Genomic DNA, 72,089 nt, shown 5'->3' with positions numbered 1-72,089 from the left:
CAAAAGAAAATGGCAATAGACTTCTCAGGATATTGTTGAAAATTCAAATTAGTCTACTTTGGGTTTTTTTTTTTTAATAGTTCACACTAAATATGAGTGCATATCAGTCACAAGCACTCTTTTTTCTATTGGTGTCATCTTAAATGAAATTGTGCTAGAAATTATAAGTTTAAGGTGATTAAGTACAAAAATTCAATCATTGGGATTAGTCCAGTGATCAGGAGAAGGTTCTTAGAGTTTTCTTCACTGTTAAGTTTAAGATTCGAATTTTAAATTTGATAGTTGAGGGTGAGAACTGGGAAGGATGGGGAGGGGATCAAGGGTAAAAGGAAAAAGGTACAAAATTTCAAAGTTTGGATAGGGGTGAAAACTGTGATTAGCCCTAGCAAAAAGATAAATATTACTTTTACAAACTTGGATCCCGCCTCTTCTTTAAATTGCTGGCAGCCCACAATCAATTTTAACTTTTAACAATTTAGTTTTAGCTTCCTTTATGCAACCGGCGCGGGTTTCCTTGAGTACTTCCATGTATTTTCCAAAGCAATTTGTGTTTTTTTTTTTTGAGGGTAAAGCTATTTGTGTTCAATATCATCAACTAACTTGTGCTATTTAAAAATAAGAAAAAATATTACCTCTCAAGCATCCAGCAAAATGCATGTTTTGAAGTATCAATTCAATCAGTTCTTCACTTTTCTTTCCTTAAACTATTAAATTACAAAAACAACTAAAAGTAGTTTCTTTTAGCTCAAACTAACATCAAAACACACATAAACATATATAACTATTGACTCAAAGACATATAAAATACACATGAAATATATTTACAAACCATTCAAATAGTTGAATCATTTTTCCTTGTTAAGTTTTGTTGAGGAATTGTTTGCAAAAGGATCTTCTGTCTTACTTCTTATATCATTTCCTATCCCAACATCTATTAAATCGCCATATATTCTTCACCACATTTGATTTTAATTTTTTCTTGTCCCTTTAAGTTTCAATAATTACTTATAGTGTAGAAAAATAACAAACTAAATAAAAATATATAACAGATAAACAAAAAAATATCAAAAAATTTATTGAAAACCCATTTTGTAGATAAAATTTATTTTTTTTTAGTCAGTGTTAGAACTTAAGGGACAAGAAAAAGAATTAAAATTGGATGCTCACGAAGAATATATGGCGATTTAATAAATATTGTCACAGAAAATTATACAAAAAGTGGGACAGAAGATCCTTTGTGGGAATCATATAGTGATGCATATGAAATCCGTCTGACAGGAATTGTTGATGCAATGCTCATAGTTTTCTTTATTTACTTGCTCGAAAGAATCTCAAATCTAACCCTTTTGGCAGTAAACTGTAGTTGAAGTTGCACTACTTGTGAACTTATTAACTAAAAAGTCGAATATATGTGAAGCTTATATGAGAATTATTAAACAAGGCATTAAATTAAACAGAAGGCTTTTTGCACCAGCTTTAAAATTTTGATACCATCTCTAAGCAATAAGCTCATAATAAAAATGAAACTCCACATAATCGGAATATCTTCTTTATTTTGATGGCATAAGAAATTTTGAGAAATAAAATAAATGAAGGTTATGTCAAAACAAAGCTTTGATTTAATCTTACAATGCTTGTTTAAGAACAAAGTATAGGATTGTGAATAGGGATGGAATAAAAAGATTTAAGTTGAGGGGGTGAAATTTAACAAATCTAAACTTAAATATATAATGCAATATATATTAAAGTTGTTGTCAGATAAAAGTTTTAAATTCTAGAGAATATCTCTAAAGATTTTCAATTTTCTATAGGAGAAAAATCCAAATTTGTAAAACTTGTAAGACAGAAATTTAAATTTCTAAAAATGTCTTTACAAACTAATCTTTTGGCCATGAAAACTACCTGACTTTTTATGCACCGGTAGTGTAGTGAGTTTTTTTACATTAGTAGCTTTAAATGTATGCCACATATGCATGATTTGAATTTTAAATTTAAATTCATGTCATGTGATATGATCTAATTTGCTTATGTAAAAAAAAAAATTATACACTGACAATATGTAAAAAAAGGTTATTCAAAACTAAATACGTGACTTCCTTTCATGTGCTAAACATCAATATACAGTAAAACCCGATTGACATTCTTTTGCCACTAGTTTGTTCTGGTGTTGTAAGGGCAACTTTTCCCATCAGAATTTTTTCCCAAGGCTCTTGTTTATTGTCATTTTATGTTATTTCAATTGGTTTACATCCTTTGCTAAGTCCTGTTTACACATCTTTTTGTCAGCTAAATTTAAAGTTGTTAATTTATTTGACAATTCTTTTTACTATCACGTTCCATTCAAATATTTCTCTGAATATATCTTCAATTGATGTAGGTGTAAACATTTCATAATACTAAATATGACCATTCCAACTGTAAAAACTGCTAGGTGTTAACATTTCTTAATATTGGATATAACCATTCCGACCGTAGGACGATTGATCGACCATGTTGAATCTATTTACGATATTGATACTGATATTTTCATGGAACATGAATTTTCAACATGAAGCCTCCAATTATCAAGAACATGATTGTGAGATTGTCAATCAAGATACTAAGGAAGGGAGTATTATGTAACTAACAAATTGCAAACAACATTTCACCCATGTACCTTTGTCCTTGACCTCCTCTCCAATCCGGAGATAGTATCCTTCCTCCGCAACAAGAGATGGAGCAAGCGGGTTTGAGTGCAAGTCCATTAAAATTCTCCATTAGAGTTTAGCCAAGGCTTTGCTCAGATTTCAGATCAAAATATCTTCGTTCCCTATCTTTAGCTCCTCTTTGTGTGGTGAATAGAAGGAGATGTAGTCTGCAGCCATTGACTGGTTACTATATTAATAAAGGGTATTGAATTTATGGGAAATGGGGCTTCTACGATGGTTCAAAGACTCAGGTCGAGACCGAGACGACTTGGTCGAGTTGTTACTGGAATGAGGCTTTTCGTTTCCATATCGGGACGAGATGATTTCGAGATAATGGATCGTCGAGAATTCGACTGAATCACTAAGAACTCGGCCAAGACGAAAAGAAACAGTCGAGTCGTTCCAAGTCAACTCGAATTTTATTATTTTTACTAATTTTTTTATTATTTTTGTTTATCATATTTTTTACAATTTTTAGAATATTAAATGTTTCAAAAATTTGCATCTCGTCGAGATTGCAACCGATATGCTTAGACAGATGTGGAACGGTCTGGGTCACGATCGAAACTTTAAACCATGGTTTCTATAGTTCAGTTCTTTCTAGTTGTGTAAATAGATACAATTTTGATATAAAAGTGAATTATAACTACTAGTGCTTAAGGCACACTTTAATGCGTGTGCAATTAATAAAAAATATGTTTATCACAATTATCTCTTTAAAAAATATTTTTTTATGGATTTTATGGGTCAAATTCTATTATAATGTAGATAATCATAGATGAAACGAATATGATGGAAGTGGAGAAGAATATGTAGGAGTTGGAAGTGGTGAAGAATATGTGGGAATTGGAAGTTAGTACGAGAAAGTTGTAGTAAATTGATAACTGAATAGATAACTACCTTATGATTCAAATAACTATTTGCAATTGAGACAAATTTGCTTTATAATTGAGGGTATATTAGAAATTTTAAAGAACAATACTATGTATTTCACCACAAAGTAACGCTCTCCCTTTATATATTGTATTATGTATAGATAAAGGTTTGAAGGAAAATAGAGATTAGGGTAAATTTGAAAAAATACAAAATTAACACCAAGTTCTTTACTTACACATACTTTATTATTGTAGATGTTGGTGTAAATTCACAATTAGACCAAAAGTATACCAAGTTACATCAAAATTGTGTCAATTTACACAATTGAACAGAACGGGAGGAACCCAACTGGAGAGGCTTCAAATCCCAATTCATCCAAAATTAGAATTTGGTGATATAATATTCTTTGAGGTCAGTAACATTGCGCTTATCTGAAGTGTTAATTAATATGTCTGGCGGGTAATAAATTGATTTGTTGTTCATATCTCCTATACTCCTAGTGACTTAAAGGTACGAGTATAGTGTTAATTTTGTGGGGTAATTTCAGAAACCTGTTCTAAGGTTTCTAACAATATCACTTAACCTTTTAAATTCAAAAAATATTACTTGCCTCCTCTATTCTCAAATTTTTATAAAATTTTCAACTAAATTTAAAAGAGTAAATCTTATATACACTGACGGTATATACACTATCACGATTGGATATACGACATATATGCAAAATTTGAGTTTCAAATTCAAATTTGGATTATGTGTCATGCATCTAATGGTGAAAGTGTTTACACTATCAGTGTATAGAATATTAATCCAATTTAAAATATAAAATTAAAATATATGTGTGATAAGGGTAATTTCGTAAATATCTTACAGCATAGTTTTTTTTTTTTTAAGCTATATATGAACGTATATATCTGATACGCCATTTACAAATTTTTCAAAATTACATCCCACTTAGAATTTCAAATCTTCCTGTTGGCTTTAAAGTTTCCCCTTCAAAATTTGAGACTGATTAAAATTTTCATACTGAGATAGGAAACTATACATAAACAACTTCAAGAAGCATTCGAAGTGTTTGGATTGCAAGATTTTCAAATAAAAATCTCAAAATTTGTTTTGCTTGCATCATACATACAATTTCCAACCATCTTTTTATCTAACATACATCATATCATAAGAAATTCTACAGTAATTATTTCAAATAACCTCCTATCCAAGCTACTTAAATACTCATCAAGTTTGAGACAAGTAGAGATCGTTTGAGATTAATAATTTATTATTTCACCTAAGGATTGCTTTACAGTGTTTGAGCCAAATCCACAATTAAATGAAATAATAACGCAATCAGCTGCTCACTTCTTGTACTTGGCTCAGTTAGCACAAATTGTTAGATAAATATCTTAAAAAGAATAAATTGATGATAAATGAAAGTCCAATTGATCAAAATAGTAATAGATACATGTAATATCTTTATCATTCTTTTAAGAAAAATTCAATTAAACTAAACCTAAAATTTGTTTTACATAAAAAAAACACCAAGATGAATTTCAAAAAGTATTAAGGGTTTGTTTGAAATTGCGGTAGTTTATTGAAAAGTACTTTACCAATATAGCTTTTGATAAAAACACTTATTAAGTCCTTAATGGTTTTATGTATATTATTTGGATACATAGTTTAATAAGTACTTATTGCATTGAATAATGTGTATTTTGAAAATTTTCAAATGTTTTTATCTTTTATTTAGTTCATAATACAGGATAAAATGATTAAATTTAATATTTTATTTTTTAAAACTCAAAAACTATTTTAAAAGCATTAAATTTGAACTTTTGCAATAATGCTTTTGATATTAAAAGTTTCACTCCTAATTTTATGAGATGATGCTCTTCAAATGACTCAAAAAGTACTTTTAACACCTAAAAGTGTTTTTATTATCAAAGGCAACGCAACCTTAAATGGGGCCTAACTAGACTATTTTAACTTGTTCCAGCCCTGTATTAAGTGCTTGTACGATATTTCAATTCACAAAATTTGATTTGTAGCCATTGAAAAACAGCTATATGTTGTAGCTAGAGGTGGCAATTTGTCCCAAGTCCCAATGGGTTACCCATGCCCATGGGGACTTTGGGCGGGATGGGTATTGGATTTTGATATTGGGTTTAAAATGGGACAAATCCCAATTGTACCCATTAATTGATGGGAATACTTGGGAAATACTTGGGTACCCATTGGGCTCAAATAACAAGGGCTCTGTTTGGTTTAGCTATTTTTGGGGGGTATTTTTGAAATATTTTATTATAGCAGTGTATATGAAAAATTTTTACTATAAATTTTTTTTGAAATATTTGATATACTAATATGGATGGGATGTTTTTTGAGTTATTGCATATTACTGTAACATTGTATTTGAAAAACTTATTTTTTGAAAAAATAGCTAATCCAAACGGAGTCTTAGATTCAAAAATTATCTTTAACAATTTTTATAACCATACTAGAGAATATAATCTAGTAGTTTTTTCCTAGTCATTATCCATAAGAATTTTCAACATTTCAGTCAATTTAGACCTGTCATCTTTGAACAATGATGATGATAAATATTCAACACCTTAAGTATCTTGGCCATTTTGATATATGTTGGAATATGACTGTATATCTATTTTTTCCTTTATTTGTTAATCCAATTTTTGATGGGAATCCTGAGTATAAAGCACTTGCATGTTTATTTAATAAAATTAAAAAAATTTAATAAATAAAAAATATTAAAATTATATAAAAAATAAAAATGAATTAAAGGAAAAAAAAATATGTAGAAAATAGATTTGGGTATTGGGCGGGATCAATCTAAACCCATCCCAAAGTGATCCCGCCCAAGTTAGTCCCAAAACACATATGGGTAAGGTTGGGCCCAAACCCATATGACTCGGTTCCATCACAAACCCAAGCAAATCCCGCCCATCCCGCCCATTTTGCCACCTCTAGTTGTAGCAAATCTAATGTTTTTTACTTAACAATTTATGAAAAAGGGTTATCTTATAATGATTGATTAATCAATAGAGTAAATGTAATTTGAACAATTTATAATGAAATTTTATAAATAACAATTTGCAACCAAATAGATGTAATTTTGCTTAAAAAAATTATAATAAAAAAATTTTGCTCAAATACCCTTCAAAATAAAGAAGATTCAAATCGCACCCTGTTTTGCCAGTTCCCTTTCCATAGCTACTTCTTCTTTTTAGTCAATTTTCCATTTTTCCGAGCAGCTGAGAAGTTTTGGTTCACAACAATGGCAAAGGAGACTGAGGAGCACCCACGTCTCATCCTGCACAACTTTCTTTCTCCGGGCCTTTGCAAGGTTTCATTTCATTTATCTATAATGAAGTTTATGTGTATCCTGAACTTCTAAATCAAATATTTCTTGAAACCATGTTTTTTTTTTTTTGGTAGGAACTGGAGTTCATACACAAGAGCAATTGCACGGTCGGATACAGGCCAAATGTGTTCTCCACAACTCTTTCTCATCTAATTGCTACTAATTGTGCGCACCTGATCATGCCCTTTGTTCCCATTAGAGGTTCTTTCATTTCCATTTTTTTTTTTGCCAAAATCCTCCAGAAAGAAAAAAGATTTTTAATATATAATTTCTTTTCTTTTTTTTTTTTGGTAGTTTGAATTTTTAGTCTGTGGGTTCTGTTATTTTGATGTTTTTAAAGTGGGTTTTGTATCAAAATGTAGAAAAGCTGAGGGAGACAGTGGAAGAGTATTTTGGATGCCAGTATGAGTTGGTCATCGAATTCACTGGCCTCATCAGGTTTGGCTGAGTTTTGAAAGGCTGGTTGTATATGTCTCTTCTGTTTTGCAGGATTAGATTTATATGGAAAATGGTTATTAGTGGAATTGGATCAAAGAGTGGGAAAGAAAGAAATTTGCACTAGGCTGTTCAGTAACTAGGGAAAACTTGTGAAAAGGCTGCACTTGGATGCCTAATTTCTGTCACTGCATGATTTTGGGCTGATTATTTTAAGGGATTTTTGTTGGAAATGTGCTACTAAACGTATGAAAATAATATACATTTAGTATGCAAGTCAATACAAATTCTATTTGCACCATCTTTATGAGTTAAACATCTATACTATATTTTAATGACGAATTAGCCAGAATTATTAGGCTCAGAACATAATTCAAAAGTGGTTGGTAGCTGGTCGTAGTGTTCATCTTACCATTATTTTCACTTTGATCAGTCGTATATTCTCTCATATGGATAGTATATATGGCTTACTCTTACTCTTGTTTGTCCAAGTTTTTCTCTACTTCATCTGAGTTGTAGTTTTTATCTTGTCCTGACTGAGCGTCCTTTACCTGGCTTAGTTCTTTATATATGGAACATATTCTGGTGAAACAACAAACTCTAACATGTTTGATGAATTAGCTGGACTAAAGCAGCAAATATTGGATGGCACAGTGATGATAACAGGCCTTATCTAAAACAAAGAGATTTTGCGGTGTGTATATTTACTCTCTTTCATTCGTCAACTATTTTATACTATTTTTCTTTCTACACAATGGTAGAGCAATTTCAGTATTGTTCTAGAATTTACTGCTTCTCATTTAGCATTTGGCTGTTTAATTTTATCTAAGTGGAATTGATCTTTGTTTTCTATTTCGTTTTGTTTCAATCAGTCATTGTCCGATAATAATCTCACAAAATGTAAAACAATAAAGGAGGTGTACTTCTTTATAAAATTGCAGAAAGTAAATGGTTCATTGTGGAAATTAAATATACACATGATTCGCTGTCTGTGGAATGTGAAGATGTATGCTGTTTAGCTGTTCTTTACACCCACTCAAATGCATAATTGCACGCATATTTGCCCTTATTCATTGAGTGAAATAATATCAATTATTAATTGAATAGTATCTGTTTGGCCAAGCAAGATGAAACATCTTTTTATAGTTGTGGTGAACATATTACATCTTTCATTTGCCCAAAACAAAAAAAAAGAAATTTTTTTTTTCATTTTCCCTGATGATTTAGAAAGATGATATTAAAAAATATTTTTCTAGGCAAGCATGGATGTTTTTACTTCTTTTTTTGTCTCCTGTGCAAGAAAGATGGTTTTTTGTGCTTTTAGAGGATAAGTTTGACTAAGATAATTTCCAGATTACAAGACAAACAAAAAGATTCAGTCTATAGCCCGGATAATGGACTAATGTGCATTCAATTTTCTCATTATCCGCATTTTAATTTGTGATGTATCTTTGGTGGATTTGCTCAAGAATTTGAAATGATTCTTTTGTTCTTTTACGTCATTCTAGGAGTATTTATTGCCAAGTGTTAAGTAATATCTATACTTTACCAAAGGAAAAAACTTGCTGTTGGCAACTTTCATGCTTATCTCTGATTGAAAAATCCATTTTTAACTGCATTACCTTCCTGTTTCTGATTTCTGATTTTGTTGTACCTCTGTGCTGAAGGCAGTGTGTTATTTGAATAGTTACAATGAGGATTTTAGAGGAGGACTCTTTCACTTCCAGGATGGGGAACCATCAACAATTGAGCCCATGGCTGGAGTAAGTGTTCTGCTTAGATGCTACCTTTCCATGTAAATGAACAATAGTGTTGATTGAAATGAAGTCACCAGCTTTGACTGATATGCAGATGCAAACTCTGTGGTTGTTCCTTTAGAACTTACAGTTCAAATACATATTGAAAGAAAATGCAGTCATAATCATTTTAGTTCTAGTTCTACCATTTGAATTGCATTATATTCTAAATCAATTGCTATGAAATGAATAGAGTATAACTAAGTGAAAACTAAAAAGTAAACATGAAGGCCCATGATCTGTAATTTTCTTGTAATATTGAGACTATGTAAAAAAGAAATTGAAAACTCTTGTAGTTTAGTTAAAATGAGAATCTTAGCTCGAGCTTATTGCCATTGCCTGAGCATGTGAACTCTTAAATGGAGAGCCGTACTTTTATTATACTGATGATTTATTACTTTCTTGCACTGATTAACCACTACTGCATCTTTTCAGGATGCTGTAATGTACACAGCAGACAACAGAAACATACATTCTGTTGATGAGGTAGTTTCTTTATAGATATTATCTTTCTCTGTCTTTATGCTCAGATGATTATTACGTCCAGCCAGGATTTCTAAGTTGTACCTTTCTAATTTAATCAATGTTGCATGTCAATCCAGTAGATAGGCTGCTGCAGGAGGAATTCCAAAGTTGGGCAATGATACTCCAATTTATGATATAAACCTAGGTTTCCTGGTAAAACCAAGAGTGAAGATCAGGAAGAGGGTTGATTTATCACAAACCCTAAACTTCTACGAGGAGAAGGTAGAAAGGAGACTTGCTTTTGTCCCCTCTTCTGAAGAACAGACTTAGGTTTGAAATTCAAATTCCAAGATGAAGTAGATTATCTCTTAAGATCATGATTTAAAATACCATATACATCTTCTTCCTAAATTTGGAGAATGTCACATGAAATCTAAATGCTTAGATCTGATATTTGGCACAGCTACTTGATCTAAAAACTCCTAAATACATGTATATAGAGTGGATATGCTCTTCTGGATTACATATCTTTAGTACTTGCCAATATGTATATTTTTTTCTTAATACTCTGGATGGAGTTGTCGATTATTCATACAACAGAAATTCTTGTTGGATTTAAGTTAGACTGCCTTACTTTGACAAGGATAAAAGAGCAGCAGAAAGAAGCCATTCCTTCAAGGAGAAACTGTAGTTTTGTGTCAAATTAGCAATTAGTGGATGTATATTGGACTCTCCTGTATTATATCCTTGACAGTCTTGCCCATAACAAATATTCCTGCATCACTGAAGAATTTTGCTTCATGTATTTGCTGAATTCTGTTTCCTCCTCCTCCTGCTCTTCTCTCTCTCTCTCTGGGCATTTTTTTTTTTCATCAGATAATTGAAGGAGAAAGGATCACCCTTACCCTGTGGTTCAGTCGGGATGCATCTCGTGATGAAGATGCAAAACTGATTTCATTTCTGTCACAAAATTCGCTCAACTCATATTTACCTCAGCCAGCATCCAATAACATGTACTGGTTTCCTCCTGATGAAGCTTTGAAGTTTCAATCTGGATTCGACATACGTTGTGCAAGATTGCATATGCTTGGATTGGATCTTTATTCTCCTTGTGAGAAGATATGTCCTTCAGCAGTGAATTCATCATACAACTTGCTAGAGTTGCTGATGGGGCCATTACAAATAGTGAGGGGAGTTGAGTTGTTTGACAGGGAGTTTGTCAACGTAATGCATGTCCTTCAGGTACCTTTTCTTCAGAAATGAACTTGTTTTTATTTGCTGTGGAATTACTCATGTTGATCATAAATTCTACATAATGTGAAGATGTAGCTATGGACTAATTCAAGTCTAGTAAGTCATTGACAAGTCTATTTGCGTTGTTCTACCTGGTTTTCAATTTGAAGGAAAGTGGACTGAGCTTAATAGCTATCCAATACGGGACATGTCATAGTTAGGCAGACTCACATATTGAAGGAAATTTTTAGTCATATACGCCAAATCACAAGTGCATATGAACTTCTTTCATTACTTCTTCTGCAATGAGTTTGGGTTGAATTATCACCATGGGTAGAGTTCATTGAAGTTTCTCGTGTATTCTTCTTGAAAGTTGATATGTATAGTTTCAGCCAAGGTTTGATGGAACCTTAAATGGATCAATTCTGTAAAGTTTCCACTGTAGCTAAAGGTTTAATTTTTTTATGCCAAGATAAAATGAGTTCAAAATTTAGAAAGCTATATCTTAATGCAAGATTGCTTTAGAATATCAAAGTGAGATTTCTAATACCTGACTCCTGCCAGTATCATAGTTCTGCAGCTACTTTCGGGCTACTTTGTATCTGTAAATCAAGATTTTTTTATTTTAATAGTTATTGTAACTTATGGTTATTTCTTCTTTTCTTACAGTACTCTCTTCAACCATAGTACTTTAAGTCGACGGATTTGAGAATGAGTTTCTGTTCCATTGTTTAACTAACAGGTGGCGCAGTTGTACTCTTGGAAGTGGTCGACTTTGAAGGCAACAGAAGTCAAAGAAGTCTCAGCGGACATTAAACCAATCTCCCAAGCACAACGGGAGGACATTAATTGTCTAAAATCAGTGGTTCTGCAAGATCTTCAACAGGCAGAGACCTTTAACAAAGACCTGAATTGTGGAAAGAAAGTGCAATATCTATTTGACTGGGGTAGTTTTTCTGCGGCTGTTGTTGAGTGGGAAGCTTATTCTTGTAATTTGCATAAAGAAATGGTTACGAACTTTCCACTCTGGAGAAAGCATGGATCCATCTTTTCTTGTCCTCTGGATGATTCTGCTGAAACACTCTGAAACGTTCACTCCCATGCGCTATTTGTTTGTCTTCAAAAGTATTAAGAGCATCCTGTCAGTAAAATTTTTACACCAGTAGATCTAGAGGCGACCGATAAGGGAGCACACATGCCTATGAATATGGGCTGCATTCTGCCTTTATGGTTGGCCTTGGTACTAGTTTGTGTTTTTAACAGGGTTAAACTTCCAGCAAGAAAAGGTCCCATTGGACAGCAAGTTTTTGGATTGGACCTTGAAATCTTTGCTAAAATGGTCATGTATTAGTGAATTTCAGTTTCTTATAAAGAATAAAGATAAAAATATAAATATAAAGCATAACGTGTGAACTTGAATATCAGGGGCTATGCGTCTGTCATTCCTCTGTTCTTCATGCAATGCCAGAGCCCTTTGAAGTATAGTTTTCTCTAAATATGTATTCAATTGCACGCTGCAGTATATCATTTTTTTTTTTTTTTGATCTCACAGAACTACAGCATACCAAACAATAGACAAATGCTATGTTCAGAAGCCAAAAAGCTGCAAAACTTTTTTGTTTTCTTCGTCAAACTTCCTTCGAAAGAGAAACTGCTATCCGGCCTGCTTCAGTCAGAAGGGTCTTGTATCTGTATCTTCTTTGGACTTTTAGTTTAGGATTCCATCTTTCTGCCGCTGAGCTCCCATGCTTAAACCACCCTCCAAAGGCTGATGGTTCCCTCAGCTTTCTTCTCGTTGGAGACTGGGGAAGAAAAGGATCATACAACAAATCAGAGGTTGCATTTCAGGTTTGTAAGCTAATTTTTCTTTATCAATCTTATTGTCGTTAAAATGCTGAAAAATCACAGGAAGTTTTCTAGCTCTTTTGAAGAAAGGGCTATCCCAAGATAGAACTTGTCTGTGCATTCAGAAATCTTCACATATTTTGGAATAGAAATACTGTTTACCATTCCCATTTTTGTACCCCTCTAAAATTTAATCGGTGAACGAAGACATTTTTCACGTAGGTTTATCATCGTTTACAAAAGAATTTTAGTCGTTAAAAAAAATGTATGCATATGGCTGCAGCATGAGCCTGCTGTTTTTCATGTTTCAAAATGTAGAGAAACCATAGAAATAAACAAAAAAATTGTCAGCATAGGTAACTTTCGACTTGGTGAAATGATGAAGTAGGATGCTATTTTCTTTGTGGTCTTTCTCTTCTTTTTGGAGATATGATTTATACTCAAATTCGTAACAAAAACAACCAGGACTTTCTTTTTGTTATAGTTGCTATAAATAAAACAATATACATATATATATATATATCTCTTCAAAAAATGTCCATATATATATATATATATATAGGTCCATATATATATATATATATATATATATATATATATATAGGCCTTGCAGGGACCTTTTTTGAAGAGGCAATGTTGAAAAAAACTTGTAAATTGAAAGGGTCTATTTCTTAGCAAGATTTTAGATATTTTACCGCTTTGAGTAAATGAAGAATCATAGCTTTGAGATTCTGGATCCTTTAATCATGTGCAGGTAACTTTTTAAATCCAATAAATGTTTCATCTTAATCAATTTGATAAAAGTAAAATTTCAAAGTTAAAATAAATAGAATAATTTTTTTGCATAATTCAAGTCATCCATCCTAGTTTTTGTTGGGGAGTGGAATGAAGGGAGCTTGTCTTTGGAGAAATGTCATTAATAAAGCATTTTTCTACATGGATCGGACCACAGAATATTCGTACTAGAGGTTTGTAAAGATGCGTATGGATCGCAATTTGCTTCAAAAGAGTAGGTAAAACCTATTATTAACAAGCTATTGACCCAAAAAATTCTTTGCTCCACCAAGAAATTTAAACAAAATAAAGACTAATTGATAGAGTAATTTTTTTTCCTTTCAACATATGTTTTTTTTTAATTTCGTAGGCTATGATAGTGTAAAATTGGATATGGATCGATCATTTGAGATTTCGATTTTCAAATATTTTGTACACGTCTAGTTGCGTGGAAACATAAATAATTAATTTCAGTACTTACTTGGATGTGGATGATCTGGCTTATAAAACATCATAATTTCATTAAATCTGCGTTACTGGCACAGGTTACATTAGTGACAAATGCAACATATCTGAATAAGAAATAATATAAATCCGAAAAATTAATCTAAAAAGTACTAAACATGCCCAAAGATAAAACCCTGTAACACAAAAAACTTGCTTGATGACTTGATCACCAAAGCTTTTGCTAATGATTTGGTAATTATAGATGGGGATAATTAATAGGGGAGAAGCTAGACATAGATTCCGTGATCTCAACTGGAGACAATTTCTACGAAGATGGATTAAAAGGCGTCGATGATCCTGCATTTGATGAATCCTTCTCCAATATTTACACTGCCCCTAGCTTACAAAGGCCATGGGTACACTGGTAAGGCTTTGTTTTCCAGTCGACATATTTTTGTCCATGATCAATTTGAATCTTGGAAGTTGAATCTTATGATTTTTCAAATCATACTAAAATTTGTTCTTTCTGAAGCTACTGTAGAGAAATTTGTAGACGTTATTTTTGTAGAGACGACTCCATTTATCGAAGAGTATTTTGTAATTCCTGGAGATCATTCATATAATTGGAAAGGCATATTGTATAGAAAGAATTAATTATCTTTCAGACCTGATAAAGGTAATGCAACCAGAATTTTTTTTTTAAGTAATGAATTAACCAAAATTTTATGTAAGCACAATAGTTAGACAAATGTTTTTAATATCATTAATGCTAATTAAAACTAAATTCTTGATTCGATGCTGTTGGATTAATCTTACTTTGTTTCTCCATTTCCTGAACAGGAAGTGGATTTTGCATCAAGGGATCTCGAGAGCAAACTGGAAAATAGTTGCAGGTCATCACACAATCAAAAGTGCTGGGCATCATGCATGGAGTGACCAAAGAGCTTGTTGATTCTCTACTGCCAATCCTCCAGGTATAAACGCAAATTTTGTGAAATTAAGGTATTTTTGTAGATTGATAACCATATATAGTCTCTTTTCTTCGTATTAATAAGAACTAGATATTGAAACGCATACAAAATCCAAAAAAGAAACTTAAATTTTAAATTAAGTCCACTTGAAGAATATAGCTACTTAAGTTAATTTTTGAGGAGAGATGATGTATCTAGTACGATTAAATGCAAATTTTTTGACATGTTTTCTCGGAAATGTATGAACTTAAAAACCCCATTTGATTTCTTTTTTTTTTTTTCTTAATATTTTTTTGAGATAAGCTAATGCATTCAAATCGGTCTATATATTAATGCTATTTGTGAAATTACATGGGAGTTAAAAAATTGTGGATAATTGAAATTTGCTAGCATCTACACTGAAAATTAAGTTGTGTTCATTAACCTGAAAATATGTCAAATTAAAGAAAGAGATGACACATTAAAGATAGAGGAAAGGCCACAACAGTACCGATTGTATCGAAGTGAACACTTTACACTTTTGTTGCCACTTAATGAAAGGAGTGGATCGAATTTAAAATTTTTGAGTATAATTTGAGAAATGTATTGGTTGAATGGTTTTGTTTTAATGATTCAACGGTTGAACAGCTCATTTTCTCTTCCTCAGCTGAAATAGCACATACCTCCCATTTACAACCTTTTTGCTGTAATCTCTTGTTATATTCCTGCTGTTAAATTTCATTTTGGATCCTTAAACTTAAGGCAGACTCCCACTTTAGTCTGTCATCTGCAATTTTGGATACTTTATCTCCTAAAGTACGAAATTCATCCCACTTTAGTCATTAGACTTTAATTTTGAATACTTTACCTCATAAAAAATGAAATTCATCCTACTTTAGTTCTTAAATATTGAACATCACTTGTCTAATATTCCATGAATTTTGACAATTCTATGGATGGATTTCATGCCTTAAAGTGTAATTAAATTTTTCAAAATTAAAATTAATTAGGAAACTAAAGTGAGATGGATTTCGTACTTTAGGGGGTGAAGTGTTCAAAATTGAAGTTTAAAGGTAAAAGCGGGGATGCATCTATAGTTTCAGGATCCAAAATGGAATTTAACCTATTCTTGCCGAAAGTTTTTGACATCTGATTCTAATCTTACATTTTTTTTCCAGGCAAACAAAGTTGATTTTTACATCAATGGACATGATGACTGTTTGAAGCACATTAGTGGTATTGACGGGTATTTATGTTATCGATAGTAACAATGATTTTATCTGATTACCTATGAATTAAATTGCCAAGAAACTAACAATATTTTGTCTAGAAATATCCATTTTTTGACAAGTGGTGGTGGCTCTAAATCTTGGAGAGGTGATGTTCGATCATGGAATTCAGAGGTTATGAAGTTCAATTTTGATGGCCAAGGATTTATGGAATTCAGAGGAGATGAAGCTAATTTCACATTTTGTGATGTTTATGGTGCAGTCTTTCATAATTTTAGAATATCAAAGGAACTTCATTTGCCGCATTAATCTAGTTTGACAAATCTTCAAAAAGTGATAGCAAGCTAAAATGTGAGAGGGGAGGAGGGGGAGGGGGGGTGTGACTATATACCCACATAGTCATTATGTTCAGTGAACTTGTAATGTAAAGACATGGATTTAAGAAATAAATTTTTATAGTCAATGCAAAATCTAATATTTTTTATACAAAAAAAACATTTGATTTTACAAATTTAATCACGTTTGTCATATTATTATGTTCGCATAATGATTTCAAACAAATATATAGTTGTTTATAGAACTTAGCCAATTATTAGCTTTTTCTCAATATGATAACATTTTCAAGGTAAATCAATTTTGGTTTTCATTAAATATTTTGATTTTTTTGTTATCCATTTTTGTTTTAAGCAAAATATCGGTTTTGTTGATGAGCAAAAATTTTACCCAAGCAAAACAATGCAGTAAAGTCAGCATTAAGCTAGAACTAATACATCAGTCCACTAATCTGTTTACAAAAAATTTCCTCTGAGAAATCTCAACTTAGACTCAGTAACCAATTCTCCGGTCAAATTTTTAGAATAGAAATCTTCTATATATATTTTGTATCTTAATCACCCAAATCACTTGTACTTTAAATCGAGTATTGAAGATAGATTCTTGAATATAGGCATGGTTAGCACTTGTGATAATTTCCAATTTAATTCTGTTGATCAGGATGATGGGATTTTAGTTGTTGACATTAGACATAAAAAACTTTTAAAAAAAAACAAATAGCTTATTGTGTGAAGTTTAAATGGTGAAAACATCAAGGATGTAAATGGCATAATTCTTCTTTTTTTTTGGGTTCAACAAATAACTATAATATATACACATGGACTAAAATATATACATTTAAAACAAATTTCTAACAAAGGAGGAATGAGATTTATGAACCGGGAAGGGAAAAGAGAAATTCGAACTCAGGACTTTTAAGTCTTGAAGCCTCAAGACAAAAACATGCACATATATATGCTTAAAGCCAAAATATATAAATATCAATACTCATAGGTATAGACATTCGTATTTGCTTTTTTTTTTTAGCACAAACATAAGTATTTTATTTATTTTAAGAAAATTTTGACAGAGTTTCCCCTTATAAATAGACGAATCTCCCTGCCAACAAACCCAAATTCAAGAAAAATATCACATGCTATCAAGCAACTGGTACGAGTGCACCATCTCCCGTCCATGCGAATTTTCCCTCGCATTTGTCTTGGAATTGCCCTTTCCTGATTGTTCTACTACAATAAACGGAGCCTAGGCCAGTTACGCAGAAGGTTTTTTAAGGAATCGGAGAGAGGGAAGACCTAATTTATCCAATCTGATTGCCCCTCTTGCTAGCTGTGGCAGGCGACTTGGTTGATCATAAACCTTAATCGAGTCAAGTGGGTGCAATAGACCTTCATTAGCGATATGTCTGCCACCGTGTTTGCTTCTCTAAAGCAGTGAGGGAATTGCCTTGGACCCTCAGCCAGCTGCCATATTTGAAATACCTCTCTACGAATCTGTCACGAACACTGAAATCTGCGTTGCAATATGCCTATTAACACCAACGAGTCGGACTGTACTCGAACCTGTGTAAAGCCTTTCTGACCGCAAAGTCGGAGACAGTACTCGAACCTGTGTAAAGCCTTTCTGACCGCAAAGTCGGAGACCCGCTAACAGAGCTAATACCTCAGCACGCAAACTCATACCGACCCCTAGTAAAACTGAATATCCTACCAAAGCTCGACCATCTGAGGCCCGGAATACACCACCCCCGATATTCGTATTTGCATGTACAATTGAAACTTTGAGTACAAGTTGTCTTGATCAGCCACAGATAAACAAAGCCAAAATTGAAAATTTGTTCCTTTATAAGCTCATTCACTGTGAAGAATTCTCTCATGACTTCTGCAAACATGAAACCCTTGTTGATTTATCTTCTTTTCATTTTGACATTTGGATTGCATCTGGTATTTTCTGTTGCTGAGCTCCAATACTTTAACTACCCTATTGAAGCTGATGAACCTCTTGTTTAAATGGTGTTTGGAGAATGGGGAAGGAAAGCGCTAGGACAAAGAAACCAATCAAATCAATTTGATTTTAAGGTTTGCAAACAGTTCTTGAGTTATTAATCCTCGAGTGGTAGGTTATCGTTAGTTGCCTACAAGCTATTCAATCTTAGGATATCTCAAGTGCTAAGTCTTAACTACACAAGTCTTTAGTTTGTCCCTTTATACATCTAAAGAGTTCAATAGCATTTTATTGAAGATTTACACGAAATTCCTCCTTTATCAAGTCCCTTAATCAATACTATAGATGGAGTTTGAACAAATTTTCACTCAATCTTGATGGCTTCTTTAAGAAGAAATTTTAAAAACATGTAATTGTAACATTTTCAAAATGAGGACGTGAGTGCGATGCAACACATGAGAACTTCATCATATACATAGAATACTTTTCTTGGTTACAGTTATAATTTTTTTTAGCTAGAACCAACCTTTTTTTATTCAATCATTCCAGAAGCGGTTACATCCAAAAGTGTGGCCTATACTCGCCTTCTCCGAAAACTCGGAAATCCTAATTTATCCAGTCGTATCTCTCCCCGAACCATGAGAGGCAAGCTATCAAAGGATTCAAAAACGACATCACCTCCCCGGGTCGGCCCCAGCTTGGCCATCCTGTCCGCAGGTTTATTTGCCTCTCGGAAGCAGTGTGTTATCGATCAAAAAAATCCCTGAAACCGCAGAAGCTCGTCCACCTCCACCTGCAAACGCCAGGGGCATGCATGATCCCCGGATAGTATCTGAACCAACGTTAGAGAGTCCAACTCCAAGTGTAAATTCGCGTATCCCCGTGCTACACACTGCTTGACCCCATAAACCAAGGGACGTAGCTCTGCGTGCAGGCTCGTGGTGACGCCAAAGCAACAGGAGAATCCAAAGATGAACCCCCCCTGGCAATTCCGCAACAGCCCTCCCCTGCCACTCCTGCCCGGATTGCCAAGCGAGCACCCGTCCGTGTTAAGCTTATAACCTGCCGCAGGGGGCAACCACTGGTTACAGTTATAATATTTCTAGTTGTAAAGAAAATTAGAAAAAGTCTCAAACTTAATTGGTTTTTTGTCAATATTAATTACTTCATGCATGTTTATCTTTGAGAAGTCAAAAGAAATTTCAGGATGTAGAGTAACGAAAAAAGGGTAAACTCAGAAAAAAAAATTTGCTTTGTACATCGCGGTATTTCGAAATGCTAGCTGTCCTAATTTGTAGCGTATTAATATTGGATAATATGCAGCCTCGTTAGTAAAACACTTCACTTATAACTAAGAGGTCATGAATTTGAATTATTACGAGGATAAGTGGGGAATCATTAGTAATTCTCTTTGGGAATAAATGTTGGATAATATGCTTAAAAATGGGAATTTGAGATTTCAATCTTTTGTTCAAAAGTTGACATTGTTCTACTCTGCAATTGTGTATTGCTGGGTGAGTTTATGAATTTTGAAATCCTTTGCTAATATATTTTCGTTGTGTAGATGGCAATAATGGGAAAGAATGTGGACTTTAAATTTACGCTTTCAAATGGATTCATTCTCATTGGAGATGAATTAATTTGAAGGCGTGGAAGTTCCAGTGGTTAAGGAATTTGTCTATAACATCTACTCTGACCCTAGCTTACAAAAGCACTGGAACAATGGTTTTTTTTTTTTTTTTTTACTTTATAACATTATGTTTCTTCCTTCTGTTTAAACATTGGAATTAAGAATAGAAGCAACATAAAACCTGGAAATTATCATTCTGATGTTTGGTAATTGAACAAAACTAAAATGTTGTACTCTTTTATTTTTTATGAATTAAAAAAAATCTGTATCTTTTTTTTTTGGTCGGCAAGGATAATATATAGTTCAAATACAACAACTCAAATAATCATTATTGTATGGAGTCCATGGAGCTATTGGCTATATATTATGTGATGCGTGGAACTTGTCAAAGTCTCAGACTCTCAGGCAGTAAAATTAAAAGGGGATACTTGTTTAGTAATCAATTCAATCTTAATCGTGTTCTTTTTTTTTTTTTTTAATTAAACCACCTAAAAGTGGTTGGGGGTTAGACATGAATTCCAACCTGTTTGTTAACTTCTCATGCTGGTTTATTTTTTCAATATATAAATTTGGGATAGTCAAAATTTTATCATCAAATTAATTCTCGAAACATTGAATAAAGATATGTTGCACAATGCTATATGTTTATGGTTACTAATGTTCTTATAGCCATAAAGCAGAACCTTGCCTCACAAGTTTGGTACTCAGTATTAACTTTTTACATTTTACTCTCGTTATTAACTATACCAAGAAAGTCTATATTTTCTAAGCTCGAATTTAACTAGACCTAAAGCATAGTTGAGTTTACTCTTTATTAACTCAGTATTAACTTTTTGAATTAACTTTTTACATGTTTCCTCAGAAGACAATGTTGAATAACTATGGTATCTTAAGGATGAACTTGTCTACAACTCAGGAATGATTAATGGGCAGTTATCATCAACTTAAAGGTGTAAAACTTAAAAGAAAAAAAAGATGGCGTAAAATATCACTCCTTCGGGTGAGTTTAGTGTCATTAATTTATGTAAAACTTTTTTGCTGTTATTTTTGTGAGCATTATTATTGTTTTTCAAGTTTTAGGGAATAATGAATATAGGGTTGAGGATGAAGGCAAATGGAATCTGCAATGAATTTTCTATTCCACTCTCTGTCATATTTTTTATTATATCGCTATTTTTCTTTTATAAACATTATATTTTAGTTCTTTATTATTTTCTTAAAATCCAATAACTATTAATTGAGTAATACTCAAGATTTAACAAACTCAAAAATTATCTTACAAGGAACTAAAGAGGTTCTTAATTAATTATTTTTTTTTGAAAATTAGCATATCGATTTTGCATTAAGGAATTCCGCAGCCAAGTGGAAAGTAGTGCTGGGTCATCACTGAATCAAACTGTTGCAGATATATTTACAATTCTTAAGGTACAATACATTCTTGTCGAATATGAGATCTTTATATGATATAAGTATTGCCATTTAATCCAGGGGGTGATCTTCACAAAAGGACTTGACATCACAATTATAGATTTCGAAAATTGACTTAGATGTCTTAATTTGTTTAGTTTGCTAGGATTTTGTATTCTGACTTAACTCTATTGTTTCTGATTTTCAAGATTAAAGAAGTTTTTGGAATTTAAAATTGAGATCTCAGCACGCCGAGGTTTTGGATTTAAATTCTCATTTCCCCTTTCCACTCCTCAAATTTCCACCTTTTCCCTGTTAGAATTTTTTTTTAAATAGAGCATAAATTAGAGATTCTACGTTCAAGTTCGCTTAGGTTAAGTTTGGATGGATCATCAATTGGTGTTAGTCCCACTATTTGTCAGTTTTGCAATTTTATCAAGAAATCAAATATGTTTCTAGCTCCCTCCATGATTAGTATGGAATTCTGTCTTAAAGAGAAAAAGAAAAAAAAAAAGTCATATTTTAACTTCTGGTGCCTGTTTTACTAACTTAAGCAATATCCTCTTTCAATTATTTTAGATTTAAATTCATACTAAAGAAATACACCGGATTAAGACCGTACAGCCAATGGGAAACTCAAAAGTTTTTAAATAGGTTACTTGTAATCAAGCATTTTTATAGGAGAATATCAGGATGAACCTACAAAATTTCCAAGGGTGATAAAGGGAGGAGGTGAATTCAAACATATTAAAAAGTTTGGTAGCTAAATTTGTATTTTTTTTTTCAAATAAATAGAGACTTTATTTGATAAAATATCAGGAGGTCATACACGTAAAACAAAAACAGAAGAGCACTATTGCTACCTTAACTTGCTGCACTGTAACTCTACGAAAGCTTGGAACACCCAACCGATCAAGAGCGAAGTCACCTCTCACCAAGCGAGGCAAATCACTAAATGAGTCATACGTTGAAGTTTTTCCTGAGTCCACTCCAATGTAGCCAAATTTGTAATTATTTTATGAAGTTGATGCCAACCCTCACATATTATAACTTCACCACTGCACCTTAAAGGATCTATGTTTCTACATTTTAACATCTATACTACCTTACGTTTATTCCAGGGAAACAATGTTGACTTTTACATCAATGGACATGTCAATTTTGTAGAACACATTGGTAGCATTTACAGGTAATTAACTGAAAAATTCTGTGCAATACTTGTATTCTTTTTACTCATGTGGATTTATGTCATGAAAATTTGACAACTGTTTTTTTTTTTTTTTTTTTTTTTGTCGTTTGGCAAAATTCAGCCATATCCAAATTGCTGTTGGATGGGGCTCCAAGGTATACGCACTCAGCAATTGTGTTAAACCATTAAAATCAGAGGAAATGAAGTTCTATATCAATGGCACTAAAGAGTATATGGTAATGGAATTCAGTCAAAGTGAAGCAGCTGCTCTTCATATTTTATGATGCTTCTGGATTTCTTCAACACAAGTCTACAGTATCAAAGGAACTTCACTTTCCCAGTTAAGTTGTTTAGCTGAAGTTGAGAAAACTAATGATACTCTGATATGTTTGAATATGTAGGTTTGGTTTTATGTGAAGTTGTTAAGTTTGCAAAGGAACATGCCAATGATTTTGGCAATCCAATTAGTAACATTTAAACATTTTTAACCACCTTGAGAAAGTACCCATGGACCAAATTTTAGCACCAAGCTTGCCCTTTAATCTTCTATTACTGGATTTAACATTTTAGAATTAAAACTTTTTACTTCATTCTGACTTTTTTTTTGTCTTTTTGTTTTCCCCTTAGTTGTTAAATTCTTACATCTTGTTTTACTGAATGTATGCTAAAGTGCCAAACTCACCAAAATGAAAAGGTTAAGCAGGCGAGGAACGGATTAGATAGTACAAGGGAAGAAATATAAATAAAAGGTTCAGGTTCAAAACCTCACAATTATACTAAAAAAAAAATGGTTAAACTCCTACGACTTAACCCTTGGAAAGAGACTCGATAATCCACTCTACATACTTTCAAACTATCATCAATAAATAATTCAAAAAGCCGGCCTACATTTGAAAGAAAATGCCAAGTTGTCTACCTATGATTTGAGTAAAAATAATCCGTCAAAATAATTAGTTTTTGAATCAGTAGTCAAATTGTTCATCGTTCGATACTTTAACCTCTGAGAACACATAATACTCGGTTGTCTGCCTTTTTCAGTGCCTATTAGCGGGTAACCTAATGAATGTAGTAGCTTCTTTTGATCTTGTTCAGACGTGTTTGCTACTGGACTATCAAGTCCTCAAATATTTTCCATTAAGCTTCATCCTTTACGCCCCATTTTTTTTTTTTTTTTTTTGAGTAGTTGCAGGCAAGCTTAGTGCTTTTTAACAGACATAGAAAAGAAGATTAATTACAGATAAAGTCAAAGAAAATTCAGTTTCTGCCCATACTAATACATATATAGGAAGCTACGAACATTGCCCCAATGCAGTACTACTATTAGGTTTAGTCTCTTGATTTTGGAGCAAATTTAACTAATTCCTAAGCTGTTAAAACAGCTTTAACCTCTAGTAAAATGCTATTTAATTACGTGGAGTAAAACCCTTTTGAACGGCTCCATTGGTGCAAAATGTCGCCAACAATATCATAGAACTGGATATAAACATCATACTTGGTGAGTTTCATGGTCATGAAACCTTGTCCATCATAATACAACTTCAACTCCTCAGGGCTCCATGGCCGAACATTTCCCCTCCATGCCTTTGATCCTCCACCACTCGTCAGAAATTGGAGTGGACTGCAATAGTGATCAAAGAGTTCTTAATTTTCCATCTGAAATTTTGTTCAATCTCATAAAAACATGCCATGTAAATTTTACCTGTCAGGGCTACTGATGTGTTCCAAGCAGTGGTCATGTCCATTAACGTAAAGATCAACATTGTTTTCCTAGAAAGTTTGTCGATTAATTGGTCGTTAGGCCATGATTAAGAACAAAATCAAGAACTCAACTAAAAATTATGCTACGACTATCATATTATACGGGCAAATACAATACATGCTAATACTGTCTAATCTCTTAAAAGATATATACATCGATGAATAATATGACAATCAAGGTTTAGACCCGTTCGAAAAAAAAATGCGTCACATTATTGATGTTTATATAAATAAGTACAACCAACAAAAAAATTTCGTTTATTAGTGGAAAATACAGCTTAATTACAACTGAATGGGATTAATCAAGATTACCTGAAGAACTGGAAGAAGTCTTTCCTCAAGCTCAACTGTGATTCCATGATCTCCAGCACTTTTCAGTGTATGGTGACCAACAACTATCTTCCAATTTGAACTTGATTCCTTTAGGGCTGTGTCTAAATGCTTTTATGATTAATTAGAGGAAAATGTTAAGTACTTTTAATGTCAACGAAAGATTCCCAATTCAGGGCAGAAATGGAATTCAAAATAAATAAATTTTCCTCGTGTTGCAACTGCAAAAACCAAATGCTCCTAACAAGAGCCATATGTAAAATTTTACATTTACCTTCAACTGATTTGAGAGATATTCCTCTCTGGGCAGCACTCCTCTCCAGTCATATTTATCATCTTCTGGGCGGAAGAAATATTTATCTACGAATGGCGTTGTATCGATGAAGAAAAATTCCGCAACATCTGCTCATATTTAATAAAAGAAAATGATGTCAATCCGGTTATAACTACTTTCTGCTGTCTAAAAGGAATGATATTTCCGATATAGCAAACTTCTTTGGATAAATAATCAGTTTATTTTCAGAGCTTAGATATGTATTGAGGTTTATCACCTTCCCTTGTTAACATATTTTGAGTATGTTGATTTGAGAAATTACCTGTATTGAGGATAAAAGATCTAAGACATAACCATTTGCTATCTTTTTGTCTGAGGATGGGATCCAACTGTGCCAAAACATCACCTCTATAGTCATGGTTTCCCAAAACTGCACCAATATTAGTTAGGACAATAATTAGTAGGCAACTTTACTCCAGCGAAAAAGATCCAACGTAACGGTGTATACACTAAATGTATATATAAAATTTACTCTAGCGAAAAGGATTAATTTTTTTACACAATAACGGTGGTTATACTATCAGTATAGGATAAATGATAATTAACGTAAATTTGAATTTTCATGATGATATATATATTGTCAGTACATATAATATTTAATCTAATGAAAAATAAGGTGCAGAAGAGAAAATCTAATGTTGGGTTGTGAAATTACCACTGTACCACTGCTTTTGCAGGCTTGGCCCCAAATAGATATTGCTAAATGACTCCTCGAATGCTGGATCCTCAATACCAGTCAATCCGTCTTCGTAAAAATTGTCTCCCGTAGAAATGATGAAATCTGGGTCCATCTGGCCTCCAATTTTTGCCATCTGTTGGAGGATAGCAATTATAGTATGAACCAAAATCATAATATAATTACATTTGCATTAGCATCTTGATTCATCTTCTATACTTCAGTTTATATAACTTTTTTACTCAAAAAGAAAACAGAAAAAGGGTATTAAAAAGGAGTCCAGAATTTTTATAATTGTCAGTTTCAACTGCACTGTTCAATCCATGTAGCAGAATAACAGTAGTAGATATTAATATAATAAATGTAGACATAAAGACGGTAATGAATAAAACTCAACAATTTTTTACCATTCATTTAAAAGCCGTACTCTACATTCAATTTCATTCATCCAAATTCAAATGAAACATGTATGAACCATAAATTCCAGGTCAACTTCTATATATATAAATTGCCATACTTGTTTATGTGAAAAGAATCAGTATGGAATCTATGTGGAATAATACCTTATCTCCACCAGGAAAGCTAGCTATTGGATGCCTAATAACTTGGGCAACAAAACCTTTGCTGACGAGAGGCAAGCTCTAATTGGACAAGAAAAGCATCACAAGACTAAAGTTGAAAGCTACGTGGGAGAAAAGTCTAGTTTAGTTACGCAATAGCCAGGTGTTATGAAGGAGAAAATAGATAATGACTTTCTTGATTATTGCCATATCAAATCACATGGTAAACCAATTCACAGTCAATACAATTTCTTAAGAACTATTATGTATATTTCATGTTTATCCGAAAGCAAAGTTATGGGATGTTGTTTAATTTGGTTAGTTAAGTTGTGCACTGGCCAGATGATTGTTTAGGGAGTGAAAAGATGATTTTATGTAAATATCATGTTTGTCCTAATTCAGAATCTCTATAATAATAAACTTCATCAATGGTTGATCTATGGAATAATATATATATATACACACACACACACACACATCTGTGTGTAGATGCGTGTGTGTGTGTGGAGCAAATAAATATTTCAAACGTATATCTTTGGGTCCAAAATAATGCAGTCTAATTCCAAACGGCAATAATGACCATAACAACACGTATTTGTTCATATCTACCACGTAATTTAATGGAAAAGTTCAAACCCAACCAAGAACAATTAGCAATGGTTTGTTAAACTTGATCTTTTTTTTTATATATATATAAAATCCAATACATTCATTAAACCATCTAAAAACGTGATCTAAATATCATCTAGTCAAGTGTAATCAAGAAAATATTATTGTTTCCATAAATACAGAAAGACAAGAACCTGAGCTGCAACTTCTGTTTGGTTATAAGCACCTCTTCTTCCCCAGTCTCCAACAACCAGGATACTGAGCGATCCATCAGGTTTGATGGGATGTTCAAACCTTGGAAGTTCAGCTTTTGAGTAAACCAAACACAGCCCACAAATGAGAATGATCTTGTAGAGAAGAATGATATTCTGGAGGTTCTTGGAAGCCATGGATGTGGTTTGAAATACAGCTTCCAAAAGAGTTAAATTATCAGGGCTGTTTGGGGTAAGATGTATGGGGGGAAACTGAGAAAAGGTTGCTTAAATAACTCAGACAGAAAGGTAGGACTGAGGAGGATGGTACCTAGGAAGCTTCCTCCTGATCTGTGTAAGTCCAAGGAGTCATTTTTATGCATGGACAAAATCAGAGGATAGAAAAGTTTCTTGAATGGGATGGAACCTGGGATAAAAATCTGTTTTGAGCTTTTACAATTTGGACAAATGGAGACTATTTATTCGGAGCTCCTTTACACGTTTGACTCTGTGTGTGCGTGTTGTCTGGGTATAGAGTTCTCTGCATAAGCATTTGTACACATTTATTCATATACATGTACATTTTATAAAGAAAAGTTTCACTTTTAGGAGATGGAAGGTGTAGTAGTTGGTCCCATTGCATCACCATGACTTAAGAAAAAAACTTGTCTTTTTTCTTTTTTTACTCATGATGAAACTAACTTAATTAACTACCTAGAAAACGAATTCAGCAATTACTTTTTTTTGCTTGTTAGATTGAACTTGCGTTGCGTGTACAAAAGGATTTTCTTAAATTTAATCAATCATGTGACTAACTTCTCGTTCAAATGCGCATTTGCATGGGTCCAAGATGTTTTTTTTTTCCTCCCTTTGGCATGGGTCCAAGAATTAATAATTCAACGGAATATGTACCCAATTGTCATAGTGCAAATTATTAATGTCAAATCACTTATATACATGTCCTAGATTTTCTAGAAATAAATCAAAATTTATAGGAGTAAGAGGTTCTGGATCTAATCCTCCTACTCCCTCACCACTTTTTAAATTTCACCCTCTTCTACTAGAAAAAATTTTAAAAAATCAAGGATGGACTCCATTTTATACCTTTAAACTTGTATCACCTTCTTATTTTGCACTCTAAACTTTGATTTTGAATAATTTGCAACTTAAACTTTTAACTTTAGGCACTTTGTATCTTGAACTCTCAATTTTGTCCTATTTAAATCCCATCAATGGCAACGTTAGTAAACTTATAATACCATAAATGACTATACAAGTCAATGAAAATGTGTTAGAAGTGATCAAAAGCAACCAAGGTATCACATTTAGAAGAAAATGATACATTATTATAATTTGTATCATTCATTGTCTTGTCAATTTTGCTAATAATATTCATAATTGGGATCATATGAATCACTAATAATGTCATAAAAATAGTAAACAGGAGCTAAGGGATTACAGGTAGAACAAAACTATACATTGTCATTAATTTAACCACCCTTTATCTCATGAATATTGCTAACTTTGTCGTTTATTAGATTTAAAGGGATAAACTTAAAGAGTTTAGAGTACGAAGTATTCAAAATTGAATATTCAAGGTACAAAGTGTTCAAAATTAAAGTTCAAAATACAAAGGAAGAAAGCGATACAATTTCGGAGGTACAAAGTGAAGTTAGTCTAAAAATCAAACTTAAATCAGAAGACAGAGACATCAGGAAATGTCAACTTTCTGAATGGTGGATGAGTACATTTAGTTCCACTACTTCCAGTAGGTTCCCATACTTGTTTATCTTAAGAGAATCAGCATCGAATCTACATGGAATAATACCTTATCTCCACCACGAAAGTTAACTACTGGATGCCTAATAAATTAGGCAACAAAACCTTTTCCCACGAGAGAGGCATTAATTGGACAAGAAAAGCATCACAAGACTACAGTTGAAAGCTACGTGGGAGAAAAGTTTAGTTTAGTCATGCAATGGCCAGATGTTGTTATGGGGGTAACAAGATAACGATTTTCTTGATTAATGCCTTGACTAATCACATGGTAAACTAATACACAGTCAATATAATTTTTTAAGAACTATTATGCATATTTCATGTTTGTCCTAAAGCAAGAAATGGGATGTAGTTTAGTTTGGTGAGTTAAATTATGCACTCGCCAGATTATTGTCTAGGGATGAAAAAATGATTTTATGTAAGTATCATGTTTGTCCTAATTTAGAATTTGTGTAATAATAAACTTGATTAATCCATGGAATTTGTATGTATATATGTATGTATGTTATGATATATCATATGTAAGTAGACCTTGAGCACATATTTTAATTAATCAATGTAAAAAAAAAAAAAACAAAGAGGCTTTTGATACACATGTGCTTGGCATTGTTAATCTTTTCAAATTTGTTAATAAGTCTTGATAATGTCTTCTTGGTATCACTGTATTCTGATCAAAACAGGAAGAATCATGAATACCTCTGAGCTGTAATATGCTCTCGACGGAGCAAATAAATATTTCATACGTATATCTTTGGGTCCAAAATAATGCAGTCTGATTCCAAACGGCAATAATGACCATAACAACATGTGTTTGTTCTTATCTACTGCATAATTTAATGGAAAAGTTCAAACCCTACCAAGAACAATTAGCAATGATTTGTTAAACTTAATCTTTCTTGTTTTATAAAATCCAAAACATTCATTAAACCATCTAAAAATGTGATCTAAATATCATCTAGTCAAGTGTAATCAAGAAAATATTTGTTTCCATAAATACAGAAAGATAAGAACCTGAGCTGCAACTTCTGTTTGGTTATAAGCTCCTCTTCTTCCCCAGTCTCCAACAACCAAGATACTGAGCGATCCATCAGGTTTGATGGGATGTTCAAACCTTGGAAGTTCAGTTTTTGAGTAAACCAAACACAGCCCACAAATGAGAATGATCTTGTAGAGAAGAATGATATTTTGGAGGTTCTTGGAAGCCATGGACGTGGTTTGAAACACAGCTTCCAATAGGGTTTGTTATCAGGCTGTTTGGGGAAGATGTATCGAGGGAAACTGAGAGAAGTTGAGAAAAGGTTGCTTAAATAACCAAGACAAAAAGGTGGGACTGAGGAGGATGGTACCTAGGAAGCTTCCTCCTGATCTTTGTGAGTCCAAGGGGTCATTTTTATGCCAAAGATTTTACATGAATATCAGAGGAAAAATAATGGGATAGAAATGCATGGGAAAAAAATCTGTATGAGCTTTTACAATTTGGACAAATGGAGACTATTTTTCCAAAGCTCTTATACACCTTTGATTCTCTCTTCTCTGTCTCTTGTGTAGGTAGAGAGTTCTGTATATAAGCATTTGTACACATTTATTCATATACGTTTACAATTTTTAAAGAAAAGTATCACTTTTAGGTGATGTATAAAAAAACTTGTCCTTTTTCTTTTTTACTCATGAAACTAAATTTAAATAATTAGCTAGAAAACAAATTTCAGCAATTAATTTTGTTTGCCAGTTAGATTGAGCTGGCGTTGTGTGTATAAAATGATCTTCTTAAATTTAAACGATAATCATTTTATTCTTTTAGAATATCTTTCTAGTTAATCAATGGTTAAATACTTAAATTATTAATATCTCCCTTAATTATACACATTATAAAAAACAAAACGAAATTGTGACAATATCCAAAAATAAAAGGCAAAAAAGGATCAAACCCGTGTATTCCTCCTATGAGTTTACACAAATAGGGAAACTTCTGATGTAGCACTTATTATGCAAGTTCTGGAAAGTGCTCATTTATTTCGGTGTTTCGTTTTCTGTTTTTTCGTGAAGTAAAATGTACTTTTTTGTTCATAAGGTATTGGATATTGAATCCCAGCTAACAATCCAGACAGAAGGTTTATTGATTGCGTGTACGTTATTAGAACTACTCTAGATGTATACGTTTTCATCACTCTATAGATCAACTTAATTGATTAGCAGGCACTCGTTAATATATAGTTCATGTATCAAATTTTTTGGAAAAGTAAAGTTAATTAAGTAAAATATATAAATATATAAAAAGGTATTAATTGTTAATGTGTGCATTAACATGATCAGTTAGATGTGATTTAGGTACATTAACGGGTGTTTATTAGGCATTCGCTAAAAAAATCTTAAATTTAATATATATTGTTAATGTGTGCATTAACATGATCAGTTAGATGTGATTTAGGTGTATTAACGGGTGTTTATTAGGTATTCGTTAGAAAAATCTTAAATTTAATACTCCACAATCACAAGCAGCACGTAATAAAATTAGAATTCACGTACATGTATGTCTGCTGCATAATTTCTACTAAGGTCAATTAGCAAATTTCAGAAGCATTTTCATAAGTAAACTTACCCACCACCAATGCCATCCACAATTTCCCCCCCACCCAAAACAAAAAAGAAAAAACAAAATAGATTAATTAAGTCCATAAAGTTTAGTATTGAGAATGTCAAGGTATCAGAAAAGTTAAGGCCTTGTTTGGCAAGCTATTTTTTTCCAAAAAAAATTTAATGTTTGCCGTGAAAATATTTTTCAATCACCTTTTTATCTCATATATATTAAATCGCTATAGTATATTTTTTTATAAAAACTCCAAAAAATAGAAGCAATTAACATAAATAAGAAGGGTACTAAAATATCTTTTAATAATTAAACATCCTATTGTCCCAGTTAAAGCAGGAAAAAAATAAAAAAGGAAAATTTTCCACTTACCGGACTTCAAATTCCATTGTCTATTTTGTTTTTAGATTGCCTTCGGAAATACTGTATTCTATGCCTAAGATTCCTTGCCTAAGTTGCTATAACAAACTAACTCACAATGTCCCTCAAATGTCGGCTGCAAGCTCACAACCAATCCTGTCTTGTACATATTGAGAATCTCACGTGGAGCAATGAGCAAAAATAACTAGGGTAGGTACATTTGGTGATTTTAATGTGGAATACAAAATCTTTTCAACTTGTCACTTGATGTATAGATTACAAACAATTATGTTGGATTTTTATGTCGATGGCATTTGTTAACATAGCTAAATTATACTTAACTTACTACCTATATGCACACGTTAATAATTATTACTCTTCGTTAGATTCATACACATTTTTTAATTAATTTTACATTTTTAAAAATTTACACCTAAAACACATTTTAACAGTTCATAAATGCTCGTCATGAGTGCCCAATAAACATCGATTAGATGGACTCATTGTTGTTTTCCGTTTCACAACTAAAAGCAGCAACTGTTGAAAAAGATAACCAATCGTGCCCAGAAGTCTTGTGCCATAAACTGGCATTTGTGACTCGTTAAGTTAAAAATTCAACTTAATTTCTGCAAGTATTTTTGGTAGCTGGCATAATTTTTTGACCAATATGTTAAAATTCAAGTGGCTTGGTAAATGTTTAATTAAATGCTCCAAATAGTTCTTGACCCTCATCAAATTGCACTTGATTTTTTTTTTCCCAAATTATATTTGCTGGTCCAAATCAATCCACGTCTATCAAAATCAGGGCTGATCTGGATAGTGAATCATCCCATACTCTGTCGAGTGTCGACCCACCTAAGCGAAACAACACAGACAAACTTCAAACAAGAGTGCATGATTTTGTTGGTCAGGATAAAGAAAGATATGCGGTAGCTGGATTTGATGCAACTCTAGAGGAGCAAACTGGACAATGAAGATGAGGAGATAAGGATTTTGGTGTTCTGATTTCTGAACTGAAAGTCCAGTTTCTCAGAGGAGTTTGCCATTAGTTTCAATGCACTTCGCCATTTTACACCATTTTTTTGGTCTTCTCACATGGGATCAATAATTTGCACTATATTATTCATGAGAAATTGAGAAGTGGAGGACAGAACTTTTGGGTTGCATACTTGTAGACAATCCACATGTTCTCCCGCTTGCCCTTTTTTTTTCTTTTAATCTATTGGCTCATCCACTTTTAGTACTCTGTTCCTATTAAAGAAACCATAAGTATTGTTTGTGGGACAGTCATAAACTGTTCCATTCAAGGGTAGATTCCACCTATCTCTTGTAAGTTTGTCAATGTCTGTTATACTCAATTACATCATTACATTTATCTATTTATTTTATTCTACTTCGATTTTGATTTTTTTTATTCTTGTTTATTTTTATTTATGTGAACCCTGGTTGCCATGGCCATTGGGTTTCTCCTAAGGATTAAAATTATTAATGTTATTACAGCCTGATTTCTTATTGAGGTTTGCCATTTAATAGATTTGGATTCTTGTAGCAATTACTGTTTCCCATCTCAAGAGAAGAGGAATTTGGTGAGGATTGAGCTAATATGCTTGATTCTGATTATACATACCCTTCAAGTGCTCTTAAATATTTGACAAACTAAGTCTCCTTCATCTGTAAACAAACGATAGGAAAAAATTTACGATTAAAATTGAGAAAACCAAGAAGTAAAATTATCAATTTTTGTATGTCAATTTATTCATTGATTTCTCAAAAGAATATAAAATTTAACAGTTAATTAAGTTGATTGATGTCATTTTTCATCAAGCTACAAGGGAACTTAATGAAATTTATAAAACTAAATTAACAATATCTGCCAATGTATTTGTTCAAGTGTTGGGTGAGTTAGTGGACTCAGAAGAAACTACTGTTTTCAGGTCTTAAAGATTCAAACAGCCCTTGTTAGACCAATATGCTTTCTTTCCCCGAGAAAGAATTTGAAGTTGCCAAGAACGTAATACCATTGATTAAGAAAGAGACAAGACTTCTTTTGAAAGTGGCGTTATTTTCACTGGAGGAGCACCAAATCAACCCTAGTTAAAATCTGTCCCAGTGAACACCTTCCTCCGTTTTTGCATGATAGCATAGGTTTATGTGAAAGTGAGAAATACTTGAATATATGGTGTTACTTTCACTGGAGGAGCTCCAAATCAACCCTAGTTAAAATCCGTCCCAGTGAAAACCTTCCTCCACTTTAGCATCGTGGCATAGGTTTATGTGAAATGCAGAAATAGTTGAATATATGAAATATTAGATCAAGATGGTCTGCATGAAAATGTTGGTAGAAGTAATAAGTAACTACATAGGACAAGGAGGCAGATTCAGAGCAGAGGTACTGCTTTCAAGACATTGAAAGGCACGGAATATACTTGCATGATAAGTGAATGTAGTATATACTTCAGCAGCATATCTAGGGCTCCTGTTGTTTCTAAGCATTTCATAAATTAGTTAACCTCAGCCTTACATTTTTAATGTCAGAGAACAAAAGTATGAAACCAGTGAGTGTATATTCCTAGACTAATAGAAGTCCCCCAGGATTTAACATACTATTGCCTAAACCATGTATCTATAATTAATATGGGCACCTATAGCTCTCTTCTAGTGTACTCAAGAAAGGATTCTTGTACTTTTTACCCACAAAGTTTGGCTGATGGACCAATATGGTCCTCCATCTATGGGCACCTATAGCTCTCTTCCAGTGTACTCGAAAGGATTCTTGTACTTTTTACCCACAAAGTTTGGTTGATGGACCAATATGGTCCTCCATCTATCACCAAAAGTAATGACACATAATTTTCTACCAAATTTGCTCATTATTTGTAGGAGAAAACATGTACCACTTTGTTATGAAATTAACAAAACGAAAAAAGGAAAACTATTGGCCCTCCAATGATCCTCTCAGGACAGCAAAGAATACATATAGAAAAGTCAACTTTTGATTGTTAAAACCAAGAAGAGCCGTTGCACTATCAACTGCAATCACTCTATCCTGGCAGGATATAAACTAGAAAATGTCTGAAAAATATGCATTCCATTTTCAGAAAAGGCATTTTTTTGTGAAGTGAGCTGTGACCTTCATCAGGTATTAGAGGTACATGTTGACTGGCATAGTAGTTGAAGAGCAAGTATGTCTTCATCAAGTTATCACAGGAGCTCGATTCATGGAAAAGCATCGTTGAGGATCAAAAACAGAATTTGTGACCGCGGATGCAATGGAACAATTAGAATTTCAGAAAGTGAAAGAAATTCAGATAGATTATATTTTTATTACACCAAATGTGACTATTTCAAGTGGTATAATGGTAATGAAGAAGAAGACGTGAGCAGCAAAAGACAGCAGCCAGTTTGATTTTTCACACTGGATGAAGGATCACCAAATTGAGGATGTTTTGGTTTCTTGAGCTCTCTCTTAGCATAGTTAGTTTGATTTTTCTCACAATAATGGCACTGTATAACATCTTGGCCTCTCAAGTTGTTATACCACCACCTAATTGGCGCCAGGAGGTTGAAAAAAATTATATTTGATGCGATTTCATTTTCTCATTTTTTTTCAATAGCAGAAAATGCACAGCTTTTTTAGGGCAATTTAGTCATTTTGGAAGCTATCGATGGTGACACATGGTCACATCTATTTGAAAAGGGAAGGCAATGTAATTCTCGATATTAGAGGGTATTTAAGTGTCATTATCAGAAACCTTGAGGGAAGTTTCTAAAACTATCCCTTACTTCATTGATTTCTCAATAGAATATTGAATTTGACAATTGAACTAATTGGTTAATGGCATTTTTCAACAAACTACAAGGGAACTTGATGAAATTTTTAAAAAACTAAAATAACAATATGTACCATTTTCTTTCCAACTGTTTGTGGGAAGCTACTAAGATTGCTCCAATTAAGGAGCACACAGGTACAAGTACTACTAGGTTTAAGTCTTCATTTTGGAGCAATTTTGACCAATTCTTAACCGGTTAAACCAGCTTTAACCTCTACAATGCTATTTAATTACACAAAATACAACCCCTTTGAACGGCTCCATTGGTGCAAAATGTTGCCAAAAACATCATAGAACTGGATATAAACATCGTACTTGGTGAGCTTCATGGTCATGAAACCTTGCCCATCATAGTACAACTTCAACTCCTCAGGGCTCCATGGCCGAACATTTCCCCTCCATGCCTTTGATCCTCCACCACTCGTCAGAAATTGGAGTGGACTGCAATAGTCATCAAAGAGTTCTTAATTTTCCATCTGAAATTTTGTTCAATCTCATAAAAATATGCAATGTAAATTTTACCTGTCAGGGCTACTGATGTGTTCCAAGCAATGGTCGTGTCCATTGACGTAAAGATCAACATTGTTTTCCTAGAAAATTTGTAGATTAGATTATTGTCTGGATCATGTTTAAGCATAAAATTAAGAACCTTAATTACCATTTTAGAAGATCTATATATGTATTAATGAATAGTGTGATAATCATGGTCTTGGCCCGTTTCTGTAAAGAACATGTCATTATTGATGTGCATAAAATAAGTACAATCGATGGATGATTTCGTTTTTAGAGCAAAAGTACAACAAAAGTGCAATTAAATTGGATTAATCAAGTTTACCTGAAGCACTGGAAGAAGCCTTTCCTCGAGCTCAAATGTGATTCCATGTTTTCCAGCACTTCTAAGTGTATGGTGACCAACAACTATCTTCCAATCTAAACTTGATTCCTTTAGGGCAGTGTCTAAATCCTGGTAAGATAGATCAGAGGAAATTGTTAATTGATTTCAATGTCAATACAAAATTCCTCATGCAATGCAGAAATGGAGCTCTAAATATAAATGTTAGTTAAATTTTTTAATGCATAAATAATTAATGTAAACTCGAAATGGTCAAAGCTTTTTCTTTGGTAACTATAAATCATCAGTAAATTAATTCAAAAATTAATAAATGTCTCATTTACCTTCAACAAATTAAAAAGATATTCCTCTCTTGGCAGCACTCCTCTCCAGTCATATTTATGATCTTTTGGGTTATTGAAATATTTATCTACGAATGGAGTTGTATCGATGAAGAAAAATTCCGCAACATCTGCTTAAAATTGATACAGAAAATAATGTCAAGTCCAGTTTTAACTACTTTTTGCTGCAAAAAAAAATTATTAATTTTTGACGTTGCAGTTTTCGTTGAATAAATAATCACTTTATTTCAGAGCCTAAATATGTATTAAGGTGTGTCACCTTCCCTTATTAGAAAATGACATTTGTATCCTAATTAAATAGTTTTGAGTACATTAATATGAAAATTACCTGTATTGAGGATAAAAGATCTGAGACATAACCATTTACTATCCTTTTTTCTGAGGATGGGATCCAATTGTGCCAAAACATCCCCTCTATAATCATGGTTTCCTAAAACTGCACCAAAATTAATTTGGACAATAATTAGCGGACAATAATGAAAAAATATGGTGCACGGGTGAAAATATAATATTGGGTCGTGAAATTACCATTGTACCACTGCTTTTGCAGACTTGGGCCCAAATAGATATTGCTAAATGACTCCTCGAATGCTGGATCATCGACACCGGTCAATCCATCTTCGTAAAAATTGTCTCCAGTAGAAATGATAAAATCTGGGTCCACCTGGTCGCCAATTTTTGCCATCTATTGGAGGATAACAAACATATAGTTATTAAATTCAGTCCGGAGCTCAATCTAGGGAGATGATCAGGCCTCCGGATCATCGGCTTAATCGCGAGTTGAGCGGTTCAACCGCATATTGCATGATAGTTATCTTATATATTATTATAATATAATTTTATAATTTAAAATTTTAGTACAATTTTAAGTTGGTGGTTCAATCGGGGGTTCAACTGGCGATTTTTTTTGGATTCACTGGTTGAACCGCTGAATTGTTAATTGGTCAACAGGTTTGTTGTTTAATTGGTTTAATTAGCAATCTAACCCAATCCTATGGCTGGTTAATTAGATTGACCGGTTCAATGATCCAGTTGGATTTTATAACTATGATGACAAATACAGTATATATAAACCAAAATCATAGTCTAATTACATTTGCATTAGCATCTCGATTCATCCAATTTCCTATAGTCTAGTTTATGTAACATTTTTACTCAAAAAGAAAAACAAAAGAGATGCTATGTACATTTAAGGGGGTTTAAAGATCTTATGGTTGCAAAATTAGCAAATGGATGGGCAAATTTAGCTCCTTTAACATTGAAAGAGTACGAGTAAATTAACCTCTAGGAGTGTTTAGGGAACAATTTTATCTACAACTAATACGACTCAAAAAAAAAGAAACCAGTTTTGGAGAGGCTAGTGGACAAACGGTGGACTCTGTGTTTTCTTTGAGGACTCTATTCAGCATTTTTTTAATTTTATATCCACCTTTCTAGCGCATTTACTGGTTTAGGATATTTGATTTGATTAACTGTAGTGATTTTTAGTTTCTATTGCAAGAGAGGAATTGCAGGATATTTCAATAGAAAAATTCTTGTTCTAATGAATTAGTAGTATGTTTGATGCAAAGGATTGTAGATTGCTTGCACAATATATAGGCTACTTAAGCAATGAAAATGCAATCCGCAAAAGATGTTTTAGATGGCTTTTTACATTGTATAGTTGCGAAGTGAGTTGTTTTAAGCTGTTAGAATTAATGTAATCAATCTATCTTTTCATAACATCATAATGAAGTTTACCTTAGCAATACAAAGGAAAAATGAAACACATTTTCTTTCTCTGGAGTATGGAGCATTAGTATTTCGACAATTAGACAATGCAACTTTTATCTTCTTTTTCTGCCACTTTGGTTCAATTTTCAGCTTAAAGCTAAATGCATACAATAGAATTATTTTATTAGACGTGAATGCCATGTAGAATGATGGATTATGAAGAAAAATAGCATCCTTTCTATCATTATAGAGTACTGAACTCTTATTCAAATACGCATTATCATGGGTCAACTGTGACCAAGAGAAAAAAAAAAAGAAAAAGGACATAAACTCAATTGTCACAAATAAAAATCTAAAGCGGGAAAAAATGCTGTTTAATCATTGATGTCCTAGATATTTATAGAATTAAATCAAGCATAAATCAAGTTGAAAAAGAAATTAGCAAAATCTCAACATTCTCAATGGTGGATAAGTGCCATTTTAGTCCACACGTCCCACTAGGTTCCTATGCTTGTTTATGTGGAGAGACTAATTAAAGAATCTATATGGATTTTTTTTAATGGAATCTATATGGAATTATTCCCTATTCGCCAGGAAGAAAAGAAACCACAACACGAAAGCGTAATAACTTTGGCAACAATACATTTGCTGACGAGAAACATTCTTTAATTGGACGCTAAAAGCGTCACAAGACCAAAGTTGAAAGCTACGTGCATGGGAGAAAAGCTAAGGTTAGTTATGCACTGGTCAAGTATTATTAAGGAGTAAAAAGATAATTATTTTGTTGATTACTTCCATATCTAATCATATACTGCCACCTAATACGTAGTCAATACAATTTTTTAAGAACTATTATACTATATATATTTTATGTTTGTCCTAAAGCAAATGATGAGATGTGTTTTCGTTTAGTTTCGTCATGCACTGGCCAGATGTTGTTTAATTAGCGGTGAAAAGATGATTCTTTAGTTAATTTCTGACTGTGCTATAACCTAATACAGTGTTAATACAATTTCTTAAGAACTATTGTGTTAATATCATGTTCGTTCCAATGGATTCTCATAATCCACGTATCATCAGATCACACCCACCCCCACTCAGACACCTATTATTTAGTTTATTTATGAAACAAGAAACTAGAACGCATGGTAATGGTATGGCATAAAAAAACTAAACTCGATAATACCCTAAATTAATTGACACTCTCATGTTATAAAATTCATGCCTTGAATGCATCAAGGACTTGTATTGTGCGCAATAAAACTTATATAGCTTGTAAATTTAAGATTAAAAAGATGTAGATTTAGAATTTTTGTGATAATAAACTTGATGCATGAATTTTAAAATAACAATTTTACACACACACACAGTGGCGATGTAAGCAAGTGGGGTCAATTGACCCCGCTTAACTTTGAAAAAATTAAATTTTAGGTTTAGAAAATTTTAAAAATTTTAAAGTTACATTTTATTTGACCCCCACTCATTACATGGCCACCCATTGTGATTACACGTTGACCGGATAAAACTCAATTCCAACAACACGCATCATCAGAATGATGCATGTAAATGCTGCTAAAAAAGAGGAGATAATGGATCCTTTTTTTCCAACGGATAAATTTGGTTAAACATAGACAACAGCTAAAATTTCATTGTGCTAGTTAATTTTCAATTTTTTTTTCAACGGTTATTTTTTTATTCTCTCTACATAAACATACAAGACACCTTCGTTTTTTTATATCTCACTATCCTACTCTATTATTTCCCTTATTCTCACTCATTTTTCTCTCAATCTCTTTGCGCAATTTTATAAAATTTAATATTTTGTGATTATGGATGAAAATTTTAGTAGTTTTAGAAATATGTTAAATGCTCCAAATAAATGTTTGATTTGATTATCAACCCATACTATTATATCGTATGGAATGCAATCCATTGTGAATAAAAGTATAATAAAAGAGGAGATAGTAAACTGCTGATGTGGATTGAGTGTAATCCACTGTGAATACCCTAAACTTGACGTTGTTAATCTTTTCTTCTTTTAGGATTTTGTCATTCATATTTTTTGTTTAAAAATGTCCAGAGATTGTCTGGTTACAATCAGTTCCGACCAAAACGGGAAGAATCATGAAAACATCTGAGCTGAAATATGCGCTCAACGCAGCAAAATATATGCGTCATATATTTATCCTTGTGTCCAAAACTAATGCAGTCTAATACCAAACTGCAATAATGACTATGACAACATTTATTTCTTTTTATCTACCTCATAATTTAATGGAAATTTTCAAACCCCACAAGAACAATTAGCAATGACTTGTTAAACTTAAGCCCCCAAGGGTCAGCTCGAATGGTCCGCTCCCCCTCTTTAGGGTATGGTGGACTTTCCTGGGCAACCAGGGTTCGAGCCCCCTTGTCACCGTGCTCGAGTGGAGTGGGGCTCCTGTCCGGGCCGGAGTGGGATTAGTCGGAGCCCTGTAAGGATTGACCCGGATACCCACTCCGTCAGAAAAAAAAAAAAAAAAAAAAGACTTGTTAAACTTATATTATCTTTTTTTCTTTTCGTGGAGCCCAGAATATTTACCAAACCATCTAAAAATTTCATCTAAATATCATCCGGCCAACTGTAATCAAGAAAATATTGTTTCCATAAATACAGAAAAATAAGAACCTGAGCTGCAACTTCTGTTTGGTTATAAGCTCCTCTTCTTCCCCAGTCTCCAACAACCAAAATACTGAGCGATCCATCAGGTTTGATGGGATGTTCAAACCTTTGAAGTTCAGCTTTTGAGTAAACCAAACACAGCCCACAAATGAGAATGATCTTGTAGAGAAGAATGATATTCTGGAGGTTCTTGGAAGCCATGGATGTGGTTTGAAACACAGCTTCCAAGAGAGTTAAATTATCAGGGTTGTTTGGTGTAAGATGTGTGGGGGGAAACTGAGAAAAGGTTGCTTGAATAACAAAGACAGAAAGGTAGGACTCGGGAGGATGGTACCTAGGAAGCTTCCTCCTGATCTATGTCCAAGGGGTTATTTTTATGCAAAGATTTTAAGATCAGGGCTGTTTGGTGAAGATCTACGGAGGGAAACTGAGTAACCGTTGCTTATATTATGGAGGGAAACTGCATAAAGGTTGCTTATATTATGGAGGGAAAGTGCATAAAGGTTGCTTATATAACTAAGACAAAAGGGTGGGACAGTAGGGTGGAGATGGAAGGAAGCTTCCTTTGAGCTACGTAAGTCCAAGGGGGGGATCATTTTCTGCTCAAAATTTAACACAAAAATCAGAGGAAAAAAGTTTTTCTTGATTGGGATAAAATATTAGGGAGAGCTTTTACAAATTACAATTGAGCAAATGGTTAAAAAGGTTACTCAATTATTTAAAATTGCACCATTTGGTCATTCAATTTTATTTTATTTTTTTTGGCTAAAAGGGTCACCGAACTCATAAAAATGTATCTTTTTCGGTCATTCCATCAAAATTCCGGTGTTAAGTTAGCCAAAAATGCATCTAGATTAATAGTACGTTTAGATTTTCAAGAGCAAAAGATCTCACAAATTTTAGCGCACATTGCAAAAAGATTAAGGAACTTCTCAGTTTCTAAGCTTTATTGATTCTCTCCAGTTTATGAATGTAATTTTTAACAATACTTAGGAATTTTGGTGCATATTTGGAGAGAATTAGTAAAGTTTGAAAACTCAAAACGTTCTTAATCTTTTTTTACTACGCATCAAAAGTTGTAGAATTTTTGTGCCCTTAAAAATCTAAGCGCGCTGCTCACTCACGTGGATGCATTTCCGGCTTCTTAACACCAAAATTCAGCGAAATGACCACAAAAAAGGTATACTTTTATGAGTTCAGGGACGTTTTTTACCAAAAAAAAAAAAAAATTTGGTGACTAAATGGTGCGATTCTAAACAGTTCAGTGGCCTTTTTGCTATTTACAATTTGGACAAGTTGGGACTAGTTTTCCAAGGCTTCCATATACCTCTGATTCTCTATCTTTTCGTGGTACGTATACATAGAGTTGAGTGTGCGAGCATTGCACTTATCCATCCATATACTGTTGTACATGTATAAAGAAGATAGGATCTTAGGGAGATGCAAGACGTAATAGTTGGTTCCATGCCCATACCATGAAATAACACTTTAAATTTTTTTTAAAAAAAAAAAACTTGACTTTTTTCTTTTTTTACTCATAATGAAACTAACTTAGATAACTAACTAGAAAATTAATTTAGTAATTGATTTGGATTGCTAGTTAGTTTGAATTGAACTGATGTTGCGTGTATAGAAGGATTTTCGAAAATTTAACGGATAATCATTTATTCTCATTATTTTATATAATATTTTTTTGAGTTAATCAGTGGTTAAATTATTAGTTAATAATTTATTTCCCTATACACAATAACCAAAAAAAATGACATTATTAATTGATAACATATTCCTTCTACTTGAGTTGAGACCATTTCATTGCTAATGACTACACGTTTTTGTAAGGGGCTATATGATGTTAGTTTTAAAAAATTTAGTGATGATGTTTATTTGTCAAAGAAATGCCTAGACACCTAGTTTATGTGAATAAACGGAGTCTTGATTTAGTAGCTAATGTTGAAATCTCAAGAATCTGAAGTAAATCCCATATGATCCCTACTAAAAATAAAATATTAAAAACAGTTTACTTGATTGGCTTGACAATTGGGCTTACGTACTTGAGGAAAATTCTGATGTAGCCATTTGTTATGCAAGTTCACAAAAGCTATATATCTTTGTCGTTTTTTTTTTTCTGTTTCCAGAAATAGAAAGTGTTTCTGCACATACGCAATCTAGACACGACTTCTTGATTGCGTTTACGCGATTATAACTACTCCACCGGTGAATTCTTTTTCAACACTTCAAATACAAAGGTCAAAACTTTGATGGTATTGAACACTAAAGAGAATTTTATGATGATATTTTGGGACAGGGACGTTAATTTTTTTCTTTTTTGATAAAAAAGGGAACGAAAATTCACTAATGGAATTGGTGGAAATCATCCGGCACAATTTGCTTTACAAAATCTAGAGGAAAATTTCAAAGAGATTTATTAAGGTTAACAGTTCTAGCATAGTGGGCTAAAAAGTGTACAACCTTATTTACGTCTCTAGCACATTCACTTTTTGGGCTTCAAATTCCATTATTATTATTATTATTTAGTTTGGCTTCAAAAATTATTTATTCAATACCAAATATTCCCTGCCTTATTTGCCATAAAGAACAAACTCATTTCAAGTTCCTCAAACGTCAGCTGCAACAATCTGGTCTACACAAATTGAGAATCTCACATACAGTAATGAGCCAAAAATAGCAATTGTCTATACATTTGGTCATTTTAATGTGCAAGACAAAATCTTTTTTCCTAATCACTTGATGTATAGAATACAACCTATTGTTGTTTTCACCAAATTGTCACAGTAATTGCTCAAAATAGTTCGTGATTTTACCAAATTACACTTGATTCTTTTTTTATTATTTTTTTGTCTTAATTATACTTGAAGGTCCTAATCAATCCACGTTAATCACACCAGAATGCATGATTTTGTTGGTTAGGAATAAAGAAAGAAATGCAGTAGCTGGATTTAATGCAACTCTAGAGGACTAAACTAAGCCAATGAAGATGGGAAGGGAGGTTAGGGTTTAGACCATCCTGGCCTCTTATTCCAACTTATATCAATACATTTATCTATTTATTTCTAATTTATTCTGAATTTATTTTAGATTCTTGTTTAATTTTAGATTCTTGTCTAATTTATTCCCTTCAAATGCTCTCACAAATTTGACAAATTAAGTCTCCTTTAATTGTAAACAAATTATAGGAAATATGCATGCATGATAGGAAAAACTTGGACCTTAAATTGAAAAAGAAGCAAGAAGTAAAATGATCAATTTTTGTGTTTTAATTCATTAATTCCTCAAAAAATTGTTGAATTTAACAGTTGAATCCAATTAACTAATGTCATTTTTTCAAACAAATTAGTAGGGAACTTGCTGGAATTTTTAAAAGCTAAAATGACAATACATCTGCCATCTTTTTTTTCAACTGTTTTGGTAAGTTAGTGGGGTTTAGAAGGTGGTGTTTTAACTTCTCAAGACTCAACTGGCCCATGTTAAAACAATTTGCAGTCTTTCAATTCCCCAAGAAAGATATAGATTTGTTTGTTATGCATTCAAAGATGTGAAGAATTTACCAAACTGTTTCAAAGAGACAAGAGCTTCTTTTGAAAATGGTACTCTGATTGGAGTAGCACACAATCAACTTGACAAGTGCCGAACCTGTGCAATAATAATTACCTACTCAAGAAAAATACAGATTTTGTATATAGCGGTGAGTAGGGTCGAATCCACAGGGACTGAGGATAATTCGTTTCTTCTAGAGTTCAAAGTATAGGGGGTTTTAGGATTAAATGCTAACTAAACAATTTAACTGCAGAAAATAATTAATTAAAAGAAATAACTAAGAGAAACTCTAACCAAGGGTACACTTCAGAAATGGGTCATGCACTGATCATTGATGCAAAAATAATTCCAACATTTATTAATAGATCAGTTATAGTTGTCATTCACGCGATAAACAACCAACCTTTCCTTAATTTCTCGATAGTTAAGGTACGACCGTTAACTATTTCTCTAACCCAAAAACAACCCTAGGTACTACCGTAGGATTTAATTTCTAGATTGCATTATCAATTAGAAAGGCCCAATCCTAACTAACAAACACGTTACGAGGGTTTATTTAAACTAGATCACATGGTCCCCTGACGTAAACCCAATTACGCCAGTTGCTACTAACACAGAGGTAACGAACAATTACGGATTCAATTACCCGTATCTAGCAAAATAGCCTCTATGAATAATTAATTATTGCGCACTAATCAATCATCCACACGAGCTATAACGGTTAAAAGCAGAAAACATATGAATACCAATAAATGGAGGAAGCAATTAAAATAAATTAGATCTCACAGTCATTGTTGAACCAAATCTTCAGTTATCCCCTTGACTAGCATTAGGAGGTTAGTCCTCCATTAATTGAGAACAACCTTGCGAAAAAGCTATCTGAATCTTACCAAATTGTTCCTGGCCAAATCGGCCAAGGAAGAAAAGTAAAAGATGAAAATCAAAATCAAAGCAATTGTCCTCCCCAAAGTCGGCTAAAAAGGAAAAGTACAAAGACCTAAGTGCCAGCCGAATTGTTCCTCCCGAATTTGTTGCTGCCTTCAACTCTTAATCACGCGGGATCCGGCTTCCCTTTTCCTATTTTCTCGGTCGGCTAAAGGAGCAAAATCAAGACCAATTACAATGCTATTTTGTTTCTAGTCCAAATTAGCCAAAGTCCAAATACAAAGGTCCACCACTGTGGCTTTCTCTCAATGGTCCCCACATAGCAAAGCCAAACAGAAATTCATGCCAAGCCAAGTAGACCTACTAGGAGTCTAATAGTTCCCTCTTTTTCCTTTTGGTAGCCACGAAATTGAAGGAATTGATTTTCCTAATTTTTAACTTTTTGAAACCAAATAAACTTCCTCCTAATCTTCCGTCAATAATCCACGTAGACTCCATTTTGAATTAGAAAACTCTTGAAAAATCACATCTTTTATCTCTTTTTGCTCCACCTTCCTGCAATTAGTACCAAATATAAGTAGAATCAATCAATTAAAATAACATTTGGCTAAAATCTAGCGAAAAATAATTATAAATTTAGCAACAAATTATGACCTATCAATTTCCCCCACATCTAAACCATGCTTGTCCTCAAGCATGAGAACAACAAATCAAATTCAAACAATAGCTATTGCTCAAATCTTCTATTGCCAAGATACAATTAAAACATATGTCAAGTATTAGTGGTAATTTCTCAAGCAATATCTCTCCAGTTAGCCTTCAAGATTAAGAACTCTTCCAATTTATGACTAACTAATCTAAGAATATAAAATATTCAACCAGCATCCATAAGCAAATGGTTCGACTATTAAGCCAAACCTCAACATTAAAATTCATGAATCAGCGGGCTAACAATTCATTCAAGCACTTTCACATTTTTCACTATTAGCACTTTTTTCTAAAATATCCCCACGCTTGATTGATTTTTTTTTTTTTCGGGGGAATGCTTAGTTTTTAGCCATTCAAACGTTTTGACGCGAACTCCGACATTGGCCAAATGAAGGAGCCCGGTTACTCAGCCAACATCGCTTAAAAACCACATACTCATAGCTATCGTTGCTTTTTGACACGAAAGTCGACACTTGTGGTGAAGACTCTCGGTTACTAGGCAACGATATTAGCGGAGTATAGCCTAATACTATTCATAAATAAGCACCAAAAATAAAATTAAATACCACACAAACCAGCTTTATTTTTTAAACATGGAGAACTAAGATTAATAGCTGAACCAATTTGCACAAAAAAAAATGCTAGACAAATATTTACAATACTTAGAGAAGTTAACCAAAAAGTGTAAAAGTCACAAAATCTCAAATATTCACCAAAGAGATACTCTTAAACTCAACCATGTTATACTCAACACCTTAAAGTGTAAAATCTTGGCAATAGAAAAATTTGAGACATCTAACCCTCGTTTATCAGGAATAATCACAAATATGCACAAAGATAGACAAAAAATTGGACAAAATTCGACAAAGTCAAACAAAAAATTCCAACAAAAATGCCTACCATTGCACTTTTTCAATATATTATCAATATATTACTCCCCCCACACCTAAATCTTACATTGTCCCCAATGTAAGTAATAAAGAATAAAATTCAAAATAAAAAGGGAAAACAAAACTTCCCTGATCATCAAAGGGGGGTTGTGGCACAACTGTAGGTGAGAGGCAAAAGACATGTAGAGCTCGATGGCGAAACTGATGACGATGAAGGCTATGATCGCCAGCTAAGGATTTCAGGTGGCTCACGATAGATGAGGAAGAATTATGCGCGATAAGCAGCGATAATCAGGAACTGACGACCCACGTTGAACAGTGCAACGGTGGCAGTGGAATTTGAAGTCCTTTGGTTGCGGTCTTGCAACCCTGTGTTAGGCGTGGGCGCGCCTAACTGCCCTTGAAACTTCTGACCAACCCACGGAAATTAAACTCCTTAAGCGTGACCACTTGGCGTGGGCACGCCTAACTACTATAGAGTCTTCTGACTGCAGACGAAAATTGTTTTCCTTAAGCGTGACCATCTGACGTGGGCACGCCTAACTGCTGGTTAGTCTTCTGTCCGCCAAATTAAAACTTCCTTCTTTAGGCGTGACCACCTAGCGTGGGCACGTCTAATTGGCAACTTCCTGCCACAAAACCAACAAATCACTAAATGCAACTAACACTTAACAAAAACTCCAAAAACATAAGAAAATTAAAACAAAAGCCTTGGGTTGCCTCCCAAGCAGCGCCTTTCTTTAATGTCTTTGGCTAGACATTGTCCTGTGTATTCATGGAGGATAAAATCATGTAACTCGCTTCAGTGCTTCATCTTCTATGTAATCCTGATAGCTCTCGTAAATAGAGTAATTCTTGAGTACACGAGTTACGGTCTTCCATGGACTAGTAGATGGCGCCAAATAATCAAGCAGTGATCTCAATTCTTCATCCACTCCTCCATCAAGAGCACTCAACGGTTCAAGATATTTGACCATAGCTACTCTTTACTCATTTCTGCCATGAGACTCAAAAACTTCCGGTATAACAAAATCAATATCATTAACAGAAATCATAGAGTAAGAGTTAAGAAAATGTGGATTAGGGAATGGAGGTGGTGTCACCACATTTGATGATTCTTCACTGGATTCTTTCACTTGAATGGGTTGCGGTTGGGGTTCCATTTCTTCCTTTTCGGCTTCTTTTTCAACTGCATCTGTAGATCTCTCATTTTGACACTCTTGCATCTCCTCATCACTAGTCAAGCAAATTGCACTCTCATTTTCTTCAAAATCAACAATGGTTTTCGAGGGCAATTCTTCAATTTGAGAAGCCAATCGATTTATTCTGGATGTCAATAGACATATTTGATCTGCCAGATTACTCATTGCATCCTTCATCATCCCATTTCTCATTTGTGTCTCCTGTTGGAATTGATATGTATTAGTAGCTATTGATTTAACTATTTCTTCAAGAGACATACCTGACATAGATGATGATTCTTGAGACTCATACTGCTGAAAATTCATTGGCCCTGTTGTATAATTATAACTGGAGTTATCCCACCATCCTTGATCATACCCGTTTGGATTAGGGTTATACCACGTTTGAGACCAGGGTGAAAAATCTCCATAATTATTGAGTGGGACACTCAGATTATCTTGATATTCGGGGCACATATCGGTTGAATGATCCCTGGCATAACAAATTTTACAGGTTGCAGCAGCCATTCTTTCTCTAATAGAGTTTAGTGCCTCTGAATATGCAAACTTTGCAAAAAAACAAGCCTCATTGCCTTCCCTGGAAATAAAATCCAGTCTATCACCAAAATATGGAGTGTTAGCAGCCATAAACTAGTAAAGAAAAAAAAATAAGAGGGAAAAAAATGGAAATGAAAATAAAATGAACTCAAAAAGAAACAAATTAAACAAACACCAGTCCCCGGCAACGGCGCCAAAAATTGACAGGTGCCGAACCTGTGCAATAATAATTACCTACTCAAGAAAAATACAGATTTTGTATATAGCGGTGAGTAGGGTCGAATCCACAGGGAATGGGGATAATTAGTTTCTTCTAGAGTTCAAAGTATAGGGGGTTTTAGGATTAAATGCTAACTAAACAATTTAACTGCAGAAAATAATTAATTAAAAGAAATAACTAAGAGAAACTCTAACCAAGGGTACACTTCAGAAATGGGTCATGCACTGATCATTGATGCAAAAATAATTCCAACATTTATTAATAGATCAGTTATAGTTGTCATGCACGCGATAAACAACCAACCTTTCCTTAATTTCTCGATAGTTAAGGTATGACCGTTAACTATTTCTCTAACCCAAAAACAACCCTAGGTACGACCGTAGGATTTAATTTCTAGATTGCATTATCAATTAGAAAGGCCCAATCCTAACTAACAAACACGCTACGAGGGTTTATTTAAACTAGATCACATGGTCCCCTGACGTAAATCCAATTACGCCAATTGCTACTAACACAGAGGTAACGAACAATTACGGATTCAATTACCCCTATCTAGCAAAATAGCCTCTATGAATAATTAATTATTGCGCACTAATCAATCATCCACACGAGCTATAACGGTTAAAAGCAGGAAACATATGAATACCAATAAATGGAGGAAGCAATTAAAATAAATTAGATCTCACAGTCATTGTTGAACCAAATCTTCAGTTGTCCCCTTGACTAGCATTAGGAGGTTAGTCCTCCATTAATGGAGAACAACCTTGCGAAAAAGCTATCTGAATCTTACCAAATTGTTCCTGGCCAAATCAGCCAAGGAAGAAAAGTAAAAGATAAAAATCAAAATCAAAGCAATTGCCCTCCCCCAAAGTCGGCTAAAAAGGAAAAGTACAAAGACCTAAGTGCCAGCCGAATTGTTCCTCCCGAATTTGTTGCTGCCTTCAACTCTTAATCACGCGGGATCCGGCTTTTCTTTTCCTATTTTCTCAGTCGGCTAAAGGAGCAAAATCAAGACCAATTACAATGCTATTTTGTTTCTAGTCCAAATTAGCCAAAGTCCAAATACAAAGGTCCACCACCGTGGCTTTCTCTCGATGATCCCCACATAGCAAAGCCAAACAGAAATTCATGCCAAGCCAAGTAGACCTACTAGGAGTCTAATAGTTCCCTCTTTTTCCTTTTGGTAGCCACGAAATTGAAGGAATTGATTTTCCTAATTTTTAACTTTTTGAAACCAAATAAACTTCCTCCTAATCTTCCGTCAATAATCCACGTAGACTCCATTTTGAATTAGAAAACTCTTGAAAAATCACATCTTTTATCTCTTTTTGCTCCACCTTCCTGCAATTAGTACCAAATACTAAATATAAGTAGAATCAATCAATTAAAATAACATTTGGCTAAAATCTAGGGAAAAATAATTATAAATTTAGCAACAAATTATGACCTATCACAACTCCAGTTAATATGTGTCCTAGTAAAATACCTTCCTCCACTTCTAGATTACAACATCTTTTTTGGTATAAACTTCTATAAGAAACATACTTTAAAGTAGAATTAAAAAAAAAAAAAAAAAAAACAGTCCCAGGTAAAGCCTACATGAAACTGTAACTAGAAGTAATAACAAACTATACAGGATAATGACATTTTCAGAGGTAGTGCTTTCAAGAAATTGAAAGACATGGAATATACTTCTCTAATGAACAAAAAAAAAAAACTATTTCAGTACTCACTAGTTAGCTAGTTTATCCTGGTTCTGGTTGTTTTGAAGCATTTCATAAATTAACTAATCTCAGCTTTGTAATTTTTAATCGAATGTCAAAAATAAGTCATAGCATTAATTTTAAATCAATGAATAGATAGGCAGATTGATAGAGGTCCCATGGAATTACCATACTACGGCTGCCTACTTATATAAAGATGTAATATGGGCATTTGTAGCTCTATTTCTAGCATATTTAAGAAAGAAAGTCTTGTATTTTTTTTTCTACAAAGTTTGGCAGGTTGACAAATATGGTCTCCCATGTATCACCAAAAGGTCATTGCGTCCCTTAAGTGTTTGATTATTGAGGCAATAGAAGAAAATTTTCCAATTGAAAAATGAGGGAAAAAAAACCAACCATGTTAATCTTGGATATAAATGTTAAGAGCGAGCCCATTTGGATTGGAGTTTTTAAGAAGTTTTATAGAAGTATATTGTGATAACTGATAATGTGATGTATGTGAAATAAAAAAAGTAATTAAGAAACGTGTCAAAGAAATCTTTAAAAAATTTCTTTCTTAAAAGCTTGCAATTATAGCGGATTTGCAGTTTTGATCTCTAGTGTTTGGGGTGCAGAGCAGTATAGTCCATAGATTTAACAATCGAATCAAACCTTCAAGTTAAGTTATATTCATTCATTGGATCATTCTCTTTCTCTTACCTCTTTACTAGCTACCCTTAAAATGAACATTGATCGCTCAACTCATATTGATTTAAATCAAATTTAAAATATTAATTTGAGGTATCATTAATCCACTATTTTCATATAGTTAACGTATATTTTCTAGCAATATATTGCATTGGAAAATTATTGTGCTTGACCAGCGACCTCATTGTCCTTAGGTTTATGTCTTTCTTTCAATTAGTTGGAACTAATTTGACAAAAAGGGAGCTTATTACAGAAAAAGTTATTAGGGTAAAGAAAAATGAAAGAGAATATATATATATATATATATATATATATATATATATATATATATATATATATATATATAATCTAGGTGAGATTCAATGAAAATTTTCTTCATCACACAATGGAGGTCTTTGTTTTTGGTTACAGATGGTAAAAGCTTTGAAAATTAGGTTTCCTGATGGATTTTGACATATCCCACCAGGCATATCACTGATGCAAAGACTCAAAACAAACATACAGATACAACCCAAAAACAGAAGAACAAGGGCCTTGAAACAACACAAATTGTGCACAAAAACCAGTTGACAATGTCAGATGAACAGTAAATGCAATCTAAAGAAAACTACTAAAAATCCTTAACAGCAGATGCCATTCTGGACCTAAGGAGGGTGAATGATACAGGGAGGGAAGACAGGAGAGATTAACAATCAGCAATTCCTACAGAGTTTAATATTCTACCACAGCAACTCATATCTACACAATCCACACCATACTCCATATTCTGGAATTGACTGTGTAGCTGATACTGCACCAATATATGCCTTCTCTATCAGTGATTTGGTCCCAGAAGTGAAAGCAGGAAAGTCCTATAATGACCTGAGGTCTCGGAATGAACAGCATCATTCAGACTTTTCCCATGTTTCCTTCGGTATTCTGCTTTGATGTACTGCATGTCAATTTCAGTCCTTGTCACTATCACGCGAATAAGTGTTGTATCATTAGTTCCTAAGCCCTTCATTGCTTTGCGCAGCACCTGGAGAGTATTAAATTTAAAGAGTGAAAGAGTGGTAACTTCTACAGTACAACTATGAACATGTTCAGCTGGAGAAAATGGAAACCACGGAATCCCTATAGGCTTGTGAAATACTAGAAAACATCAAATGCTGTACTTGAATACCATATCATGGCAACATAAATTTTTTGCATAAAGAAAGTAAATATTTGATATTGAAGGAAATTTCAAGCAGATTACAAGAATGTAGGACCCTGCATAAGATAAATCTTGTAACAGAAGACAACAAAGAATCAGAAGAATTTCACATAGATGGCACAGAAAGATAATCTCGGGAGATCAAAAACAGAAAAGGAAAATGGACTCATAAGAGAGCACAACACAACTTAATTGATTCACAGATTTACATGTAAAGTCCAGTGTTTCTGGTTTAAGGATAGTGAGATAATACCTTTGCAAAATACTTAGCTGGGTTTTGTGCACATTGTAAGATAGTCACGAGGCCAAACTCAAAGAGCCCAGATGTTTCGCTTTTCACTGCCTGCAAAACGTCTCATACTTAAGACACTAAGGTTATAGGGAAGCTGAACTGAGAGAAGACAAGAATGGGAAAATTTACCTTTTTAAGTGAGTTTCCATACATGCTATGGTAAGCAGAATCAACAGCAGCCAAATGAGCCCTGCTTCTTTCACTGAAAATGCGAATGAAAGTCTTCTCATCAGTTCCCAACTTCTTCTCCCCAGCTTTATAGAGAGCTTTAGCATCATGTTCAACCATTGCTCTGTCTATTTCTGGGCCTTCATAGCGTGGTGTACTTGCATATGCAAGTAGAAGCTACACGAAGCCAGTAAATCAAGAAAGTGTCTCAGAATTTGATTAAAACAACCTCTTCTGTAGCATTTTATGTTAAAATATATGGCTTAGAAAATTAGAGTATAATTGAAGAATGATGGTTAATTAAAGAGTTCTTTGACTTGCTGCTAATGAAACATTATAGAACTAACAAAGAAGTTTGCTTTGGCAGAATTTCAATTCAAATTTACCAAGTTGCATAGAGAAATCGACCTCATGGCCTCTTCACTGATTCAATGCTAGAAAGCTATACATATCAAGAAGGTCAATAGATTCTTTCGGACTATATATTAACAGATCGATGAATTACTTCTTTAGGTAGACTACTAACTAGCAATAGAAGCCACGTAGTACTAGGACACCAAAATCAATAGCAGAAGAGTATAAGACACCAATGCCACAAGAAAGTACAAAATGTATGCTGACAAATTTTACATCAGAGAAGGTAATATAAGGCTTTTACGTAAAGAAAAATGAAAAAATTATAGTGAAAAGCAACAGGTTCAGTCCACAGGTTCCCATGTACAGGCATTAAAAAACCAATGATTCTAATACCTCCAGATTCACATTGATGTATTCCAATGAAAAGCAATTGAAGCTTTAAATAGAACTACAAGAAAATTGCCACAACCATAGTTTTTTCATCTCCAGCTCTGAGAGAGAGAGAGAGAGAGAGAGAACCTTTTTGTGCTCTCCAGTTGCTTGAAATTCGATATCATGTTCCAGATAACTACCAAATAGTGAGTGATAAACTTGTTTGAAGTGCTGAATCTGGGTTGAAGTACGGGAGCATATTACTTCAGTGGCAGCTTTCAGATCCAATTCACTGTGCAGAGCCTGTCTTACTACGGTAGCATCCCGTCCTGCAGGGTCATGCAGCCACAGTAGGACTGCCCGCTGAAGCAAGTACCCAAAATACATTGTCAGTAATTTAAAGAATGCAAATTCAAAAAACAAATATTTCCCACATTGATCTTGCTTTCTTTCTGCAGGATGCTGAGCTTTTATTCAAGTCATTTTTTTGTTACTTTGACAGTTATTTAAAGTATAAAAATGTAATATTGGTACATACAATCAACTAGAAAAGTTTCCAGAACATAAAGAAAATGCAAAGATACTATATTTTACTACCTTGACATCACCACTAAGCTCTGAAGACACCCGTTTGCTAAGCGCTTCATGATACATGCTTCTATACTCATTTTGAATTAGAGAACGTTGTGTTGCATCTCGATGGGCAAGAATATTGACAACTGCAGCAGTATCACATCCAAATCCTGGACAAACAAAAAAAGCCCTCGTGATTGATTGCAAATTTGACATAGACCAGAATATGCAGTGCTCTATCATCTTGGACATGGTATAAGAAGTTTTGTATGTTCAAAGACATCAACCAGAACAAGAGTAGTGGATCAAATCTTATTGATCAAAAGCAATAACTGAATTCAAACATTTGCACTCTTACAAAAAGTATCTCCTTGATCCTCAAGAAGACTTGACTTCTTTTACCTTAGTCTGAATGATATTACAATTTGCAATAACAGAATTGTAATATCTAATACTTCATATATCCTACCTCACATTTCTTATTTTCCCTTTCAACAGTGCTTAATACACACTCCATGAGCATGTTTTGTTAAGACCCCCCCCCCCCCTAATTAGTGATCTAGGGTTGGGAGAGTAGTCAGCTTAGTGACACATAACTACTACTTTTAAACACAACAAATGACATTACCCCAAGTCCACCTTTAGGCATTATATGTAGTAAGCAGCAATCAAATGTTTTACATTACTCAAATGGGAATTTGCAAATAAAATAGTATCAGTTCCTTTTCTCAACCAACTTCTTTTTCCCCAAAAAGCGTTAGTTACCTTAACTGGTTCCTACTTTCCCTTCAAGATTTAGGTATCACGCAAAGTAATCCAACATTTTTCACACTTTCTCTTTAATCTAGTAGTTTAATTTCAACTCTTCTTTTACATCTCTCCTAAATCCTATTAGTACTTGAAACAGAGGAAAACAATCTAATGCACAGGAAGCATCCAGCAAGAGCTAAAAACACCCTATCAGAAAGAAATGAATGTAAAATCTTTCACAAATGCTTCTAGTTGGAAATTGAAGAATACAACTACTGAATAAGTAGAAGTTTTATCAACATCTCATGCTGCATGTCAGTATAACATTGTTCAAATGCATAATGTTAGAAAAGGTAACTTTGAACCCAAACAAGGAAAGCAATGTCAAAATAGTTTGACGCAACGAACAGATCTTAGTCTGACAATACTAAGTTGTGCCAGCTCAAGCTTATAAACTATAGAGTAAAAAAGACAGAGTAAGAAGCTAAGCCTATGAGATTTTTGTTAATCATACGTTTCCCTTTCAAATCAAGCAGGAGAAAGCTGTCCTACAGATTGTACAAAGCCATTTAACTAGATATGAATACATAAAAGAATCAGCAGAACATAGTGTTTTCTGAAACATCAGTAAATTTCAGGTTTGTCCAATCTTAGGAAGATACATTGCCCCTCTCTTCTTACTCTCCTTTCAAAAGCATGCTATCAAAATGTCAAAAGTTCAGTTTAACACCACCCAAGAACAGCTAATCTGTCATTCCAACTAGAAAAGAATTTGTTCTAGAAGTTTCTCAACTATGAATGCCCAACACAGAGTATAAACTCAAGTTATTAATCAGATTATAACTTGTAACCAAACACTTCATATTTCTTGTTTGAATTTTCTGTGCTATCAACAATTTCAAATCTCCCACTGGATTGACAAATTTGAATTTCTTATTGTTTAATTCTATTTACAACCATGAAAGCTATCAACCTTTTTTTGTATAGACGAAGTCTAACATGAAGATATTGAGCATGCCACTACAACGCAAACATTGCACATCAAGAACTTGCAGATCTCATCCCGAGTCAAAAGATTATCTAACATGAACATGTTCGCTACAGCACATATGTCCAGCTCAAAAAATCTCCTGTCTTTGGACAGCATGCCACTACAATGCAAACATTGCACGTCAAGAACTTGCAGATCTCATCCCGAGTCAAAAGAATATCTAACATGAACACGTTCGCTACAGCACATATGTGCAGCTCAAAAAATCTCCTGTCTTTGGACCCCTATTTTCAAATACAGCGGAAGGCCACAAATTTGCAATGTGGACTATCTCGAGTCAGGCATATACCAGAATGATGATAATCTGCATCCTTTGAAAGTCCCAGATAGTTTGTACATCCACTTTTAACAAGTCTGCTTGTAGCAAATTTGTGAAACTACCCAAATATCCTATAGCTCTGATTACTTTCTTACCATCAACTGTGGAAAACTTGCATGGTTAAAATGCATTAAAAAAATTTCTCCAGTTTCCTTAAACCAGAGAACATCTGCAGAACAAGCATGCAAGATCATGGAAATCCCATAAACCTTAATTCTTTACAGGGAAAAAAAATGACTCTCCTTAATTTCTTTATCCTTCTTTTTCTTTCTATTTCCCCCTGTTGATGAACCAAAAGTTCAACCCCGCTTTTCATTTCTCTTGAACTCATACAATTAGTTTCTCTACCTGGGTGAGAACTCCATCCTTAATTCTACCAAGATACTCTTAGCCTCTAAATAAGGTACTACCTAAGGCAAAGCCTTCTAAGCATACAACCTGTCAGGAAAAAGCAAAAGAAAATCAAGCAAATTCAAATGACGAAAAGGCCAAAATGAAAAAAAAAAATGAAAGTTCTAATTCAAGGTAAAAGTAACAAGAACTCAACATTTTCCACATCAGGAACGCCAAAAAAAAAAAAAAAAGAAGACTCGGCGTTCTATCTTTCTGTGACCCAGCAAAATGGAAAAATCGACCATGCAAAAATTCAAACTTTCCAGCAATTTACAACTCAAAATCAAGAACCCACAAAGAAAAAGCCCCAGAAACAAAGAAAATAACAGAATCACAAGAAAAGTACAAAAAAAAAGGGTTGGTGATTATCTGTTCTTGTTTTACCCTTGAAAGCTTTGTGTAGATGTATGGCATCATCACGGGGTGTAGTTAACGTTGGAGGAACAGTCAATGTTGACATCTTCGAAAATCACTCCGTACAATTCTTGGTCTTTCTGCTTTCTTTCCAGCTAGGAATTTCTTGTGTCCTGAATCAATGATGGTTGATGGAGGACGAAGAGTTGTAGGAGCGGGTTGGTGGATTGATCACCAATTCACCATGACGTGTGTCTCTAGTGGAGAACACCTGGGACAGTGGGACCTTATTTGTGGGTTGTTGGACACTGGCAAGTAATGTTAAAACCAATTCTAACATGACATCTTCGTGTGTTCTTATGCGAATGTTGATCAACTCCCAAATTTGTTTATTACATCCAAATTTGACCTTTTATGCTTAATCATATGAAATGATAGCTATCAGATAAATACATTCAAACAATGGTATTTGACTAATGGCATGGAAGGTAAGGATATTGTAGAATTTCTCGAACAGATTAAGAGCTACATTTCATCTCATTTACCGTATAAGTGGCTCTGTTTGGATGGGAGTGTTTTTCAAAAATTAATTTTTTAAATATAATAAAAAAATTTTAAAAGTGCTCTAAAAGGTAATTTAAAAATTAGTTTAAAATTTTAAAAAATATTTCAAAATATATTTTAGAAACTTTTCTACTCTTAAATATTTTAAAATATTTTCTAAAAACATCCCAAAATATAAACGATGATAACTATGTGTTTTTCATGTGATTAAAGAAATCAAGAAAAGTGCCATTAACGAATATAGACAATGCCGAAAATTTTCCCTTTGATTTCATTAAATTGTCTTCTTTGTTTTTTTGTCTTGTTTTCCTTTTGATTTGGGCTGACTTTGCACACTTTTAACTAGGGGGTTAGAGTAATTTTCACATTTAACAAATCTTGAGCAATGAATTTTAGTATTTCCCATTTCTATTTTATTTATAAAATAGATCGTAGACAATTTCAAATACGCATATTTTATGCATTTTGATCTGAGTTTGCTATTGAAAAATAATCGTGTTTATTAGTTTCCATGATAAATGAATATTTTTAAGGTAACAACATGATACTATTTGATTACAATAAAATTGAGGCCCTAAAACGAAAAGAAATTAATGGCATGTGGCGGTAGGTAATCATCATGGATTATATCGATGGAAATCATGGGTTATATCGAAGGAAACTGGAATATGATTTTGCAAAATATTTCCTTTAGAAGATAATTTTGAGTAAAATGCATATTTATTAATTGCAATGACAACTATAAAAAAAAAAAAAAAAGAAAGGTTAAATTGGATTAGGTGATAACGTGAAAGATATTATAAATATGAGGGCTCTTATCACTTGATCCCATAACGTGTAAGGGGTTGTATTGAATTTCCTTTTTCCTTAATAAGGGAGGAATTGCTTGATTGTCGATAATGTCTACGTCGTGTGTCCGTGAAAGCGTAAAGTAAGCAAAGTATATACAACTGCAAGCCACCTATGAGTTCTTGGCCAAACGATGACGGCGTGTTGGCGCGCTTTCGATTGTCTTGACTCTTGTCAAGAACAAAGTCAACGTGACGATGAAATCGTATCATGTAGGAGCTTGCAGTTGAAGTTCCATTTGAGTTCAATTTGATGAGCCGGTTATATGACAACATTGATGAAATTCAGCGGGCTTCTTTTTTTTTGGGATAAAAAGAGATATTATTAACTAAATTGTTGAAAATCATTCAATACGAATTATTTAAACAAAGTCGGGTGGGGAATTCCATGAGAATTCTACAAGGTGTGAAGATTTAACATTAAAAGTTAATTCATGTGTCATTCTAAAGAGTCATTTTACATCAATAATATTTCCTTCTAACATGGATGGTCACCTTAAATGGATACATACCTCAACTCTTGATTTGGGGTTTCACAATTTGTATTTCGTACATATTCACGCAAGTTGGCATCTGGTGTAAATCAATAGGATTTCGGTGTAAATCAGGTTCGATTTGATAAAAATCAGATACAGTTCAGTGTATTTTAATTTGTTATTATTTGGCATAAATCAGATATAATTTGATATATATTGATATTATCACTTAGTGTATATTAAGAGCAATTTAATGTAAATTGAGAGTAAATTATTAACTTAATGAAACTTGTGAGGCCCCATTTCCCCGCAGTTTAATGGAGAACTCCGTCCAATTCTTGGTCTTCTGCTTTCTTTCCAGCTAAGAATTTCTTGTGTCCTGAATCAATGATGGTTGATGGAGGATGAAGAGTAGTACGAGCTGGTTTGTGGAGTGATCATTAATTCATCATGACGTGTGTCTGTAGGTGAGAACTCCTGGGACAGTGGGACCTTAATTATGGGTAGTTGGATCCTGGCAAGAAATGTTAAAACCAATTCTAACACGTGACTTTTTCGTGTGTTCTTATGGGAATGTTGATCAACTCCCAAATTTTTGTTTTTTACATCCAAATTTGACCTTTTATGCTTAATCATATGAAATGATAGGCTATCAGATAAATACATCCAAAAAAATGGTGGTAGTATTTGACTAATGGCGTGGAAGGTGAGGATATTGTAGAATTTCTCGAACAGATTATGAGTTACATTTCATCTCATTTACCGTATAAGAGAAAAATCGGATGATTGTAATTACAATTATAAAAGATGATAGTTATGTCTTTTCATGTGATTAAAGAAAATCAAGAAAAGGGCCATTAACGAATATAGAAAATGCCGAAAATTTTCCCTTTGATTTCACTAAATTGTCTTTTTTTTTGTCTTGTTTTCCTTTTGATTTGGGGTGACTTTGCATACTTTTAAGTTTTAACTAGGGGGTTAGAGTAATTTTCACATTTAACAAATCTTGAGCAACGAATTTTAGTACTTCCCATTTCCATTTTATTTATAAAATAGATCGTAGGCAATTTCAAATACGGATATTTTATGTATTTTGATCTGAGTTTGCTATTGAAAAATAATCGTGTTTATTAGTTTCCATGATAAATGAATATTTTTAAGGTAACAACATGATACTATTTGATTACAATAAAATTGAGGCCCTAAAACGAAAAGAAATTAATGACATGTGGCAGTAATTCTCATGGATTATATCGACGGAAATCAGGGGTTATATCGATGGAAACAGGAATACAATTTTGCAAAATATTGCTTTTAGAAAATAATTTTCAGTAAAATGCATATTTATTAATTGTTAACGACAACTATAGAAAAGGGGAAGGCTGAATTGGATTAGGTGATAACATGGAAGAGATGGTAAGCATGAGGGTTATTATTATTATTATTTTTTCGACACAAAATTAATCTAGACCTTCAACTCGACTACTCCCCTGCGATTCAGAGGAGAGACCCAATCTCCTGGAACACATTAACCCCTGGAGTCGAATCGTGATCATCCAATCCCCCGATAGGATCATTATCACTTGATCCCATAACGTGTAAGGGATTGTATTGAATTTCCTTTTTCCTTAATAAGGGAGGAATTGCTTGATTGTCGATAATGTCTACGTCGTGTGTCCGTGAAAGCGTAAAGTAAGCAAAGTATATACAACTGCAAGCCACCTATGAGTTCTTGGCCAAACGATGACGGCGTGTCGGCGCGGTTTCCATTGTCTTGACTCTTGTCAAGAACAAAGTCAATGTGACGATGAAATCTTATCCGTGTAGGAGCTTGCAATTGGAGTTCCAATTGATTTCAATTTGATGAGCCGGTTATATGACAACATTGATGAAATTCAGCGGGCTTCTTTTTTTTTGGGATAAAAAGAGATATTATTAACTAAATTGTTGAAAATCATTCAATACGAATTATTTAAACAAAGTCGGGTGGGGAATTCCATGAGAATTCTACAAGGTGTGAAGATTTAACATTAAAAGTTAATTCATGTGTCATTCTAAAGAGTCATTTTACATCAATAATATTTCCTTCTAACATGGATGGTCACCTTAAATGGATACATACCTCAACTCTTGATTTGGGGTTTCACAATTTGTATTTCGTACATATTCACGCAAGTTGGCATCTGGTGTAAATCAATAGGATTTCGGTGTAAATCAGGTTCGATTTGATAAAAATCAGATACAGTTCAGTGTATTTTAATTTGTTATTATTTGGCATAAATCAGATATAATTTGATATATATTGATATTATCACTTAGTGTATATTAAGAGCAATTTAATGTAAATTGAGAGTAAATTATTAACTTAATGAAACTTGTGAGGCCCCATTTCCCCGCAGTTTAATGGAGAACTCCGTCCAATTCTTGGTCTTCTGCTTTCTTTCCAGCTAAGAATTTCTTGTGTCCTGAATCAATGATGGTTGATGGAGGATGAAGAGTAGTACGAGCTGGTTTGTGGAGTGATCATTAATTCATCATGACGTGTGTCTGTAGGTGAGAACTCCTGGGACAGTGGGACCTTAATTATGGGTAGTTGGATCCTGGCAAGAAATGTTAAAACCAATTCTAACACGTGACTTTTTCGTGTGTTCTTATGGGAATGTTGATCAACTCCCAAATTTTTGTTTTTTACATCCAAATTTGACCTTTTATGCTTAATCATATGAAATGATAGGCTATCAGATAAATACATCCAAAAAAATGGTGGTAGTATTTGACTAATGGCGTGGAAGGTGAGGATATTGTAGAATTTCTCGAACAGATTATGAGTTACATTTCATCTCATTTACCGTATAAGAGAAAAATCGGATGATTGTAATTACAATTATAAAAGATGATAGTTATGTCTTTTCATGTGATTAAAGAAAATCAAGAAAAGGGCCATTAACGAATATAGAAAATGCCGAAAATTTTCCCTTTGATTTCACTAAATTGTCTTTTTTTTTGTCTTGTTTTCCTTTTGATTTGGGGTGACTTTGCATACTTTTAAGTTTTAACTAGGGGGTTAGAGTAATTTTCACATTTAACAAATCTTGAGCAACGAATTTTAGTACTTCCCATTTCCATTTTATTTATAAAATAGATCGTAGGCAATTTCAAATACGGATATTTTATGTATTTTGATCTGAGTTTGCTATTGAAAAATAATCGTGTTTATTAGTTTCCATGATAAATGAATATTTTTAAGGTAACAACATGATACTATTTGATTACAATAAAATTGAGGCCCTAAAACGAAAAGAAATTAATGACATGTGGCAGTAATTCTCATGGATTATATCGACGGAAATCAGGGGTTATATCGATGGAAACAGGAATACAATTTTGCAAAATATTGCTTTTAGAAAATAATTTTCAGTAAAATGCATATTTATTAATTGTTAACGACAACTATAGAAAAGGGGAAGGCTGAATTGGATTAGGTGATAACATGGAAGAGATGGTAAGCATGAGGGTTATTATTATTATTATTTTTTCGACACAAAATTAATCTAGACCTTCAACTCGACTACTCCCCTGCGATTCAGAGGAGAGACCCAATCTCCTGGAACACATTAACCCCTGGAGTCGAATCGTGATCATCCAATCCCCCGATAGGATCATTATCACTTGACCCCATAACGTGTAAGGGATTGTATTGAATTTCCTTTTCCTTAATAAGGGAGGAATTGCTTGATTGTCGATAATGTCTACGTCGTGTGTCCGTGAAAGCGTAAAGTAAGCAAAGTTTATACAACTGCAAGCCACCTATGAATTCTTGACCAAACAATGACGGCGTGTCGGCGCGGTTTCCATTGTCTTGACTCTTGTCAAGAACAAAGTCAATGTGACGATGAAATCTTATCCGTGTAGGAGCTTGCAATTGGAGTTCCAATTGATTTCAATTTGATGAACCGGTTTTTTTAAAAAAAAAGAAGAAGAACCGGTTACATGATATCATTGATGAATTTCAGGGGCTTTTTTTTTTGGGATAAAAGGAAATATTATTAATTAAATTGTTGGAAATTGTTCATTACGAATTACTTAAACAAAGTCGGGTGGGGAATTCCATAAGAATTCCACGAGGTGTGAAGATTTAACATGAAAAATTAATTCATGTGCCATTCTAAAAAGTCATTTTACATCAATAATATTTCCTTCTAACATGAATTGTCGCCTTAAATGGATACATACCTGAACTCTTGATCTCGGGTCTCACAATTTATGTTTCGTACATATTCGCACAAGTTGACATCTAGTATAAATATAGGATTTCGATGTAAATCAGGTCCGATTTGATATAAATCAGATACAATTTAATGTATTTTAATTTGTTATTATTTGATATAAATCAGGTACAATTTGATCTAAATTGATTATTATCACTTAATGTATATTAAGAGTAATTTGGTGTAAATTAAGAATAAATTATTAACTTACACCAATTTGTGCGAAATGAAACTTGTGGGGCCCATTTCCCTGCAATTTAGTGGCTTGTCAGTGGGCAGCGTAATATGGCAAAGCCATTCGGTGATGTGAGTCTTCATTTCTAATTTCCCACGCCTTTCTCACGCGGTTCACCAACTTAATAGACGCTCGGCGCATTGGGAGAGGTTTCAATTTTCAACTTTAATATTCTTATTTCTAATCCCCATCCCAAACTTTCTACATTAAACTTTGTATTTTGGATAGAGTTGCAACGTAAAGCTACCTATTATTGTGACTTGGCACTTCAAAATTACCAATTTGTTCTAATTATCTTGATCTCTCACACTATGACCTAAAACAAATGATGCGTGTCGCACATCATGCCACTCACTCTTTAGCTAATATGCAAAATGGTTGCCCATATGCTTTTGATATCCATTAAAGAGAATTTCTTTGTGTTTTATGAATTAATAGACAAATAAAAACAATTCCCCAACCCTTAAATAAGATTTTTGTAAGGACTTAGAAAAACAGTCTTTAAATCTATTGACCTAGATCAGTATGTGCCTCATGCTTGAATCCCAACCAAGAGTATAGAATTTTCCCACTTGTGTTCTCAACATCAAATATCAGTAGTATACTTGGACATGTAATTACTTAAATTCAAGTTTTCTTGTCTCAAATTTTGAGCAGTTATCACCCTTAGAATGAAAACCTTTATAACATGTCAGTCATTTTATGTAAAAATAGTATTTAAAAATGTATTTAGGATATGCGCTATAATATTCTTCCAAATTTACCCTTTTGCAAGTTGATTTTTGAATTTTAGAAGGTAAAATTAAAAACAAATAGGATTACAATATTTTCTTAGAAGTTGAGCGGTATGAGTGCAATAACCACTGAATTGTATAATTTTTGTTGATTCATATGATTGTTATAAGGTGTATGCCAAAGTTTTAGAAAGAGAGAAAATAAGATTTTTATCCGAATACCGTTTGTTAACCAATTTTTCAAAAGTTTTGTTTTTGATAATTAAACACCATTATAGGTACATTTAGGGGCCGCTTGGTTTGAGGGGTTTGGCATGTGGAATGACAACAATTCCAATACTTAGTGCTTGATACACTGTAATGGCAATTGAAATGTTGGAATCATGTCCAATTCATGATTCCTGGCTAAATTGGAAGGAATCACTCAAAACCCTCGACTCATTTCCAACAGTGAATAAATAAAAGATAAAATACTTTGTTAAAATACTTCCTTTCTCCCTCTCCCAGACTTCCACTATCGAGCCTTCCCTTCCTCTCTGCCTTCAACAGTTCTCTCTCCCCCATGGCATCTGACAACTCCTCCCTCTTTTCTTATCTTTGACCACTTTTCCCTCTTTATCACTCCCAGACAACACCCCTCCTCCTTTGTTTCCGATTTTCCTCCTTTTCCATGGATCTGACAAATCTCTTTTCTTCTCCCACCGCCGGTCACTCCCCCTCACCCCAGTAGACCCTTTCCTCTCCTCCCTCGCCATCAAATCGTCCTCCTCATCGCAATTGATCGCTTCTCTTCTCTTTGTGAAGGGCTCTAACTAGATCACATTGTATGTGTTTCTTATAGGTTTCAGCAGAGGAAGCAATTTGCTGTTTTCTTTTGTAAAATTTTTTGCAAATATTTGAAAGTTCCAATTGCAACTTATTGAGAAAAGGAAAAAAATGACAAACGTCCAGATCTTTTGTTGATTAGTCATGAGTTTTTGTTGGTAATTGTTGAACAAAAAACAAAAAAAGATTTGGATTGGTAGTGATTCGGTGGTGGTCCGATGGTGGGCTTGATTATCAATCCAAGAAAGAGAACAGTAATTAAAAATAAAAAATTAATTTTGATACTATTCCAATTATATTTATACCAAGCACCAGTCTGTAGAATGATACCAGGGGTTCATACCCATACTGATTTTTTGTATATTATTTCATCTCCGATACCAATTCCAAAGCATGAACCAAGCACCCCTTGATATGCATTTTTTTCATGATTTCAACTGCACCCTAACCTTTTCCTTCACCAAATGAATGATTTTGGCCTATTTTTCCCGATTAAACTACATAACAAGAGAAAATCAGAGTTTAAAAAAAAAGGATAGATTTTCTATGTTTAGATTGTTTGAGTACATCAATGCCCATCTTTAGTTGCATATGCACAAAAATAATGCCCAAAATGTTCTCAATTTTTACAGCATTTTTGTTATTTTCTTTTTACATAATCTAACTTAAATGTTTTTGCCTTTTTCTTGACTTTTCTTGCATAAGAAATATGAAAAGGGCGGAAAAAGAATCAATTTATTTTTATTTTTGTCTTCTAAATTTCAAAAATCAACTTGCAAAAGGGCAAAGTTGGAAAAATGTTATAGTCTCTCTCCTAAATATATTTTTTAATACTATTTTTGCATAAAGGGGTTGACATGTTACAAAGATTGTCATTCTAAAGATACTAAGTGTGATTTCAGAAACTTGGGAGTGCTGGATGTGATTAGGGGAAACCTCAAGGGAGATTTCTAAATTATCCCATGAAATTAAGCAGATGGTATGTCTTGCAAATTACATGAATCTTCAGTGAATATGCAAATGGTATTTTGGTGTGCATGAGCTGCCTTTATGCATTTGATGCCCATTTAAAGGAAATTTCTTTGTGATTTATCAAAGGATATAAAATTATATAGCAATTCACAATTTTTCGACCCCCTAGGAGAAATGATAACTTATAACGGCAGTTTTTAAAACCGATTGGCCTACATCAATGTGTAGCTCGTGTTTGAATCCCAATCAAGAGAACAATTTTGCCACTTGTGCTCTCAACATAAGAAATTGCTAGCATACTTAGGTATTTAACAACTTAAATTCAAAGTTGCTTGTCTCAAATTCATTAGATTTTTGGTAAATTATTCCTTTCCCCTTTTTGGTACAACTCCAATCTTAACAAATTAGAAGAAACTTTCATGATCTCACCTATTTGATCTAAAAGTGTCACAATCACCATGCAATATGGTGAATGTTAAACAATCACCATATGGATGCAAACTATTATTAAGATTTAAAACAAAAAGCACTTTACTTGTTAGAAATGTGTCATGATTTGTGAGCCGTAGAATAATTGAAAGTTTAACAAAAAAGAAAAGAAAAGAACATGTCGGTCTATGTAACAAAATACAACAAAACCGAAATCAAGAGGCCCAAAATCAAAAGCGAAAAAAAAAAAAACAAAAAGTGGCTGTTTGGTGGAAGTCTCCCTATAAGATCAGAGATCCGGAGCCCTCCCATATGACTCCAATGCAAACTCAACCTTTGGTATTTTCAGGTGCTTAACTAGTCCGTGCTGGACTAGAGATTTGGAAGTGAGGAGAGAGCGGCCCAAGACCTGACAATGGCTTGAGCCTAATTTCAACACACCAGTCAGCCACTTTAATGCCCCACTCGGTAACAAGCCCACGTTACTGAGCTCAGCTGTCTCTTATGCTTTTTGGGACATAATAAACAATTTAGCGGCTAAACAGCTGGACGATGTGGGAATTGGGATACGTTTTTCACTTTAGCAAATACTATAATATTCTTTCGACTCTCGTGCAACACGCATGAGGTCGCGTTCTGAGTTCCTGCGCCTTCTTGCAGCATGGATGGATAGACGATTGATTTTTCAAGTTGGTCATGACTTTTGGATCTAGTCAAAGGAAAAAAAGGGGAAAAAAAAAGAAAAATAGTGGTAATCCTTTTAATGGATTGAAAAGTAAAATGGATTTGTATATAATTAAAGAAAGTGATAGAATTGGGATTCGGGACAACATTCGAAATTAAGATTGTCCCTTTTTAAGCTTTTGCATGTCCCGTTCAAAGATTTTTTTTTGCCTTTTGGAATGAATTGTTTGTATTTATACATGTTGAAGTGGCCTTCCTTACAAATACGTAGAAAATGCTGTAATTTTATCTGACTTTTTTTAAAATCTTTTTTTTCCGCAACGCAAAGAAAGAGGGATTTGTATAAACCATTTGCAGCCATTACAAAATTCCTGAAAAAAAAGGTGTCTTTTTCTTGAATATATTTGAATAAAAATTTTGAAATGGCCAAATGGAATCTCTCAAAGTCAAAAACTATAGATCCAGTCGGCCAAATCAGCCTTCTTGCTGAACTTCTTTTTCCATGAAAACGTTATAAAAATGTGTACCAGGTAAAGAAAAGGTTGTAGCACTTTTTTCAAAAGGTTGTGGATAGAGGATATAAAAGTCACTTAAAAGTTTTATTCAAACCCGACCATGATTATTCAGATACGCGTAACTTTATATATATATATATATATATATATATATATATATATATATATATATATATATATATATATATATATATATATATATATATATATATATATATATATATATATATATATATATAAGAAGACTATAATTTGGTGCTGAATTGGAATTTTTTCAATCAATTAAAGATTTAGTTTGTGTTGTATTAATTGTTAGTTCGACAAATGAACGAACACAATCTCTCAGACCTATGATATGATATATATGAAATAAAAAAAAATAGATTGAATGATAGATATACAAATTGAAAAGCATGTATATGATGCAACAAAACAAAATTTTGCAAAAAAATGACAATTCAAACAGTTCTTTCTTTCATATTATTTTTTTCTCCAATTGATTGCAATGGGATTGTTTGAAAATTTTCTCTGATTGGCTATAGCGGGGTTGTTTCTTCTCAACGACTTCATTTCCTCTCGATCTTTTTGTTCGGTTTGTGATTAAGAAGAGAGTAATGGTGGCTAAAAATTTCTTAGTTTTTTAAGGAAAAGGAAAAAATGAATTAAAATATGATTCTTGCTGTTTTTGTTGATCCAATTAACGAGCATGCTGTGGTCAAGTGATGAATTTCATTCAAATTGTTTGACATTCCATCAATTGTCCTCAATTAGTCAAATTTATGGAACTATGAGGATGAAATGTGTTTGTATGAAACTTTAGGGATGAATTTGGTTGAAATTATAAAATTATGAGGATGAAATGTGTTTTGATTGAAACTTTGGAGATGAAATTATCCCACACCCAAAACAATGGAGATGAAAATCACATTTTCCCTAAAAATAAATAGGACCGCAATATTTCCTTGGAAGTTGAAGAGGTATAAGTGCTATAACCATAGAATTGTATAATTTTTGTTGATTCATACTATTGTTATAAGATCTATGCCAAAGTTTTAGAGAGAAAGAAAATATTATTTTTATTTGAATATCATTTGTTAACCAATTTTTTAGAAATTTTGTTTTTGATAATTGAATGCAATTATTGGTGCATTTAGTATGCATTTTTTTTTCATGATTTCAATTGCACCCCAGCCCTTTCCTTTACCAACTGAATGATTTTGGCCTATTTTTTCCTCACTTTTCCTGATTAAACCAGATAACAAGAGAAAATCGGAGTTAAAAAAAAAAGATAGATTTCCTATGTTTACATTGTCTGAGTATCTCAAAACTAGACTTTGGTTGCATATGCACGAAAATAACGCCCTAAATGTGCAATTGTTATGCCATTTTTGTTATTTTCTTTTTTAAATAATATAACTAAAATATTTTTTTCCTTTTTTCTGACTTTCTTGCATAAGAAATATGAAAAGGGTAAAAAAGAATCAATTTTATTTATTTTTATCTTCTAAATTTCAAAAATCAACTTGCAAAAAGGGCAAAATTGGAAAAATGTTATAGTCTCTCTCCTAAATATATTTTTTAATACTATTTTTACATAAAGGGGTTGACATGTTACAAAGATTGTCATTCTAAAGATACTAAGTGCGATTTCAAAAACTTGGGAATGCTGGATGTGATTAGGGGAAACCTCAAGGGAGATTTCTAAATTATCCCATGAAATTAAGCAAATGGTATGTATTGCAAATTACATGAATCTTCAGTTAATATGCAAATGGCATTTTGGTATACATGAGCTGCCTTTATGCAATTGATGCCCATTTAAAGGAAATTTCTTTGTGATTTATCAATGGATATAAAATTATGTAGCAATTCACAATTTTCCAAACCCCTAGGAGAAATGATAACTTATAGCAACAGTTAATATTTTGCATCTAATGAAGTTGAGACAAGCCACTTGTGCTCTCAACATAAGAAATTGCTAGCATACTTAGGTATTTAACAACTTAAATTCAAAGTCGCTTGTCTCAAATTCATAACATTATTGGTAAATTATTCCTTTCCCCTTTTTGGTACAACTCCAATCGTAACAAATTAGAAGAAACTTTCATGATCTCACCTATTTGATCTAAAAGTGTAACACGCACCGCACCATAGGGTGAATGTTAAACAATCGCCATATGGATGCAAAATATTATTAAGAATTAAAACAAAATGCACTTTACTTGTTAGAAATAAGTGTCATAATTTGTGAGCTCTAGAAAATTGAAAGTTTAACAAAAAAGAAAAAAAAAAGAACAAGTCAGCCTACGTTACGAAATACAATAAAACCAATTACAATCAGAAATATTATCATGCAACAAGAAATAAAAAACACTTGGTCCATATAAAAACAAAATATGTTTGATATGATAAGGTACGAAGTATACAATATATAGTTCAATAAAATTGCCAAGAGTCCCAAAATAATTTTTTTTAAAAACAAAAAGTGGCTGTTTGGTGGAAGTCTCCCTATAGGATTAGGGATCCGGAGCCCTCCCATCTGACTCCAATGCAAACTCAACTTTTGATATTCCAGGTGCTTATCCAGTCCGTGGTGGACTAGGGTTTGGGAGTGAGGAGATGGCGACCCAAGACCGGATAGGTTGAGCCTTTGTTCAACACACCATTCAGCCACTTTAATACCCCACTTGGTTACAAGCCCACGTTACCTGGCTCAGCGATAATGACTGATTTTTGGAAAATTATAAAGAATTTAGCAGCTAAGTAGCTAGACGATGTGGGAATTGGAAAACGTTTTCCACTTTAGCTAGTACTATATTCTTTCGACTCTGATGCAACATGTATGAAGTCGTGTTCTGCCTTCCTGCGCTTTCTTGCAACGTGGACGGATAGATGGTTTTTCATGTTGGTCAAGACTTTTGGATTTAGTCAAAGGAAAAATGGAAAAATAAAAAAGAAAACTTTTCTCCTGAATGAGAAACCTCTATACAGAATGATCTTACCTTGTTGCAAGGACATACTTATTCCGTTTGGAGTGTTGTTTTTTAGAATTTTTGTAAAAAAATATATTATAAAGACTTGATGTATATGAAGTAAAAATATAATTTGAAAATGTTTCACGAAAAATGTAAAATTTTTTTAGAAAACTGCAATCCAAATAACACTTAAATATTGCTTAAGTTCTGAGGAAAATGCTACGTAAAAATTTAGAATAAGAATATGTGAAATAGTGGTAATCCTTTTAATGGATTGAAAAGCAAAACGGATTTATATATAATTAAAGAAAGTAATAGAATTGGGATTGGGGACAACATTCGTAATTAAGAATTTCCCTTTTTAAGCTTTTTCATGTCCTGTTCCGAGAATACTTTTTGTTGCTTCCTTCACTTTGTTTCTTTTGGAATGAATTGCTTGTATTTATACCTGTTGGAGTGATCTTCTTTGCTACGAAGAAGCGATGTATAACGTACAACAACATTACGAATTTAGGGTCAATGGAGAAAATGCTGTAATTTTATCTGACTTTTTTTTTTCCTAAATCTTTTTTTTTGTTGGCAACCCAAAGAAAGTGAGATTTGTGTAAACCATTTGCAGCCATTACAAAATTCCTGGAAAAAAAAAAGGATTTTCTCTATGATTCATTACCAGTTTCCACATGTCATTTTCTTTAATTTATTTGAATAAAAAATTTAATCTATATTTGTCTTTTTTCCCCAGAAGGTTGTGGAATGAACTTTGTAAAAGTGATTTAAAACTCTTATACCAACCCTGACCATGATTTTGACATAGCTTTACCTTTATTAAGAAACAGAAGACGATTTTGGTGCTGAATGGAATCTATTTTATTAAAGATTTAATTTGTCTCGTATATATATATATATATATATAATATACTATTGTTAGTTCAACAAATGGCCGAATGGAATCTCTCAAAAGTCAAAACTATGGATCCAGTCGGCCAAATCAGCCTTCTTGCTCAACTTCTTTTTCCATAAAAAAGTTATAAAAATGTATACCAGCAAAAGAAAATGAAAACCATTTTGTGTGAGACCAATCTATTCAGTACTACAGAAATTTTTTTTTTCCCTCAAAACTAAACTCAACCCTATGCTTTTTC

At 33.2% G+C, this 72,089-nt stretch overlaps 4 protein-coding genes and 1 pseudogene across 8 annotated transcripts; 2 read left to right on the top strand and 3 right to left on the bottom strand.

Annotated features, from left to right (window-relative positions):
* The first annotated feature begins 6,761 nt into the window (after window positions 1–6,761).
* On the top strand, window positions 6,762–12,013 carry LOC113717943 (uncharacterized). Its single transcript, XM_027242790.2, has 8 exons — window positions 6,762–6,915; window positions 7,008–7,134; window positions 7,296–7,371; window positions 7,990–8,062; window positions 9,036–9,131; window positions 9,600–9,650; window positions 10,506–10,871; window positions 11,605–12,013. Exons 1-8 carry the CDS (start codon window positions 6,847–6,849, stop codon window positions 11,947–11,949), a joined length of 1,203 nt encoding a protein of 400 aa, XP_027098591.2. The 5' UTR covers window positions 6,762–6,846; the 3' UTR covers window positions 11,950–12,013.
* Window positions 12,014–12,069: 56 nt separating this feature from the next.
* On the top strand, window positions 12,070–14,815 carry LOC113718430 (purple acid phosphatase 3-like; annotated as a pseudogene).
* A 9,007-nt stretch (window positions 14,816–23,822) lies between these two features.
* LOC113719121 (purple acid phosphatase 3-like) lies at window positions 23,823–30,350 on the bottom strand. Of its 5 annotated transcripts, none has more exons than XM_027244189.2 (8): window positions 29,856–30,350; window positions 26,269–26,346; window positions 25,685–25,841; window positions 25,292–25,399; window positions 24,970–25,097; window positions 24,678–24,806; window positions 24,307–24,374; window positions 23,823–24,225 (listed from the first exon to the last, which is right to left on the bottom strand). In XM_027244189.2, exons 1-8 carry the CDS (start codon window positions 30,048–30,050, stop codon window positions 24,015–24,017), a joined length of 1,074 nt encoding a protein of 357 aa, XP_027099990.1. In that variant the 5' UTR covers window positions 30,051–30,350; the 3' UTR covers window positions 23,823–24,014. The 5 variants fall into 5 exon arrangements, with proteins under 5 accessions (XP_027099990.1, XP_071928819.1, XP_027099991.1 ...); XM_072072718.1 differs by lacking the exon at window positions 29,856–30,350 and adding an exon at window positions 27,069–27,606; XM_027244190.2 differs by lacking the exon at window positions 26,269–26,346 and having other exon boundaries at window positions 29,856–30,342.
* Window positions 30,351–35,656: 5,306 nt separating this feature from the next.
* On the bottom strand, window positions 35,657–41,730 carry LOC113719122 (purple acid phosphatase 8). Its single transcript, XM_027244191.2, has 7 exons — window positions 41,197–41,730; window positions 37,344–37,500; window positions 37,144–37,251; window positions 36,798–36,925; window positions 36,457–36,585; window positions 36,144–36,211; window positions 35,657–36,062 (listed from the first exon to the last, which is right to left on the bottom strand). Exons 1-7 carry the CDS (start codon window positions 41,389–41,391, stop codon window positions 35,852–35,854), a joined length of 996 nt encoding a protein of 331 aa, XP_027099992.1. The 5' UTR covers window positions 41,392–41,730; the 3' UTR covers window positions 35,657–35,851.
* A 10,402-nt stretch (window positions 41,731–52,132) lies between these two features.
* Window positions 52,133–57,681, bottom strand: LOC113719614 (annexin D5). Its single transcript, XM_027244857.2, has 6 exons — window positions 57,453–57,681; window positions 54,580–54,725; window positions 54,130–54,345; window positions 53,215–53,430; window positions 53,047–53,136; window positions 52,133–52,616 (listed from the first exon to the last, which is right to left on the bottom strand). Exons 1-6 carry the CDS (start codon window positions 57,526–57,528, stop codon window positions 52,413–52,415), a joined length of 948 nt encoding a protein of 315 aa, XP_027100658.1. The 5' UTR covers window positions 57,529–57,681; the 3' UTR covers window positions 52,133–52,412.
* Between the last annotated feature and the right edge of the window lie 14,408 nt (window positions 57,682–72,089).

This window comes from Coffea arabica, chromosome 11e, assembly GCF_036785885.1.
Source record: "Coffea arabica cultivar ET-39 chromosome 11e, Coffea Arabica ET-39 HiFi, whole genome shotgun sequence".
In the NCBI taxonomy this organism is placed as follows: domain Eukaryota; kingdom Viridiplantae; phylum Streptophyta; class Magnoliopsida; order Gentianales; family Rubiaceae; genus Coffea; species Coffea arabica.
The sequence above is the reverse complement of the archived record's forward strand: the minus strand, read 5'-3'. Positions and strand labels throughout refer to the sequence as shown.

Excerpts from the sequence above, each read along its gene's own strand:
- LOC113717943 (XM_027242790.2), top strand. The coding sequence starts at position 6,847 with ATGGCAAAGGAGACTGAGGAGCACCCACGTCTCATCCTGCACAACTTT. Across the intron at positions 6,916-7,007 it reads TTTCTCCGGGCCTTTGCAAG|GAACTGGAGTTCATACACAA; the intron begins GTTTCATTTCAT and ends TTTTTTTGGTAG. Across the intron at positions 9,132-9,599 it reads CAATTGAGCCCATGGCTGGA|GATGCTGTAATGTACACAGC; the intron begins GTAAGTGTTCTG and ends GCATCTTTTCAG.
- LOC113719121 (XM_027244189.2), bottom strand. The coding sequence starts at position 30,050 with ATGGCTTCCAAGAACCTCCAAAATATCATTCTTCTCTACAAGATCATT. Across the intron at positions 25,400-25,684 it reads GCAAAAGCAGTGGTACAGTG|TTTTGGGAAACCATGACTAT; the intron begins GTAATTTCACAA and ends ATATTGGTGCAG. Across the intron at positions 24,226-24,306 it reads CACATCAGTAGCCCTGACAG|TCCACTCCAATTTCTGACGA; the intron begins GTAAAATTTACA and ends TCACTATTGCAG.
- LOC113719122 (XM_027244191.2), bottom strand. The coding sequence starts at position 41,391 with ATGGCTTCCAAGAACCTCCAGAATATCATTCTTCTCTACAAGATCATT. Across the intron at positions 37,501-41,196 it reads AAACAGAAGTTGCAGCTCAG|ATGGCAAAAATTGGCGACCA; the intron begins GTTCTTATTTTT and ends ATCCTCCAATAG. Across the intron at positions 36,586-36,797 it reads ATCTTTTTAATTTGTTGAAG|GATTTAGACACTGCCCTAAA; the intron begins GTAAATGAGACA and ends CTATCTTACCAG.
- LOC113719614 (XM_027244857.2), bottom strand. The coding sequence starts at position 57,528 with ATGTCAACATTGACTGTTCCTCCAACGTTAACTACACCCCGTGATGAT. Across the intron at positions 53,431-54,129 it reads CAACTGGAGAGCACAAAAAG|CTTCTACTTGCATATGCAAG; the intron begins GTTCTCTCTCTC and ends GGCTTCGTGTAG. Across the intron at positions 53,137-53,214 it reads ATGGAAACTCACTTAAAAAG|GCAGTGAAAAGCGAAACATC; the intron begins GTAAATTTTCCC and ends GACGTTTTGCAG.